The sequence below is a fragment of the Sceloporus occidentalis genome, unplaced genomic scaffold (assembly GCF_023333645.1).
Source record: "Sceloporus occidentalis isolate IW3139 unplaced genomic scaffold, rSceOcc1.0.p SCAF_38, whole genome shotgun sequence".
NCBI lineage: Eukaryota > Metazoa > Chordata > Lepidosauria > Squamata > Phrynosomatidae > Sceloporus > Sceloporus occidentalis.
The window spans coordinates 469,081-530,573 of record NW_028317018.1 but is presented as its reverse complement, the minus strand read 5'-3'; the positions used below and the strand labels follow the sequence as shown (position 1 = coordinate 530,573).

At 42.3% G+C, this 61,493-nt stretch overlaps 5 protein-coding genes and 1 pseudogene across 7 annotated transcripts; 1 reads left to right on the top strand and 5 right to left on the bottom strand.

Annotated features, from left to right (window-relative positions):
• Positions 1–980: 980 nt before the first annotated feature.
• Positions 981–6,931, bottom strand: LOC149290570 (gamma-crystallin-3-like). 3 transcript variants are annotated; one of them, XM_089488522.1, is made up of 3 exons: positions 6,923–6,931; positions 1,958–2,200; positions 981–1,256 (listed from the first exon to the last, which is right to left on the bottom strand). In XM_089488522.1, the coding sequence occupies exons 1-3, from the start codon at positions 6,929–6,931 to the stop codon at positions 981–983; spliced, it is 528 nt and encodes a 175-aa protein (XP_089344648.1). The 3 variants fall into 3 exon arrangements, with proteins under 3 accessions (XP_089344648.1, XP_089344649.1, XP_089344647.1); XM_089488523.1 differs by lacking the exon at positions 6,923–6,931 and adding an exon at positions 2,683–2,691 and having other exon boundaries at positions 981–1,233; positions 1,941–2,200; XM_089488521.1 differs by lacking the exon at positions 6,923–6,931 and adding an exon at positions 2,683–2,691.
• A 5,006-nt stretch (positions 6,932–11,937) lies between these two features.
• On the top strand, positions 11,938–12,913 carry LOC149290569 (gamma-crystallin 1-like). The gene is made up of 2 exons (XM_089488400.1): positions 11,938–12,249; positions 12,641–12,913. Exons 1-2 carry the CDS (start codon positions 11,938–11,940, stop codon positions 12,911–12,913), a joined length of 585 nt encoding a protein of 194 aa, XP_089344526.1.
• Positions 12,914–15,949: 3,036 nt separating this feature from the next.
• LOC149290568 (gamma-crystallin 1-like) lies at positions 15,950–17,828 on the bottom strand. Its single transcript, XM_089488536.1, has 3 exons — positions 17,820–17,828; positions 16,765–17,007; positions 15,950–16,222 (listed from the first exon to the last, which is right to left on the bottom strand). Exons 1-3 carry the CDS (start codon positions 17,826–17,828, stop codon positions 15,950–15,952), a joined length of 525 nt encoding a protein of 174 aa, XP_089344662.1.
• A 4,791-nt stretch (positions 17,829–22,619) lies between these two features.
• Positions 22,620–24,423, bottom strand: LOC149290567 (gamma-crystallin 1-like; annotated as a pseudogene).
• A 28,424-nt stretch (positions 24,424–52,847) lies between these two features.
• LOC149290566 (gamma-crystallin 1-like) lies at positions 52,848–57,004 on the bottom strand. The gene is made up of 3 exons (XM_089488397.1): positions 56,750–57,004; positions 53,521–53,763; positions 52,848–53,120 (listed from the first exon to the last, which is right to left on the bottom strand). Exons 1-3 carry the CDS (start codon positions 57,002–57,004, stop codon positions 52,848–52,850), a joined length of 771 nt encoding a protein of 256 aa, XP_089344523.1.
• Positions 57,005–59,108: 2,104 nt separating this feature from the next.
• On the bottom strand, positions 59,109–60,545 carry LOC149290565 (gamma-crystallin-3-like; the record flags this gene model as incomplete). The annotated part of the gene is made up of 2 exons (XM_089488396.1): positions 59,109–59,384; positions 60,297–60,545. Coding segments are annotated over 2 exons (525 nt in total), but the record flags the coding sequence as incomplete, so codon positions are not given.
• Between the last annotated feature and the right edge of the window lie 948 nt (positions 60,546–61,493).

Genomic DNA, 61,493 nt, shown 5'->3' with positions numbered 1-61,493 from the left:
AGACCTAAACCCTATAGAGCATCTGTGAGGCATCCTCAAACGGAAGGTGAGGGAGCGCAAGGTATCTAACATCCACCAGCTCGGGGATGTCGTCATGGAGTAGTGGAAGTGGACTCCAGTGGCAACCTGTGAAGCTCTGGTGAACTCCATGCCCGAGAGGGTTAAGGCAGTGCTGGAAAATAATGGTGGCCCCACAAAATATTGACACTTTGGGCCCAATTTGGGCATTTCCACTTAGGGGTGTACTCACTTTTGTTGCCAAGGTTTAGACATTAATGGGAAAACCAAATTTACACTGTTATACAGGCTGTACACTCACTACTTTACATTGTAGCAGAGTGTCATTTCTTCAGTGTTGTCAAATGAAAAGATATTATAAAATATTTAAAAAAATGTGAGGGGTCTACTCACTTTTGTGAGATACTGTATATAGCACCATCACATGTCTATCAGTAAGTTATAATGTTCATTGAAACACTATGACCCTTAAACTCCCTCTTTGTCTTTGTGTGGTTCATTGGGATTTGTTTGTGGAGGATTATCAAATTTTGCAGTCCCTTGTCATGAAGAGTATTATAACCAATTTAATTTGATATATTTCTGAGTGTGCGCTTCAGATATTTCTATATATGCCTTGCCAAGAAGGAAGCATAGTGAAAGTTAATTACTGGAGCTATTTTCTTAATAAAACACAGATCTATTCCATAACCTTACAATATATTATAGTCAATATAGACATGGACCCAATGATTTGGACAAGATTAAAATAATAGGGGAGGTTATTAATTATATCCAATTTGTCAAGCTAGCATGTTAATGATTCTCGTTGACCCAAAGGCAAAGCAGTGCTGCTTGAGGTAATTTGATAGACACAAACATATATATATATAAATATAACGTTAAGCAGAATGTAAGTAAGCATCTTCTTTTTATTGTGATGATGGAAAATAAAACATAGATGCAACATATATGTAAGTTGCTTAATAGACGTGCTGAACTCGTCTAAATGAGCCAACTCTAGAGTTAGCAGCTCCCCATTCGTTGTATCTCCTGTACTCTCCAGGTCTTAGGTAGTATTGGCGTCCTCTGTAGTTGGGTTCCTCATAAAACACCCACTGGCCATCAAGCACATTGCAAGAGTGGATGTCATGGTAATGGAACTGCTCAAACACGTGGGGACAGTCTTCAGTAAACTCCATCATCTGACCTTTGAAATCTTCCTTCTCATAAACTCTAATGATGAATGGGCCACGGTGCTTTGAACGAAATAGAGAACACTTAATATTTAAGATATCAAATATAAAGAAAATATCTTACACAACAATAACTCATTCCTCAGACAAGCATTGCAACATTTTTAAATGTGACCTTGCTTAATTAATACACATAAACACGTATATGTATGTGTTTCTGTGGTGGAATTGTCTATATAACATTTGAAGAAAAAATAAAAAATTAAAATTTTTGTGTAAGAAACGCTTCTCAGAAATACCCGTACAGCTACATTTATAGGACTACCTTATTGTTTTTTGCAAACTAGTTTGAGTTAAACTGCTTTTGGGCTAAATCATGTGAAAGCATTGACAGGGTAAAGGTGCAGAAATTCCATGTTTTTGCTCTCTAATGTCACATCACATTTCACAGGAGGTCACATAATGTGTACATTTTCAGAAATGGAGATGCGGAAATTCATACAAGAATTCTCTCAGGATGGAAAGTGCTACTTTCTGCACTTTTTCCTAAAGCGTATTGGCTGGCTTTACAAATCACTATATTTTGTATACAAACAAGATGTATTTTGTTTTTTTGCCTAATCTGGAAAGAAAATATTGCATGCTTGCACCAACACACAAAGGAATATTGTCTAATTTCATTAAATTATTGCTTAAACATCACAGGGTTGCTAACAAACAGTGAAAAAATTACATAATATTTAGTACTGCAACTCATTACTTACTTGAGGTGTTAAGTGACAAGACCTGATAGAGTCATTGAAACCCATCCATTGCTGGAAGTCAGGGTATTCTCCTCTCCTAAGATAGTATTGGTGGCCCTTGTAGTTGGGGTGCTCATAGAGTACCCAGTTTCCATTTTCTACACGGATGGAGTTGCAACGGTTGAAGTATGAAGACAGGTCAGTGCAGTCAGCACTACACTCATAAGAGCGACCCTGGAAACCTTTATCTTCATAAAAGATGATCTGCAATGAGTTTGTTAAAAAAAACACATTATGTAAAATTCCCTTATAACCCTTGCCTTACTTTTTAAGCCCTCTAAAAAGCATCACAGCTCTAAATATATATATATATATATATATATATATACAAGGGTGCCAGCATCAGCAAAGGAGGAGAGTTTACTTACTAAACACTACTTAGTTAGTTACGTTACCTCTTTCTTAGGGAAGCTGAAAGAATTAAACTCACAGACAAGAATTCCTTGCCACAGACATCGATGATGCCTACAAGGTCCAAACTTGATCATGTCTGTTGTTATACATCATGTATAAGAAGTATATTAAGTATTTCAAACATCTGCAGAAGTGTTCTATTCCTACATACATTGTAGTAAGGTATAGAGACTGTGACATTTAGGTATTTCATTGCTATAACTAATTTGCTGTAGTTTGCCATGACCTGTGCTTTTGCTGATAAATACCTATGCCACAGTGGTTTTACTCACCTTCCCCATTTTGGAATGAGTTTAGGACTGAGACCTGGAAGCTATATGAACTCTGCGCAAATGGCTTTTTATATACATGATATCGTTCTGGAATGTGCATACATTGAAGGTGGCTTTGACCCTATTTCTGTCCAGTAATGTAAATGTATAGCCTATTCATCCCTATTATGGGTAGAAATGTTATTTCAGTGTACACTGTATTGTTAAGCCCTGTTTGCTGAATGCTGCATTCCAGTGCTGTTATCCAGAGAACACGGCAGTGAATTGGGCTATTGAATTTGTCAGTACCCAGACGCCAAAGAGCACAAGAATTTCCCATTGTTTCTAACATGAAATACACTGATGATGTGTCTGTCTACAGTGTTCAACAGAATGCTTACCTGGTTAATTTTCTGCATCAGTAAATTTACTGTCTGGTCAGATGAAAATCCTAGTTTAGGTAAAGGCGTGCCCTAATTGTGTTCTATCTTGTTTAGAAATGTAGGACAAAAAGGAAAAAAATCAAACATTTTCAAATAATTTCAATAGAAATGTAATAGATTAGTATGAAATTATTTATTAGCTTGGGATAGAGGAGTTGAGGTAAAAATAATAGTATAGAATATTTAATTTTGGAATTTACATCTTTAATCTGGGGGCATAACTAGAAACCACAGGTCCCTGGTGTGAAAAATTGCCCCAGGGCCCCCCAACTTCACCAAGCAACACAAGCAACATGTATCACAGTGCCACCTTTGCCCTAAACAGCTTGAGTGACTTTGCCCCCAGCAGCTTATCACTGCCATCCTAACCCCCAAACAGCCTGGCTGTGCCATCTTTGCCCCCAGCTTTTTGTTCCCCCCAAACAGCTTATCTGTGCCATCTTTGCCCCAAACAACTAGTATGTGCCATCATTGCCCCTAATCAACCTGTCTGTGCCTTCTTTGCCCCTTGCCCCCATTCTTTTTTTTTATTTTTTTTGGGGGGGATTTTTTATTGGATAAAGATACCAATACATACTTATACATAAAACATAGACCTTCCATTCTTACATCATAAAAATAACATTGCTGATATAGCTATATAACATTCATATAAAAGACGGTAAGTTGACAGGGATATGATGAAATAAAAAAAACTACCTGAACTATCGAGGGGGGAGAGGAAGAGAGAAATAATGATAATAAACATATTAGAATAGCGATTAGTGTGATAATTGCCAGGATTGGATAAGGATTTTGATATGTTTAACCATTTGTGGAGATCCACATATGCCATGGAGACCATATTGCATCATATTTTTTAATGTTGTTATGAATTCGATAGAAATGTTTCTCCATTGTGTATTGATAATTTATCTGGGATAGAATCTGGGACCAAGATGGAGGTTGATCCATTTTCCAATACCGTGCTATACAGATTTTAATTGCTGCCAAAATATTAATGGCCAAATACAGTTTGATTTTATTTTCCCAAGGTAAATCAATATGGAAAAGGAAAGTTTGTGGATGCAGTATAAGATCAGTCCCGAATAAACTCTTAAATAAATTAATGGTTTCAGATCTCATATTTAAAAGTTTGTCACACTCCCACCAAATATGTATCATGGACCCAAGTTCTGATTTACATCTCCAGCACTTATTGGAGATAGAATTATACATTTTTTTTATGGAACATAGGACCATGTGTGAAGGAGTTTATAATACTGTTCATGTAAGTTTATACAATGGATCGCTTTCCTTAGGTTGTTCCAGGATTCACACCATGTATCGAAAGAATAGGAAACTCTCAAGTCTCTTTCCCATTTCAAAATGGTATTTGATTTATCAAGAATAGACTCTTGTTCTAATAAATTTCCTAATCGCATAATTAGATTTTTTTTATAATGTCTGCCTATAAACCTGTCTAAGTTAGTCTAAGACAGTCAACTGATTACTTTTAATAAAATTTCTAATCCTTAAGTAGGAGAATAATTATTTCCTTGGGAGATTGTATTTAACTTGGAGTTCTTTAAATGGAACCAAGTCAGAAATGGACTAAATGTCCGATATGCCCTGAGAAAGCCAAGATTTCAATTCAATATCTTTTATCATGTTTTGTACGACTAGCAATGGAGTAGATAACGAACAGGGTTCTGTTGTACAATAGGAACTGGACCACAGAGCAATGGAAGAAGGTGACCTGGTCTGATGAATCACGTTTCTTGTATATCACATGGATGGCTGGGTGCGCGTGTGTCGCTTACCTGGAGAATACATGGCACCAAAATGCACTGTGGGAAAAATGCAAGCCAGCGGAGTCAGTGTGATGCTTTGGGCAGTGGTCTGCTAGGAAACCTGTCATACATTAGCCTCTTTTAGCCAGATAATGAGCCCTGCCACAAAGGAAAAATTGTTCAGGAATGGTTTGAGGAACACAATAAAGAGTTTGAGGTGTTGACTTGACCTCCAAATCTCAATCCAATCAATTCCAGATCTCCATGGACAAACAAGCCCAATTCATAGAGTCCCCACCTCTCAATTTACAGGATTTAAAGGATTTGCTGCTATTGTCTTGGTGCCAGATACCACAGCACACCTTCAGAGGTTTAGTGGAGTCCATGCCTCGACAGGTCAGAGTTGTTTTGGTGGCAAAAGGGAGAACTACACAATATTAGGCAGGTGGACATAATGTTATGGCTGATCTGTGTATATCAGCTTTAATTTTACATGTGAACTGTTAAATAGCTGTTTCTAAGATGCACACTTGTATGTATGCAATTTTGACCTAACTGTTCAGTGAAACATTGTATGTACCTATCATTCAAATCATGGGGCCTCAAAACTATTCCTTTTTGTGAGGACTGTCTTTCCCGGTGCGGACTGCTTCACTGCTGAATGCCGGAATATGATGTCATATTCTGGCGCTCAGCATGAAATGCCAGCACCGTGACCAAGACAGAGGCCTCGCGGAGGAGAGTGAGAGGTGCTGAAAACGTATTCCTCAGCGACCGTTCAGCACCTCTCTCTCTCTCCTCCACGTCTATCACAGCTGCACAAAAAAACCACGACGTTTTAATTTGGGGGGCACACAGGGGGCACAGCATGATGTAGGGGGGCCATGGACCCTTCTCCCCCCCACGCCGACGCCACTGCAGAGAGGAGGATCCAGGTCCCCTGCAGCACTGTATTTGAGGTCTGATTAGAAGAAGACTTCAAATATAAGACGAGGGGTATTTACTCTGAAAAAAACCTTGTCTTATAATCAAGCAAATACTGTATTTTTCTTAGTATATATAACTCTGGCATTGTAATGTTTAACTAAAACCTTTTTGTGCTCTTGCATACTGGCCCTGATTGTTTCCTGGAGAGGCTTCTATTTGCTAATACTTAATAAGCAGCACCTGTTAGATTTATTGGAGTAGTGAATGCTTAACACCTACCCACTTTAAACCTTAAACGTATGTTCTGGGGACACATCTTGTTTAACCCCTTAAGGACCAGGCTGTTTTCTACTTTTGCAGGGCTTGTTTTTAGATTTAATTTTCTCCTCACTCATTTAGTGTACCCACACAAGTTATATATTGTTTGATCATATATCCTATAAAAAAATATGTTGAAAAATGTAAAACAAAACACATTTTCTGACTTTTACCTGAAAAATATTTTACTCATCCAAAAAGCTAATGAAAAACCTGCTAAATAGATTCTACTATTTGTCTACTATTTGGAGTTTAGAAATACCCAGTGTTTTTATGTTTTTTTTCTGCAAGTGATTGGGCAAAAAGGACAAATACCGTTTTGCTATTTCAAAATCATTTTTTTTTCAAAATCTGGTAATTCTTCCCCATGTGCCATTCTGGGTATCTTTGAAGCTGGCCAATACAATTTACCCCATCAAACCATATATTTTTGAAAACTAGACACCTCAAGGTATTTCAAAAGCTGGTATTTTAACCATTTCCATGCACAAATTCCACTAACACCCTTTGTCAAACTTTGTGGTAGTAATTATATTTTGTGTATTTTTATCACAACAATTGCAATTCAGGTATGAATTTAGAGCTCCTGGTGTATGTCACTTTCAAACAAGACCCCGATATGTGTTCAGCAACATGTTCCGAGTACAGTGATACCTCCCATGCATGCGTTTGTCAGGTTGTTTGGGAGGTAAAACGCCACATTTAGGAAGTGTGCATTTTTTAACTTGGAATTTACCTCATCAAACCATATATGTTTGAAAACTAGACAGCCCAAAGTATTTCAAATGCTAGTATTTTAACCCTTTCCATGCATGAGATTCTACCACCAGCCTTTGCCAAAGTTTATGGTAGTCTTTTTTTTTGTTTCACACAAATTGTACTTGGGGGTATAAATTTATAACTCCAGTTATACGTCACTATCAAAAAACACCCCAATATGTGTTCAGCAGCATCTCCCGAGTACAGTGATACCACCCATGGTTGTTTGGGGCTAAAAGGCCACATTTTTTCCCTCATTTTGGTCAGTTCGTGCCTATGCCCTATCTTTGAGCCTGGCCACTGCAATTTACCCCATCAAACTATTTATTTTTTAAAAATTAGACACCCCTTCGGTATTTGAAATGCTTTTACTTTAACTATTTCCATATCAAGATTTTTGGGAAGATACAGTGCTTGCTCATAATTATAAACTTAGTTTTTTTATTTATTTTATTCTTTTTGGACTTTTTTTTACATTTTGCTGGAACTGGATGGTTCCTTTAATGCATAATTATTTTTAAATTTTACCACTATTATTTTTTTTAGTGTTGTTTTTTTTTAAAGGACACACCGCCATCTTGCGAGTGGCAATACAGTGTATGGCAGATGTTGACACCCCGGGAAGGGGCCAGACATGGCCCCTGATGCCGATATCGACATCGAGGCATTACAGCAACACCGTTTAAGGTATGAAAGTGATTGTAGATTGATTTCTAAGCTTGTTTAATGAAATGACGTGCCAGGCACGTCATTGGTCGTCATCTGACCATTTTTGCATGACATGCCTGACCCGTCAATGGACGTTAAGGGGTTAAGCTTGTCTGGTAAAATTCGTTATAGAGACATAATATTTGTTTATATACTTATTTATGATTTTGATTTTAGTATGAATTATTTATTTTTATACACCCTTGATGACATTTACTATATTTACCTCACCTTAAATAGATTTATGTGACAGCATCCGTAACTTAACATTCATCAATTTAAACAATGTGATTTATCACTTTGATAAAATCTTACTTCTTCTTTGTTATATGTATTTTTAATGGTTATAGCTGTCTTCATATTTCACTCCACTATACAGTATACGTATCATAAACTTACATTTCGTACGCACAATTTCTTTTATACACATGATCATAGTCACTGGTACTTAGTGCTATGTTAAATGTTGTTAATTTGTCTTTAATTAATGATTAACTAAGTTACAGATGGGTACTTGCATCTGAGCAGCTTATTAAATATTGTGCATTTTGCTCAGTAAAAGAAACATGTGTATAAGTGAAAGGAATAAATATTGTATGTGTATTAAAAATACCAGCCAATATCAATACTTCCCAACAATAACACAGCTGCAAACCACAAACGACCCTCTCCAATTCCAATGTCCGATTCCAAATGCAAAAAGAACAGTAGGGCACTTGTAAAAATGGAAAAATATAAAACGCAAAAAAAACTTTATAGTATCAGTCGATAAAATAAATGTAATATTTAATTGCACTCACAGTGCAATTTTACAGAATGGACTAATTTCAATAAAAATAGATGCTTTACTTTAAAAAAATTCCAATGATACAATATATATTCTGCTCAGTGTCAGACCTACGATTAAGTCCACGTGGACAGATGAAATGCATCATGTGTGGACAGCTTAATCATGTAACCTGCAGGCATGTAGTGTATTTTATGGATTAATTCAAAGTTATGATTTATACAGTAAGCCAGTGTATACTGCCATTTTTAATTGGGATTACTACTTTTTGTCTGTGAATAAGTTTTGATTGTGTTTTGATGTGTATCGCTACCTCAATATTTTTGGGAGACTGCATTCGGAGGAAGCAAGGTGGAGGAGTTGGAATATAGGTACATTTCCCCTGTGCCTCAGAATTTTTTTTTTAACATTAAAGTTCATATTGCATTGCAATCACACTCCTAAATTGTCCTAAGAACTGACCTAAAGAATAACACAAATTTTTAAGTTTGAATGATTGCTTATAGGGCACATAAAAACCTCAGCAATATAATTATTATTCATGTATGTGTAATCCATTACAATGTTTACCAAATGTGAAGGTGCACCAAATGAAGAGGTGACATCATAAGTTTAGATATTCCTGTAGTAAAGAGAAGAGGGTTCTTTTGAGTTTACAGCAAAAAGTAAATAGTTTTAGAGTTATACAAAATATGTATACAGTTTTATATGCACTATTTAGAAACCCAAAGCAGCAATCCCAGCCCACCTCCTCCACCATCCCCGATATGAAGTACTGAGAAAAAGGCACACATGGCCTTTAAAGCAGTCTTTGGTGGCTGTGCCAGGTCAGCACACACTTTAGGCTAGGTTTCCACTTAGTTTTTTTTAGCTAAAAACACCCATAAAAACGCCAATAGCGCCACCTGGCGTTTTTTTAGTGAAAAAACGCAGCAGCCAGATGTTAGCTGTTCTTCAATAGGAAATCGCAGAATGCCATATCCACTTGGCGTTTTTTTGTTTGGCGTTTTTTCAGTCCTCTCTGGCGTTTTTCTGCTTTTTTTGGGCTCTGAGGCAGTTTTTCAAAATCGCAGCATGTTGACACTCTGGCGTTTTTTGCAAGGAAATCTTGGCGTTTTTCTCCAATAGAAGTCTATGGGAGAGAAAAAACGCCATGAAAAAGCCATGTGGGTTTATTGCCTTGGCGTTTTTTATGGCGTTTTTTCCACAGTTACAATGCAGAGGATGGACCCAGTATCTGTGTGTCCTACGAGAAATAGGCTGGAAACAAACAGTTTCACACAAAACAAAGTTCATATTGAATTCTACACCATTTGGAACAAACATGCCATTACAAACAAACATACGCGACGCATCAACTGGATCCTGCGTGCCAAAAGCAACAGCAAACAATTTGCACCATCATTTGGGGCCAATCTTCCTAGAGGAGCAGACATTCGGAATAAAGCATGCCTTACAAACCACAGAAAAGTGACAAAAGGGTCCGCCGGGGCGTTTAAGTAGAACTCTACCAAGTAAATGACATCAGGGGGCAGATACTTGCCATTTATCCTAATCCCTTTTAGCTGGGTGAAACTTCTAACTTGTAAAGGCTGGAAAAACTGCCTAAGGTCAAAAAAAGCAATTTCCACAGAAAGGCTAAAACACCAGAAAAAACTCCAGAAAAAAAACGCCAAAACGCAGGAAAATGCAGTGGCAGTTTTCTTGGCGTTTTTCATCAAGAAAAAAAACGCAGGACAAAAACCCAAGTGGAAACCTAGCCTCATAGTGTTAATGGACCGGCTGAGGAGATCAGACACCACCCTTTTAATCATCTCATTAAGTAACTACACACCATTTTAAAAAGCACACAATTCTAGCATATGTTACTCGAGAGCAATAAGAAACCTTTTTTTTCCAAAAGCAAGTTATTGGAAAATAGTAGTATTGAATTTAGGTAGATGAGACATGGATAAAGATTAACTGATCAGCAGATGGATCATTTAGTGAATTTATTAGCAGATAAAACATGAAAAGTGGTTTGATTTGTGAAGAGATTTCTATATAAAGATGTGAAAGGACTGACTGGAAGAAGGATTAGATTAACGGATAGTTGGTGGAACTTTTAAGGTTTGTTGTAGTAGTTGAAAATAGGAATGATAAGCTTGTATGCTAGAGATTTAGTGATATATTGTTTAAGGAAATTTAGACAGACAGGTAAATTCACCAAATTGGCTAAAAATACAATGCTTGGATGGACCACATCCTTGCATACCAGGGGATAAAATACAAAACATGATCAGGGTAACATTAAAAAAGAAAAAACCTTGGGGAGCATATTTTACCCTACCCTATCTCCCCACTCATTGTCCATTGGAGTTAAAGGGATTCAAAATAAAATACCATGTGCTCCAGTTGGAATGGGGTAGGACAAAGATGCCCCCAAAGGTATTTCCTTTTTTTTTACTTTTTACCACTAACCAACCGGGAATAGGATGGATGATAAGAGGGGGGGCACATCTTAGATCCATGTCTCCTATAGGTTTTTTAATAATATTATTTGAACCCTATTTCCATGGAGGGAGATACCCCCTGCATGGTTCTTTAAATACTGTCCTCAGCGCCCTGGCTGGAGGAGGAAAGCAAAGTTATCAGTCTCCCTTCCATAATAGTGAGTCATAGGGCTAGCCATTACTTTAAAAAAAATGTATTTTATTTTTTCATGTATCTGGGGCATATTTTGAGGGTTTCAGGTGAGGACATGCAAGTTCAGCCCCTTGCCTATAAGTTCCGCAGTAACTTCGTATCGTGTTCTTGCAGCCATCATGCAGTTTAGGGAATTGGAAGATGTTAACATGCAAGAGTATGCGACTGGAATCAAGTCTAGTAAGCCGAGTTAATTATTAACTTAACTGACTGAATTTTCCTGCAGCTAGTAGTTTTGCCATCATGTGCTACATAAAATGTAAGATGAAACACTGGTTTTATGAAGCGGTACAGTAAATCCTCATGGAAAATACTCCCATATTTTCTTTATATTAGGAAACTTAGGAAGAGGAAATATGTTAAGCACGTTTACAAAGGAACATTATTTGTCTGTATGCTTTTCCAGTATTCAATTGCTGGGTCTATTATACATAAGTGCATAGTGTAGTGTAATCTTCCTCAACTATAGAACCTAACTTAAAACAATCAGTCACAAGAGTAAAAAAACTAAACAAAAAACAAACTGTTTTACTAACAATAAGAAACAAAAGAGCTTTATATTTTCTGTAGTTGACGGGAAAAAAGTGAGCGTCCCGTTCAATGTATGTAAACCTCAGCAACAGACAGAGTATAAATAGGGTACTCTAGCTACCATAAAACATTACTGAGCTGAGCTGTCCCAGGACATTTCCAACCAACATGGTCAAGGTAAGGCACTAGGATGGCACCAGTTTTATATCAGTTAAATGAAACAGTATTTTTGAACAGTTAAATTAGAACTCCTAGCTAATATAAGGAATAATTATATAGATACTGCTGAATATTTAGGTTAATATGCCAATAGTCAGAAAAATATAGGTCATAATCACAATTTTTGATGGTCAATGGGATTACCAATACATATGCACTCAACCAACTGACTTATATAATAAACTCTCTCTTGCAGATCACCTTCTACGAGGACCGGAACTTCCAGGGTCGTTCCTATGAGTGCAACTCTGACAATCCAGACATCTCTACCTATCTGAGTCGCTGCAATTCCATTAGAGTAGAAAATGGGAATTGGATTCTCTATGAACATCCCAATTACAGAGGAAACCAGTACTTCCTTAGGAAAGGAGAATATCCCAACTTTCAACAATGGATGGGATTTAACGACTCCATAAGATCTTGTCGTCTTACTCCACAGGTGAGAAAAGTGATTTTTAATCATAAATTATTTTTATTTTGCCTTGCTTAATTGGAACCTCCCCCTTTGCGTGTTTCAAATCTTGTCTATAATTTTATTTGCTGAATTCCTCCAATTAGTTGTAGGAATAATGTCTCACCAATACCCTAACACCCTTGAGAATGTAAACTCTTGCAAACTGCTTTGTTTTTAGGTCCAATTATGTTGTACAGTAATGAGAAACTTGTTAAAAGTAGTAACAAATATGACTGTGTTATCTATTGAAACTATAAATTTAACTTTCCAACAATTACTTCATATTGCTGTTTCAAATTTGAAATTCAACTCACAATAAAAACACATAGATCCTGGAAGGAAAATTTTACAAATATTATTTTTTGTATTGTGGAAGCATCGTGGTCCATTCCAGTTGAGGATCTATGAAAGACAAGATTTCCGAGGTCAGATGATGGAGTTCACTGAAGACTGTCCTAATGTCTATGAGCAATTCCGTTACCATGACATCCATTCATGCCATGTGCTTGATGGCCATTGGGTTTTCTATGAAGAGCCCAACTACAGGGGACGTCAGTATTACCTGAGACCAGGAGAGTACAGGAAATACACTGACTGGGGAGCTATGAACCCCAGAATTGGCTCCTTCAAAAGAGTTCAGTATTATTAGAGAAAGTACAAATTACAGATTTGTTTCCTTCATGAAATAAAATGAAAAATCTTATCCAGTCTCTGTTTTATTACTTTATGTAAAAAGATACGTGTATGTGTATATGCGCCTGCTTGTGCATGTAAGTGCATTTTAATAGTACAGTTTTCTTAATCAAAAGCAGAGCTGCATGCTATACCTTACGTTGGACTATATTCCAACATATTTCATGTCATGTTAGCTCCACCTATCAAACCTTCATGAACATGGCCATGTGATTTTCCAGAGGATTCTAATTTCTTAAAATGTATAAAATATTTATAATATAAGCAAGTAAATGGGGGAATATTTGCAAAACTAAAGCTGGAAAAGCTCCAAATAATGCAGATATGGCCAGGGGGCTTTTTACTTGGCTCCCTCTACTGCTTTTTTGTACTATACAGCCACTAAAGCAAAGGAGACTTTGTCTAGTTGAGGCTCTTTAATTGCATCAACTGGCAAGCTAAGTTGCTTAGTCTTCACTGATTTTCCTGCTCCTTAGTAGTTCTAATTGGCGTATTGGAAAAGGAAGCTGAAGAACTAAGAGAGATACATATGTCATTTCATAAAAATAAATGTTATAGTTTATATTGATTCTAGAGGTATTCCCTAATTGAGAGAGACCCAAGATATATAAAAATGTAAAATACAAAAGTATTGGTATCACTGAAACATGGTGGGATGATACGCACCACTGGTCAGTTAATTTTCAAGGTTACTTGCTTTTTAGAAGGTACAGAGTTAATAGAAAAGGGGGAGGGATTTGTTTATATGTAAACCCTAAACTTAAGCCCAGTGTTAAGGCAGCTGTACATGATGATACCTGGGAACTTCTGGGCTCCGGCTACCCAGAGCCTTCCACTGACGTCAGCGGTCCCGTGACGTTGGTCGGGGGGGCGTTCCCGCTGACGGCAGTGGGAAACACCCCCATTTAAAGGAAAAATGGGCGGGGAGCAAGGCTTGTCAAGATCCCACTCCTGTGACCTGGAGGATTCGGGTCTTGAACCAGAGAAGCTGTGGTCAAACCCAGAGAGTTCCTAGGTATGATGATGACACTAGTAGTAATGTGGAGACACTGTGGTGGAGATTCGCCTAGATAGTAAAAAGAGTTGCGCACTAATTACCCAGATTGGAATAGCGAAACTAGTTCCACTTAAGGCTGCAAGTTTCCGAACCTGCTTAATTTTAGTACATACCCCAAACAGAATGGATGCCTGTCTGGATCTGGTAATAACTAACAATGATGAACTTATCGCAAACATCAAAGTAAGAGAACACTTTGGGAATAATGACCAGAGCATGGCTTTATTTGAGATTCATTCTAAAAAGCAAATGGGTAACTACTCTACAAAAATACTCAATTCCAGAAGGGCAAACTGTGACAGGCTAAAGTCAACGATGGAATGTATAGACTGGGATGGATTGTTTTCTGGACTAAACACAGAGGACAAATAGAATACCTTTAAGCACAAATTGCAAAATTACACATCACAGAATATACTATGGGAAACAAATACAAAAGAAGCAAATCAAAACAAATGTGGCTTACCAGGAAAGTAAAACAGGAAATGCGAAAAAAAACAAATGTCATTTAAGCATTATAAAAGCAAGGGATCCGCCGTATCGTTTATGGCATATAAAGATGCTACAAAGCCTGCAAAAAGTCGATTAAAATGGCTAAATTGGAAAATGAGAAATGTGTTGCCAAGGAGAGTAAAACTAATTCCCAATATATGCAAATGGCAAAAAGTTAAAGGTAGAGAATGTTGCCTTTAATACAGTTTGGGCTATATTATATTTCTGTTTTCTGACTCGTGATGCCTGCCTACATCATCTGTCCAGAGCAGCACCTTTGTTCAGCCTTTAGGTGCATAATCTTTGGTGACAATTGGTGGTAATTGTATTCCACAGGTTCAGTCTGGGATTAAAGTAACGTGTTTTTTATACCATCGGGAATAGAAAAGCAAACCTAAGAGTGCTAGACAAACTATCCTGCTTTTCTTCTTTATTTTATTCAGTTAATTTCCAACATGTCTAGTTAGTTTTTAGTTTAATAACTGTTTTTGTTTAGAAGCAACCTGCACTTTTAGTCTCCACTTATCTATAGGCCTTGATTATCTGAAACAGGAAACTTGGTAAGTGAAGACAGAGAGAAAACTGACATCTTAAATACTTTTTTCTTCTGTATACACCAAGGATTGCATAGACAACAAAGGAAGGTATTCTTTACAGTAAGGTATGGAATTCACTGCCAAGGGAGGTGGTGTTATCAAATACATTGGATGCCTTCAAAAGGGGTCTGGGTATGTTTTTAGAAAGGCATGGCATACATGGCTATAAATAGAATTAATATTTCTGAGCTTCTTGATGCATGGAAAACCGATTGCCTTTTGGAGTCAAGAAGGATTTTTTCCTCCTAAATGCAGAATTCGAAGTAGCTTAATTAGGGCTTTGTTTGCCTTCTTTTGGATTAATAGTAGGAAGGTTAGGCAGAAGGGTTCAACTTCATGGACTTAAGTCTTTTTTCAACCTTATTTACTATGTAACTATATAACCATGTATCAAACAAAGCTCTCCATACATTTGATAACCCTAAGAATAAATATAAAATAAAATATTGCTAAAATGTTTAAATCCCCAAAAACTCGGAATGTTTTGAAACAGGAAAAGTACGAAAACAAATGCTCAAGTTTTCCACTTACATCTTAAACCTCAATAATACTAAAGCTTTCTAAATGAGCCAATTGTTAGGCTCATAGCACCCCAGTTGGTGTATCTCCATATATTCTTTAGGTCTCAGGTAATAGTGACCAGTGACCATCAAGCACATGGATAGGATGCTGCTCTAGCGTAACATGAGATTTTGATTAAGGCACACATTTTAAATTTACATACATAGATAAGCAGGCACATTTGCACATACAAATGTATCTTTTTATATAAAGTAATATAACAGAGACTGGATAAGGTTTTTCATTTTATTTAGTGAATTAAACAAATTTGTAATTTGTGATTTCTCTAATAATACTGAACTCTCCTGAAGGATCCAATTCTGGGGTTCATAGCTCCCCAGTCGGTGTATTTCCTGTAATCTCCTGGTCTCAGGTAATACTGATGTCCCCTGTAGTTGGGTTCTTCATAGAAAACCCAATGGCCATCAAGCACGCGGCATGAATGGATGTCATGGTAACGGAATTGCTCATGGACACTAGGACAATCTTCAGTAAACTCCATCATCTGACCTTGGAAATCTTCTCTCTCATAGATCCTCAACTGGAATGGACCCCGATGCTTTAATAAATTAAATTAACATACTAGGTTAACAAAATACAAATCTTAAATCATGTCACAAGATACAGTTAATAGTAAAGCTCTGTTCAAGTTAAATGTGATGTGATTATACGATATATAATGTCATATTAAATCATATATCTGTCGCTTCCAGACAGAACATTATAGGCATATTTTAGCTTTACCAGTGGTGAATCTCTATATTGGAACTGTACTATGTGAGCTGGTTGGAGAACTTAGAGACTCAAACATTGCATTTGGACCAAAGAGATTTGTGATTAGTCAATGTCTCTTTCTACACCTTTGCAGCTGAGGCACTGGAAGAAAGTGTCATATCAAGACACTAAAGAGTTTCATTGGACCAGAAAAGGGAACACCCTTGCCAAGGTAGGGTCAAGACTAGAGTTATTCCCCTCACAAATACATCACTCCAAGGCATAACCATTCTGCTACAATTAGAAGCTACAGCTATGTGATGTCTAAAACGCAATAATCATTTAACTAAGAGGAATTAATAGGTAAAGTAGTTTTACGTTTCACACCTGTGGAGTCAGACGACAGGATCTGATAGAGTCATTAAATCCCATCCATTGTTGAAAGTTGGGATATTCTCCTTTTCTAAGAAAGTATTGGTGTCCTCTGTAATTGGGTTGTTCATAAAGAATCCAATTCCCATTTTCCACTCTGATGGAATTGCAGATACTCAGATATGATGAGATGTCTGGATTGTCAGAGTTGCACTCATAGGAGCGGCCCTGGAAACCTCTGTCCTCGAAGAAGGTGATCTAAAGGAAAATGAAAATAATAAATAATAGTACATCATAGGCACATCATACACACAATTTAATGATTAATATATTAACATAGAGAGCAATTTCTTCCTAAAATAACTTTTCATGGATCTAGGTTTTCTTGTTACCTTAACCATGTTGAAGGCAGTAGTCCTATTGGATCTCAGTCCTGTTCAACATTAACTAGAGAGGCCTTTTTATACCCTGTAAACTGCTGATGCCTGCATACATTGAAAGGGATGCTTACACTTCCCTGTCAACTATAGAAAATGTATAGTTTCTTTGTTCTTCATTGTTTTTGATTGTTCTCTTTAGTTTAGAAAAGCTTGCTTAAAGCATTATTGTCTATTATGTGAGTCACGCTTTCAAGAGTAGATGGAACCATGAATTGAGGCTTGTCACAATGTAACTTCGATTTGTAATCTGCTATGTAATGAAAATTATTTTAATGGGAATTATAAAAAAAACTTTACTTTTGGCAGGGAACAATGGAAGCATTAACAGTTAAATAAATGCATTACACCTATATTTCAAAACCATGGGCAGAAGCGTGTCTCTGGAAGTTTGCATCCAAAAGATGTATCTCTATTTGTATGCACTAACAATTCCCTTCAGTTTGAAAACAGCCCCAGACCAATACCACTTCTCCATCAAACTGTACAGTAGGTACTATGTATTTTGGTAAATACTGTTCTCCTGGCATTCGCAAAACTCAGATTTCTCCATCAGACATCCAAATAGTGAAGGGTTATTCATCACTCCAGAGAAAAGGTTTCCACTGCTCCAGCTCCACCACTCCAGTCGACTCTTTGCATTGTGATTAATGATCTTAATGATCAGCTTGTACTGATGCTTTGGAAATTTTAGAATGTTTTGGCAATTTGGAACCCTGTAATGATAAAGGCTATTTCTACTCATTAACACACTGTAGCGCTACCCCATTAAACCCCTTAGCTGAGCTAACTACTTGACCCCCTACCTGAAACTGCCAAATAAAACCAGCAACAGGTAGTTTAGAACAGCTATTTAGAGTCATATCTAGAGGTGCGGATACTCCTGGAGTGGTCAGATAATATTTTGCCTCTCGCATGATGGTGGAGTCCTTTAAAAAGTAGACAAGTTTCCAAGAGGGTCTCTCCACACCCTCCTCAGAACTCTGGGCTCAGGTACTGCACTCAACCATGCAAGTCAATGGAGCCCAGCTTTCTAATCACAATGTGATTACTAAAATATAAAAAAATGGAAAAAATAAAAATAGTTAAAAACAATAAATAAAAATGTGGTGATGTACAATTATGTAGTGGTGTCACCATCAAGGAAACCATCCAGTTCCAACAAAATGTAAAAAAGTCCAAAAATAAAAGAAAAAAATAAAGTTTAGTCTAACATTCTGCATCTTCCCTAAAATCTATGAATTTCAAATGCCCAAGAGATGTCTAGTTTAAAGATGTATGGTTTGACTGGCCAAATTAAATTGGCCAGGTTAAAATATGTCACTTATAGGTCATAGGCGCAGACTGACCAGATGTCAAAAACAAAAGAAAAAAAGCGTACCTCCCAAATGTGGCCTTTTAGCCCCCAAACAACCTGACAAATCCATGCATGGGTCGTATCGCTGTACTCAAGGGATGTTGCTAAAGGCAAAGGCTGCTGGAAGAATTGCATGTAAATAATTAAAATGCTGGGATTTAAAATACCCTGGGGTGTTTAGTTTTAAAAAATATAAGGTTTGATGCGGTAAATTAAATTGGCCAGCTTCAAAGATGGCCAAATTAGGACATGTGGGCAGAAGGACCAGATGTCAAAACTCCAAGCAGATTCCCAAATCTAGCATTTTACCTCCAAAACAACCAGGCAAACCCATGAATGAGTGGTATCACTATACTCTGGATATGTTGCTGAACACATATTGAGCTGTTGTTTGACAGTGACATCTACCAGGTACTATAACGTCATACCTGAAACCGCGGTGAGCGTGGAAGGCGGTGGACGTGGTTTCAGTGTTCTGCACCGGGATATGACATCAAATTCTGACGCACAGCATCCGTTGCCACGTGTATCGCAAGGGAACAGGATCAGAGGTCTGTATTAACAGATCTCCCTTGACTGATTTTAGGCCAGTTAGAGGAATATCTTTGATCTCCCCAACGAGCTTGCTACTCTAGAGGCGGACATTATAGTCTGTCTTTGGAGGGGTGCCTACACGAAGCTAGCTTGGTGGCACCCCTCTGATGAGTGGCACCCAGGGCAGACCACCCCCCAGGCCCCACCTAGGTACGCTACTGTTGCCTCCACCTCCCTTGCTGCTATAACAGCCTCTGCTCTTCTAGGGAGGCTTCCTACTAGATTTGGGATTGTGTCTGTGGGAATTTGTGCCCATTCAGCTAAAAGAGCATTTATGAGGTCAGGCACTGGTGGTGTACTAGAAGTCATAGCTTGCAATTGGTCTTCCAGTTCAACCCAAGGCATTCAATGGGGTTAAGGTCAAAGATGTGTGCAGACCACTTGCGTTCTTCAGCACCAAACTGTATGAATGAACTGGATAACTAGCCTACAAGATATAAACTATATAAAGAACATAACAAATAAATATTTCGCTGACAACATCAACTGTGGAGTATAAGCTTGACTAGTATGGCGTGCCTATAAATCTGTTTTAAGAGGAACACTTTTATTAAGAACACTATTTAAACATCCTGTGGACATTCCTACAGTGCCTGAAACAGTGCCTGGTGCATTTTGGCTGTAGTGAAGTGTATGTATCTGATATTCTGTTGCTGTCCCCACCTTGTCCTGACTATGATTTGTCCGTATATCCTGTTGCTGACTTCGGCTTGTCTTAACTATGATTTGTCTGTGGATTCCGTTGCTGAGCCCGGCTAGTCCTGACTTGGATTACTCCTGCAACCTACCTTCCAGGTACCTGGTTTGGGGATCCACCCAGAGTGTCAGATCCTCCCGGAGTGACACTGACTAGAGAACAGGTAGTCCCATCACAGAGGAAAAAGTTAAAAATGTTATACAATAAATACATTGGAAAAACATTACACCCCAGGACCAGATGGTTACTCAAATTTTTTTCATACACAGGAATTTATAAAATATCTAACAGATACGTTCAATGAGATTATGAAGCCAAAAATACTGCCATATAAGATGATGATATTCTAATATTATCCCAATATAAAAAAAATGCAAGTCTCTGCGTTTTGCAAAAAAATTTGTCCCATCTCCCTACTGAACACAGATATTAAAATCTATGTAGGACTGGATGTATGATACAATAATGGAACTGTATATCTCCTTTAGGGCAAGGGAACGTCCTCTGACTGATTAGTTTATATGCAGATGACTTAGCAATTACATTGGAGGATCCAAATACGTTCTTGAAGGAATTGATTAGACTTATGAACATTTATAGTTCACTTTCAAATTATAAATTAAATATAGATAAGACAATAATATCTGGGGAAAAAAGATTACTACAATTTTACTTGGACCATGAACAGTTTGGACAGTTTATATTTTTAGGAATAAAGTAGACTTGGGCGCCAGCAGAAAGTTCATGTTCCTTTTCGTATTTGTTTTCGGGAAAAACATTTTCTTCTGATTCGATGAAATGTGTCGTCTCTGTCTTCGGTTTGGACAAAATTCTTCCAATATTTTTGTTTTCGGTAATCCCATTTGTCAATCCGGTTGCCATGAAAACAAGAAATAATAAAATAAACGTTAAAAGAGTTGAATTAAAGGACAACTCTAATGGGGAAAAAGGTTTCTTTAAACTCTAATGACATCCGAGCTGCTGTAAAACTCATCCGCTCAGCTATTTATGTAACGAACAAACCTTAACATAATTAGCATGAAGCAGCAGCAGCCAGGGAATGTTTGTATAACGTATTCAACAGAGAAATTATTCCTGCACATATTTATAATATTAAATAAATACAACAAGTCCTTTAGGTGCAACATGGGCGCAGTCCATCATTGTACAACACGTGTGCAAATTCTGTGGGTGCAAAGTGGGTGCAATGGCAAGTCATTTTTATGTTCCATTTTTTGTTTCCTTTTTTTCTTCTGTTTTTGCCCTATGTCATGGACATACCTGGGAATACCAGGACGCAGCCAGGACTGCCCACTGATGTCAGCGGGCTGTCCCACGACATCTGTGGGCGGTCCCGCTGATGTCGGGGGCGTTCATGCTGATGTCAGGGGCGTTCCCACTGACACCCCCATTTAAAGGAAAAATGGGCAGGGAGTGGGGCGTGTCAAGACCTTGATCCCGTGACCAGGAGGATTCGGTTCTTCACCCAGAGAGTTCCCAGCAGGCCTGGACTGGCCATCGGGCACACCGGGCATTTTCCCGGTGGGCCGGGCGGCCCAGGGCCGGATTGACGTAGGGGCCCCTACCTTAAAATAGACTCAGTCAGGACCGGACTGACTGGGCCTATGCGGCCGCATTAACACAGGGCATAAGGGGCACCTGCCCCTTAAGCCCGCAGCAACTGCGACCGGGTCCGCCACTCTAGGGGGCCGGGCAGCCCCCACCAGGGCCGGCCTTAGGGGTGCGCAGCCGGGTAAGATCTGACCTCGGGTGTTGTGTGCCCAAAGTCAGCGACAGGGGCCCAGCCCAAACCCTGAAAAACAGCCCAGACCATTTTCCCTCCTCCACCAAGCTTTGAAGTAGGCACTATGCATTTTGGTAGGTGGCGTCCATCTGGCTTAAGATAGTGTAACTTGATTCATCACTCTAGATAGCATGTTTCCACTGCTCCAGAGTCCGGCATGCTTTGCACCACTGAAGCAGACGATTGCCATTAATCATAGTGATATTCCACTTCTGCTTGCAGCTGCTTGGCCATGAAAATTCATTACACACAGCTCCAGAAGCACGGTGCTTGTGCTGATGTTGCTTAAGGAGGCAGAGTTGGAACGCTGTAGTGAGTAATGCTATATTAGGCAGAAGATTTTAACCCTCTTCACATTTCAGCATTTGGCAGCCCCACTTTGTTAGTATGTTGTCTACTGCTTTATGACTGTGCTTGTGTTACTTCTAGATGCTTCCACTTCACGATAATAACACGTCTTTACTTCTAATCATACACCTAACACCGGGTGTCTTGATGTGGACCAAGTTTTCCAGAACACATATAATTTTTACATAGTGCTGACTAGTCCAGATAAAGTTCTGCCCTCCAGTATGGAAGATGTATAACTAACTGGTTCCCTTCCATGAGTCTATATGGGATGTATATCTTTGCTGTGCATTAATATGCAAAACTCATACGTGTCATAAAAAAAACATGGTTGATGTGGTCACCCTTATGTAAAGGGGGTGTAGAACTAATAATGCAAATTTCTGATCAGAAATCTGAATAAATCAACTCTGGGTTTTGTCGGTGGTTGGGGAAACAGTAAACCGTTTATTTTAAGGGTTAAGAAACATAAATAAAATAATTGTCCTTGTGTTATAGAATAATATTTTCTAAAGCATGACAGAAAATAAAATGCATGGCAATAAAATTAACACAAAATTAAAATTCTGTTTGTAATTATATTGTGCACAATAAGCAACAACTGTAATACATGCTAATTAATTAATAGTATAATTAATAGTATTGCACTCTCCTAAAAGAGCCAACTCTGGGTGTTGTGGCAACCCAGTCTGTGTATCTCCTGTACTTTCCAGGTCTTAGGTAATACTGATGTCCTCTGTAGTTGGGCTCCTCATAAAAAATCCAGTCACCATTAAGCACATGGCAGGAGTGGATGTCATGAAAACAGAATTGGTCGTAGACATAAGGACAATCTTCAGTGAATTCCATTGTATGACCTCTGAAATCTTCATTCTCATAGATCCTTAGAAGAAAAGGACCCCGGTGCTTGGAAAACAGAACACATTACATGAAAATAGGTAACTTCATAGGTAACTTCCACAGGAAAAGCCTGGTTCTTGTGAATTAGTTTCCACAAGCATTTATGACGCAAGCATTGTGATGTACAGTATATATAACTACTCATGACATCAGTATAAGAAAAAATTAAAAACCTGAATATAAGACTACCCTATAGGAAAAATGTTTTACTAGTAAATGTTAATTCACATGTAAACAATTTTTCACATTTAATAAAAAAATTGAGAATTGAGAATTTTTTTTTGTTTTTATTACCTTTTATTTGCCAACCTGCCTCTCCAGTTATGCACATCTGCCCCCAGGCTTGCCACTCTGCCCCCCAGATATGCCTTATACCCCCTTATATGCCATTCTGCCTACCTGATATGTCACTCTGCCTCCAGAAATGCCTTATACCCGCTATATGCCACTCTGCCTCCAGAAATGCCTTATACTCTCTATATGACACTCTGCCCCCCAGATATGCCTTATACCCTCTAAATGCCACTCTGCCTCTCTGATATGACACTCTGTCTCCCTGATATGCCTTAAACCTCCCTGATATGCCTTATACCTCCCTGATACACTTTGTAACCCCCTATATGCCACTCTGCCTACAGAAATGCCTTTTAACCCCCTATATGCCACTCTGCCTACAAAAATGCCTTTTAACCACCTATTTGCTACTCGGTGCCCCCCCCAACTTACCAATGCTTCCCCAGACTTGGCCCCTGTACTTCAGACTCCCTGGTGTCTAGTAGGGGCACCTGGTGGACGTCTGCACACTGCGTCTAGACAGCCTCTGCTGCCCGTTCTATGACTGAGCACCGGAAGGTCATATCATGCCGGTGCTCCGTCATAGAAGCGGCGGCGGAAGTGCCGGCAGCAGCGGAGGTTGTCTGCATGCCTCACGCAGACGTTCGCCGGCTGCCAAGGAGAAGGAAGCAGATGCACGTAGACAATGGCACTTCCTCTGGGGCTTGTATGATGGAGCACCGCAAGGTCATGTCACGGCGGCGCACTGTCATAGAAGACCCCAGAGGAAGTGCCGGCAACAGCAGAGGCTGCCAGAGAGGAAGATCCAGGTCCCCTCTATTTGAGCAAATAAGGTATTTTTGTATAATTGGCACAACTTTTAACCATGAAGTTCTGGTCTTAATTCAGGTAGCATATAACAATCAATTTAATATGAACCATCTAATTTCTATTTAAAGTAAATGTCATTATATAACTGGATTTTTTCTGCCACCAAAGCTGTAAATGTATGTCTCACCTGTGGAGTCAGGTGACAGGATCTGACAGAGTCGTTAAATCCCATCCATTGTTGAAAGTTGGGATATGCCCCTTTTCTAAGGAAGTACTGGTGTCCTCTGTAATTGGGATGTTCATAGAGTATCCAGTTCCCATTCTCAACCTTGATAGAATTACAACGGCTCAGATATGCGGAGATGTCAGGATTGTCGGAGTTGCACTCATAGGAGCGGCCCTGGAAGTTTCGGTCTTCGTAGAAGGTGATCTATAACAATAATTATATTAGCAAATTATCTATGCCCAAATATAATTATGATGAAATTGCCACTGATGTCATTGCCATCAAATCTAGTGCAACAACCATACGGCATACTATTATGTCCTTGGTCATCTAGATCATGTTGTATAAGACGAAGGGGTTAAGTGTATGGATGTCGTCACTGTCCTACCTTGAGGAAAACTTACATACAATACAATGGCTCTTAATCATCGAGCCAGATGAACTACAAATATATGTAGGAAGGGACTTCATTAGCATGCAACAAAGAATCAGATCAGCGTGGTATTTGAGGAAAGAAAGTCACTGAAATACCACCAAAAGGAGACCAGGGCCCACTGAGCTGTGAAATCGGTTGAGGTTTGTGACTTTGCAGTATTGAACTGAAGCTCCCATGTGGCAACATTGCAGTTTATTGATCCAGGATGCAATGGCCTCTTACCACACCCTCCCCTGGCTCTAACCATGCCATCAATTAAAGTGTCCTCCTTTGGAAGCCTGTGAAACGTGGGGGAATATGCTGTCTGGTACTCTACTCCTATTACCTATCTCTGCTTACCGCAAAAATGATAGTTGTCCTAAGTAGAACTTTTGGTAATATTATATGTTTCCTTGCATGGGAACATAATAAATCACTGATTTACTAAACTAGACAGTATATAAAATAAAAAAATGGTGCTCATTTAATCATTTAAAATATATATACAGTATTTGATATAAAACACACAGGAAATGTAATTAAATAATTTACCTTAACCATGGTGAGTGGAGCTATTCTGTAGTAAGTGAGAGTTGTTGTCCAAAGCTAAAGGTAGAACCTTTTTTATACTCTGCTCACTGCTGATGTCTGCATACATTGCAAATGAGTTTTTCTGTTTACTAAAGGAAATGTATAGCTCATTTGTTTTTTATTGTTGTGTAGATTATTCTTTCCTTGTTGCTTTTGTTTTAAACCCAACTTTTTGTATCTTATTGTATGCTGTGGGAGACTAGAAAAGTTATTTAATCAAAACTGTGACAGTCACGAACTGTTGGCAGTCACGTGATACAGATGTTTGGTGTATAAAAGCCACTTTAAACAACTGAGAGTTCCATGGCTTATACGTATGTAAATCTTTCGATATGTTTATTAATGATCATTTAATATTTACTGTAATGGCTATTATGGTATTTTGTTTTTTATATATATAAATGTATACAAAAGGAAACATACATACAAGTAAAAAAGACAAACAAGTTCTATACCACATTCATACAAAACAAACCATAAGAGACCAAATGCATGTGTGTGTACAGGCTGGATTCCCTGGGGACCTAGAATATAACGTTGTTTTTAATCTATACATACTCCGTTTGCTCAAAGGCTCTACAAAGTCTGAGTAAAAATAAAAGCTAATGGTTTAGTGTTTCCAGATCTGTCGAGAAAGCTTTCCAAATCGACCAAATTTCAATATATTGTGAATGTTTTTTATTTAATCTATATAATCCTTCTTCCATATCTCATTGATTGTTAATTTGGATTTTAATATCTGTCCATTTGATGTTGCTAGGGGATTTCCATTGTCTTATCTGGGAGATTTCATTGATGTTGTTCTCTTTCCATTTTTTTAGATTGATGTTATGTATATTTAATTGGAGAACATCAATAGGAGTAGATAGGAGGAGAATATTGTTTATTCTTAACTTTTTCTTTAATTGTTTAAGGGAGAGTAAAACATCTCTTACAATAGCGTTAGATATTTTATAGATGTTTTCTTGATCCAGGTTTGCCCAAAACAGACTAAATAAATCTAGCGATGGAATAGATTTCTGTTCCACTGCTCTCCAGAACGTATCTTCTTTTGCTCTTTTGTCCCATCTCAAAAAGTGGGTAAACATTATTATATCATAATTAGAGATCACATCTGGTACAGATAGACCACATCTGCTTGTATTCCTAACCAGGTTTTTGAATGAGATTCTGTGTTTTTTCTCACCCCAAATATATTTCATGAACAGATTTTGGAATTTCGATGGCAGCCTTATCGGTACCTTCAGTGGAATAGATCTAAATAAATATGTCAGTTTTGGCATCAAGTATGCATTTACGCAATTTACTCTACCTAACCAAGAGATTTGTTAACATTGTTATAATTTTCCTCGATTAATTCCTCCAAATTCATCTTAATCCTAACTCCTAAATAGTCTATGAATTTCATTGACCAGTCCCAATTATATGATTTTTTAAATCTGTCTATTTGTTCCGGAGTGAGATTTGCAGTTAAAGTTTGAGTCTTCTGTATATTTAATTTATAACCTGAGAAACTGCCAAACTCTGTTATTACTTCTAGCACTCTATTAATCGAATCTTCCGGTTTAGTTAATGTTAATAAAATATCGTCTGCGTAAAGGGATATCTTGCTTTCTCCACCCCACACTTGATGCCATGGATCTTATTGTCCCACCGTATCAGAGAAGCTAAGGGTTCAATAGTTAGAATATATAATAGGGGAGCTATTGGGCATCCCTGTCTTGTTCCGTTTCTGATTTCAAACCAGTCTGAGTCCAATCCTGCCCCAGTTACTCTGGCCTGCAGGAGTGTGTATAAAGCCATTGTGTTATTTTTGAAAGGGCCAATTATACCAAATGCTCCCAAAAAGGTCCAGCTCACTCTGTTGAATGCTTTCTCTGCATCTAATGCTAAGAGAACAGATTTTACATGGTCTTTATCAAGTATGTCTATCAAGTTAATTCAATTTTAAGTGTTATCCCTTATATTCCCGTTCTTCACAAATCCTGTTTGGTTTTTATTTATGAGCTCAGGGATAATTTTTAACCTATTCGCCAAAATCTTTGAATATATCTTAATATCTAAATTAATTAACGATATAGGGTGATAGTTCAACAGAGTCGCTGGGTCCTTGCCTGGCTTTGGGATTCGAATCAGATCTACTTGTAAAAAATCTGCAGGAATTATGTTATTTGTTGTAAATTCATCAAAAACCTTCAGGAGCTTTGGAGAAATAATTCTTTCAAATAATTTATAAAACGCTACGAAAAGCCATCTGGGCCTGGTGCTTTCCCGTTTTGCATGTTCTTTATCATTAATTGAATTTCTGTCAGTGTTATAGGGGAGTTCAAAAAATCTAGATTACGGGATGAGACTTTAGGTAGTTTACATTTAGCTAGGAAATCTTCGATTGCTACCTTAGATTTACAATTTTTTCAAGATTATAAAGGGATGAATATTATTCTTTAAATGCATTTCCTATTTGTCTAGGGGATAAATATGTATGACACAGAACATATTATTACTCATTCAGAGTCTTCACCTCATGCATTTTAAGAAGGGGTTACCATATAGTCAATCCATTTGGAAAATAACTATAATCAGAGCTTGAGTCAATTTTGGAATGCTTAGATGATGTGACTTTGAATTTAAAAGAGAGAAGTGATCAAACAACCAGTACACCTATAGCCTGGGTAGAGTATTTCTTCAGCTCCTTGCCCCTGTAACTAAAACATCTGCACAAAGTGACATTAGAAACAAGATACACACAATATCTCCCTCCTCTTCCTCACACTACTAACCCTAGGCTCACTCTTCACACTCTAAACCCTATGCTGACACACATAGATGCTAACACCATATACTAGCACACCCGCACACACATGCTGATGATAAATACTAACACACACTAATGAAAACACCATACAAACATCATATGCTGACACACAATCATGCTGACACCCACCTGGTCAGGGTTGTGGCCTACCTGTAATGCTTGCCTCATGGTTTCTGTTTGTTAGGGCACACCCATTTTCATTTATAGCCTCTGAATACAGCTAACCCTGCCTCTTCCTTCAGGCTGTAGCTATAATTACTAGACTTGCGCATTCGTCTTCGGACGAACATGAAAACGAGCACGAAGAGGCCGTTTTTTTGTTCGTTCCGAAGACACGCCGAAGAGAATACAGTGCCGGCAAAACGTAGGCGAAGACGAAGACTCACAACCACGAAGAATCGAAGATTCTTCGTGATCGTCTTCGTTTTTGCCGCGCAGCCGCCAAAATTTCAAACAGGAGTGAGCTGATCTCGTCTGTCCAATCAGCTCACTCTTGTGACGTCACGCTAAGGGTCTCGTCCAATGCCTGTGCTGCTGTTTTTTTAATTCTGAAGGCGCCTTTATAAGACCAGAGCTTGCCTGAGAGATCCATTCATTTTTCGCTGTGACTGCTTTGGCAACACTGCTGTGCTGCATCCGAGCGTTACAGAGAGATTGTTCTGTTCTGTGTGAGACTGGTAAGCCTTAGCCTGCCATTTCTCACAGTGTACTTCATCCTCACTTCAGTGCTACTTAATATAATTAATAATAATAATTTTATTAATTTAATTTTTATTTAATTTGTCATCAACTGTAGTGTAAGTGCTGTTGAGTTGACAGTGCACCCAGTGTCTCAGTGGCACTGGGGTGCCCTTGCCCTGGGCTGGCACTAGTGCCTACTGCCTGTCCTGCTTAAATAAATTAAATAGAATTTATAAATAATAATTTAATAGAGTCTATAATTTAATAGTTCATTATAATATTATATATATATATTTGTCAGTCATATATATATATACTATAGTATACTAGTGTAGAGTGTACTGTAGACATTCATCTACTAGTGTCTAATTTAAAATCAGTAATATTAATTAATATAATTAATAATTGAATTCATTATAAAATTATATATATATTTGTCAGTTATAGTTAGTAATAGTATACTAGTGTAGAGTGTACTGTAGACATTCAAGACATCTACTAGTGTCTAATCTAAAATCAGTAATATCAATAATTCTATAATTCTTTCTTATCTTAATAGTTAATTAAATTAGCTATAAATAAAAGTAATAATATTAATTAATTACTACTAGCGTATAGTTCAGCTAATCTTATTAGTACTGGTGCTGCAGCTCTATAGTTTGTGCTTTGTTTTAGCAACAGCAAGAGACCAAGTCAATTTTTCTTAATTAATAATCTTTCATTTTATTGCATTTGTTTTGCTCACCTCAGTCCATCAGTGAAGTGAACTTGTTGGGCTAGTGAGTGCAGCCGCATAAGTGCTGTGTGTTTTTGTTCAGCAAGCAGTGAAGCTAACTGTTTTGCTGTGACATTTTATTTTATTTCTAATTCTTTTCAAGAAAAATTGACTGTGACGAGCTGTACTAAGCAAAGCTTCAAGCTACTAGCTGTAGTACTAAAATAATTCTAATCTTCTTTAATCTTAATCTATAATATATTATAAATAATATATAACAATATAAATTCTAATTCATAATCTATAATATAAGTAATTCTAATTCTAAATTCTAATTCATAATCTATATTCTTCTATCTATAATACATAATATATAAGTAAATTATTTCTAATCTATTAATATTATATAACTTAATATTAATTAATAAATCATACTGAATCTGATTTAACCTCACTTTAGCTTAGTGGGTTTGAGAGCGTCTGCCTAGAGGTAGACTTATAGTAAGGAAATATAGCTTTAGGCTAGCATAGTAGTAGGCTAAGCTCTTAGGCCCGTGTCAATTCAAATTCAAAATAAAATACTGCTAGTTATTAAATAGTTAATCTTGAGTTAATAATTTAAATAACTTTAGCACTTTGCCAGATTGCACACAACAGCACAGTGCAGTAGTGCATAGTTTTACTTTTTAAGCAGTAGCACTGAAGAGAACTTCCTCTAATTTTTTTGTCTTTAATTCGTTTTTCCTTTTTTTTATTTTTTATTTTTTTATAGTTTTTTAAACACTACACTACACTACACACACAACACAAAATTTGAAATGGATCCTCCTTTTGGGACTAAGGAGGGACAAGCTCCATCTACCACCACCACCAGCACCACCACCAGTTCTAAGATGCAGCCTTTGCGTCAGTCTAGTCGGCCAAGTAGGCCAAGCTCTCGCTTATCATTTGGGGAAGCATTGCTTGAAGGATCATCAAGTAAAGGAAAGGCACCAAAAGCAGGCAGTAGTAGTGCGGCTAGGCCCACAAGCTCTATGGTTTTTTACGGAAAGCCTAAAGCACCAGAAGCACGTTCAAAGTTAAAGGGTAGCACAAGTAGTACCAGCCCAGTGACTAAAAAGAAGTGCCTTTTGCCCCAAGCAGCATCTTCCCCATCCACAAGCAGCATGCAAGGTACCAAGCAGAGCCAAATTAGCAGCAAGACTCAGAGGGGTCCCAAACAAAAGCGATCTCATTCCTTTGTAGGGAAAACCACCACCACCACCACCCCCACCGCCTCTACCACCACTAGTGCTGCGCCTACTGTTCCCACTGGTACCGCCACGCCATGTCCTCCTAGTACCTCTAGCAAGCCACCAAGTCCTTACAAAATTTTTGTAAAGACAGTTAGAGAGAGGGCTACACATAGTGGGACTCCACCTAGCGAGGTAGCAGAGGAGCCTGAGACTGAGAGGCCAAGTGCAGAGTCTATTCTTCCTGCTCGCACTACTACTAGTCACGAGTCTCACGACGATATCAGTCTTAGCTCCAGCCTAGCAGGAATTCCATTCGATCTGGCTAATGAAGAGCTAGACTATGAGCCAGAGGAAGTAGAGGAGATGAGTGGTCATGAATCAGATTCCTCAGGGAGCAGTGTCCAAATGACTAGTGCACAATTTTCCCCTGAGCCTCCACCTTCTCCGCTACGATCATCACCATCACCACCACCACCAGCAGCAGCAGCAGCAAAACCTAGCAAATCTAAAGCATTTAGCAGTCCCACTATGGCCAGTACTGTTACCACCAGTCCCACCACCACTAGTTCTGCCTCTGTTCATCCACCCCGAGCAGTAGGAGCAGCACCCAAGGCACACTCCAAGGCTATGCGCGCCCCAATTTGGGAGCACTTTGAAAATGTTGAAGAAGGGCGCTATGGAAAGTGCAAACATTGTGGGAAGCTAATAAGCAGAGGGAAAGTGTCTGGCCATTTTACCAGTGCTAGCATGAAGCATCACCTCAGCACTCAACACAACGCTGTGCTATTGGGGAAAGGTGCAGAAGTAAAACTTAGTGCAGGCAGCATAGCTGGTGGCCGTGGAAAAACCCCAACAGCTTCTTCTTCTGAGCCAATAGCAGCAGCAGCAGCAGCAGCAGCTAGTGCTGGCAGCCAGAGACCAAGGCAGGTTGGAGCACTGCATGTCCAGCCCACCCTGGAACAATTTGTGGCATTCCAATCCAAAAGATCAATGCCCAAACAGCAGGCCAATAAAGTAACGCGACTGATTGGTCAGTTCATTGCTGTTGGAGGGGCATCCTTCTCTATGATCGAAGGGGAGCCTTTCAAACAATTGATGGCGGCTGTGGCTCCACAATATACAGTTCCGTCACGTTCCACTTTCAGCAGGAACATTGTCCCCTCATTGTATCGGTCCTGTGTTGCAGCAGTGAAAGAGGAGCTTTCCAAGGCTGCTGGTCTGTGTTCATTTCACTACAGATTTGTGGAGTGCACCTAGCGGCCAGCATGCCTTTCTTTCTTTGACAGCAAGTGTGGTGGCAGCCCGGTGTGTCTAAGGAAGCTGCTGCAGCAGGCTACCGATCTTTCCTTCTCCATGCAGAAGTGATGGATGAAAAGCACACTTCCCAAAATATTCTGCATGCAATGAGGAAAATGTTTAGCCTTTGGGTGGGAGCAGAGGCGGGCACCAATGTTGAAGTTGGTTTTGTGGTAACTGACGGAGGTGCCAATATGGTGAAAGCGCTGCGAGATGGTCATATTGTTGGTGTGCGCTGTGCAGCCCACATCATACATCTTGTAGTGAAGGCAGCAATGTCAGAAGGAACTAATGTGGCAGCAGTAGTTCTGTCCCGCTGCAGAAAGATCGCTGGGCACTTTCACCATAGTGTTAAGGCTAGCCAACTTTTGAGGGAAGAGCAAGAGAGGTCAGGTCTTCCCGTACACTGCCTACGCCAGGATGTCAGTACACGGTGGAACTCCACGTTAGACATGCTGGAGAGGATTTTGGAGCAGCAGAGGGCAATCCATAATCTTGCCTCAGAGCACAATATTGGGATTACCTCTCCATTGAATAGGGAGGATTGGACAGTGATCGCCCAGCTAGTGGCAGTCCTTAAACCATTCAGGGATGCCACAGAAAATTTAAGCTCAAACACTGCCAGTCTGGCCCAGGTAATCCCAGTGTTCTCCCATCTAGGCAGCAAGATGGATGTGTTCCTTGGAAACCGTGAGGCTGTTCAAGGTGGCACTCTACATCCTGATGTAGCAGCCATAGCCAGGAAGCTGAAGGATCTGCTAAAAGTACACCTTCGCAAACGAATGGAAGAGAGTCCCGAAATGATGCTAGCGTGCCTTTGCGATCCAAGAATTAAGGGAAAGCTAGCTTTGAAATTTAATGTTCTCAGTAGCTACCGGGAGCAATTGGTCAACAAGGTGCGTGACTGGCAACGTAAAATGGGAATGCTGTCCGAGGAGGGAGAGGTGCAGGAGGAGGAAGAGATGATGTGGTCTGCTACTCCTAGCAGCAGCATCAGCAGCAGTGCCACAAGCAGCACAACACAGCTGAGTGGAGCAGCTGCGTTTTGGGAAGAGGCACTTGGGAGTATAGTTGGACCATCTGACAGAGCTAGCAGCAGAAAGGAGAGTAGTGCTGCTGAAATGGTCAAACTTTACCTCTGTGAAGTTCCTTCTGCGCCTAATGTTGATCCTCTTAGCTACTGGGATGAAAAGAAGAGTGTGTGGCCTGCACTCTCATGGGTTGCGCAGCAGCTACTATCATGTCCGCCAACCACTGTTCAAAGTGAGCGCGTGTTTTCTATGACTGGAAACATACTGAGTCTACAGCGCTCACGCATGGCACCTCATCTGATGGAGCAGATTGCCTTTCTTAAATTCAATCTGCCCAAGTTGGGTTACCCAGCTCTTAGCTTGGAAAGTACATTTTTTTTCTCTGTAATGTTTAAGGTAGTTTCTCCCCCTGGTTGCACGTGTTTGTGGTGTGGCAACGTCTGCTACCTCCGCCGGTGTAGCCAATTTACGCTAGGGCCTAGTGTCTGAGTTCTGGAAGTCCGCTCCCAAACGCCATGGACTGACAGACTTTCATGATTTGCCCTGGGGTGAAACAGGTGAGCGGGTCGTCAATTGCCCACTCATTCACCTTTTTCCGTTTCCAACGCTGCTGCTGGTGGTGGTGCCAGTATCTTTTGCCAGTTCGCTTCCTGGCTGAAATCATGCCTCAAATGTCCCTAATGGAGAGGGTAGTTTCTCCCCCTGGTTGCACTTGCTGCGGTGTGGCAATGTCTGCTACCTCCGCCGGTGTAGCCAATTTACGCTAGGGCCTTGTGTCTGAGTTCTGGAAGTCCGCTCCCAAACGCCAAGGACTGACAGTCTTTGGATGCTTTGCCCTGGGGTGAAACAGGTGAGCGGGTCGCCAATTGCCCACTCATTCGCCTTTCCCAATGCTGCTGCTGCTGGTGGTGGTGGTGCCAGCATCTCTTCTCTGCCAGTTCGCTTCCTGGCTAGTGTCATGCCTTAAATGTCCCTAATGGAGAGGGTAGTTTCTCCCCCCTGGCTGCGTCTGTTTGCGGTGTGGCAACGCCTGCTACCTCCGCCGGTGTAGCCAGCTTACGCTAGGGCCTTGTGTCTGAGTTCTGGAAGTCCACTCCCAAACGCCAAGGACTGACAGTGTTTGGATGCTTTGCCCTGGGGTGAAACAGGTGAGTGGGTCGCCAATTGCCCACTCATTCGCCTTTCCCAATTCTGCTGCTGCTGCTGGTGGTGCCAGCGTCTCTTCAATGCCAGTTCGCTTCCTGGCTGGTGTCATGCCTCAAATGTCCCTAATGGTAAGGGCAGTTTCTCCCCCCTGGTTGCACTTGCTGCGGTGTGGCAACGCCTGCTACCTCCGCCAGTGTAGCCAGCTTACGCTAGGGCCTAGTGTCTGAGCTCTGGAAGTCTGCTGCCAAACATCTAAGACTGACAGTGTTTGGGTGCTTTGCCCTGGGGTGAAACAGGTGAGTGGGTCGCCAATTGCCCACTCATTCGCCTTTCCCATTTTTCAATGCTGCTGCTGGTGGTGGTTGTGGTGGTGCCAGCATCTCTTCTGTGCCAGTTCGCTTCCTGGCTAGAGTCATGCCCAAAATGTCTCCCTAATGGTAAGGGCAGTTTCTCCCCCCTGGCTGCGTCTGTTTGCGGTGTGGCAACACCTGCTACCTCCGCCGGAGTGGCCAGCTTATGCTAGGGCCTAGTGTCTGAGCTCTGGAAGTCTTCTGCCAAACGTCTAAGACTGACAGTGTTTGGGTGCTTTGCCCTGGGGTGAAACGGGTGAGTGGGTCGCCAATTGCCCACTCATTCGCCTTTCCCATTTTTCACTGCTGCTGCTGGTGGTGGTTGTGGTGGTGGTGCCAGCATCTCTTCCGTGCCAGTTTGCTTCCTGGCTAGAGTCATGCCCAAAATGTCCCTAACGGTAAGGGCAGTTTCTCCCCCCTGGCTGCCTCTGTCTGCGGTGTGGCAACGCCTGCTACCTCCGCCGGAGTGGCCAGCTTACGCTAGGGCCTAGTGTCTGAGCTCTGGAAGTCTGCTGCCAAACGTCTAAGACTGACAGTGTTTGGGTGCTTTGCCCTGGGGTGAAACAGGTGAGTGGGTCGCCAATTGCCCACTGTCACGGAGCTGGCTAGTCCGACCGACTACCTCCGCTGTCTTGTGCTCCCTTAGCCTGGGACACCACACTTTCCCCGGTTCCCAGTCACTAGCCGAAACTCAGTGTAGGGTATAACATTCAGAACCTTTATTGTACACAGGCACAGGTATATATATCCATATAAACACATCAACACACAGAATGAGACGTCTGAGTAACATAACCGCCCCCTTTAGCTGGGGGATTCAGGTCTCCTAGGAACAATAGGGGAGATAACGGGATTAGCCTCTGATATCTTCCACCGATAGTCAGGCAGGAGCCCTGGCTGGGCACCCTGTGGAGATAATCCTGTCTGGTACACATAGTGGGACAGGAGGCTATTCTAGCTGCCCAGCAGTTCCAAAAGTAAAACCTGTATGTCCTGGTACTGGGCCTGGCGGTGTGGGGGTAAACATAGAAACTGGGTTCCAGGGGAACTGGTGGTTGGGCTGTATAATATCCACAGCGGTGTGCCTGAAGGGACGAGTCCGTCACAATGCTCCCCCTTGTGGAACACCTCGACCTACCCAGCGCGACCCCAATTGGGTCCGCTTGGGATGGTTCGAAGCCCTGGCACCCATCGCCTCCCAAACACAATCACCCCGTTAGCGCCGTTTGTCTGGACAGCCCATCCGCATTCCCGTTGAGCCTCCCTGGACGGTACTGAATGGTGAAGTTGAAGGGCTGTAGAGCTAGGCTCCACCGTAATAACCGGCCATTGTCCCCGGCTACCCTGTTCAGCCATACTAAGGGGTTATGATCCGTAAGGACGGTGAAGGATCGTCCATACAAATAAGGTTGAAACTTGCGGAGAGCCCAAACCAAAGCCAGGCATTCTTTTTCAATGGCGACGTAGCTCACCTCCCGGGGAAGTAGTTTGCGGCTGATGTATGCCACTGGGTGTTCGTCGCCATCGTCTCCGACCTGGTTTAGTACTGCTCCCAACCCGAACGTAGAAGCGTCTGTATGGACGACAAAGCGTTTGGATGCGTCTGGTGCAGCTAGTACAGGAGCTTGCACTAAAGCCTGTTTGAGTTGTTTGAACGCCGCCTCGCACTCCGGAGACCACAGGACTTGTCGGGGCAAATTCTTTTTGGTCAGGTCAGTCAAGGGTTTCGCAATAGTGCTATAGTTGGGGACAAACTTACGATAATAACCCGCAGTCCCTAGGAACGCTAGGACCTGTGTTTTAGTACAGGGTACTGGCCAGTTGGCAACCGCCTCTACTTTAGCGGGCTCTGGTCTCTGTCTCCCACACCCCACCCAGTGTCCTAGATATTGGACTTCAGACAGACCAATGTGGCACTTGTCTGGCTTAATTGTCAGCCCTGCATCGCGGATTCTGTCTAACACTGTCCTTAGATGCTGGAGATGTTCCCCCCAGGTGGCACTATGGATGGCTATGTCATCTAGATAGGCGCAGGCATACTCCTGCAACCCATCCAGCAGTCGGTCTATCATCCGCTGGAAGGTAGCCGGTGCATTCTTCATCCCAAACGGCATGACTTTGAACTGATACAAGCCATATGGGGTGATGAATGCAGACTTCGGCCTAGCCTCCGCGTCCAGAGGTATCTGCCAATAGCCCTTACATAAGTCGATAGTGGTGAGGAACCTTCCCCCTGCGATCCGGTCTAATAATTCGTCTACCCGGGGCATCGGGTACGCATCAGTCACGGTGCGGTCATTCAGTCGCCTATAGTCAACACAGAATCTGGTGGTGCCATCCTTCTTAGGGACGAGAACGACTGGGGAAGCCCAGGGGCTTACGGAGGGTTCGATGACCCCGAGATCGAGCATCTCCCTGATCTCCTGACGCATGCTTTCTCGGACAGCATCAGGGACGCGATAAGCGGGTTGCCTTAAGGGATGGGGGTCTGTGGTCTCCACTTTATGAACCGCAAGGGGGGTGTAGCCAGGTAGCGATGAGAACATTGCTCGTCGTTCCTCTAAAATCTGGGTGATCTGGTCCCTTTCTGAGCGGGCCAGCCCTTCTCCTAGCCTAACACTCTCTATACTTTTCTGGGTTTCAATATCCCCTGGTAAGCCGGGGAGAGGCAGACCCTCCCATTCCCCTACAGCGGGGCTGCATATGGCGACCACCGCCTCCTCCCTTTCCAAGTACGGCTTCAGCATGTTCACATGGAAGGTCCGCTGGACCCGCTCATCTGAACATCTGGCCACTATATAGGTGGTGTCACAGAGTCGTTGCGTTATCTTGTAAGGACCCTGCCAGGCTGCCTGCAGTTTGTTTTGCTTGACCGGACAGAGAGCCAATACTTTTTGCCCTATCTGAAAGGTGCGATCCCTAGCCGTACGGTCATACCACCTCTTCTGTCTGCCCTGAGCTCTCTGGAGATTGTCCTTCACTAGGGTCGTGTATCTCTGGAGCCTATCTCGGAGCCCCAATACATACGTAACTACGGACGGGTCGTCTGTTGGTACCGTGCCTTCCCAGTGTTCCCGCAGGAGATCTAAGGGGCCTCGAACCCTCCGGCCATATAACAGCTCGAAGGGAGAGAACCCTGTGGACTCCTGCGGGACTTCCCGGTAGGCAAACAAGAGATGGGGCAGGTGGCGCTCCCAGTTCTTGTGCTCTGCGGCAAAGGTCCGAAGCATCTGCTTCAGAGTGCCATTAAATCTCTCGCATAACCCATTGGTTTGCGGATGGTACGGGGAGCTATAAAGGGGTTTAATACCGCACAACTTCCAGAGCTGTTGGGTTACCTCGGCGGTGAACTGTGTCCCTTGATCGGACAGCAGCTCCTGGGGAAACCCTACCCGGGAGAATATTTGCAACAGCGCCTCCGCTATGGTTTCGGCTTGGATGTTGCTTAATGCTACAGCCTCAGGATACCGGGTGGCATAGTCTACCACGGTAAGTATATATTTCTTCCCCGTTGGGCTTGGCTTAGCTAACGGGCCAATAAGATCTACTGCAACCCGGCTGAAGGGTTCTTGCACTATGGGCAGGGGTCGTAATTTAGCTTTCAGATGAACCCCTCTCTTGCCTACCCGCTGGCAGATCTCGCAAGTGCGGCAGTAGTCCCTAATGTCTCCGGAGATACCAGGCCAAAAAAAGTTCTGGGTGATTCTATACCTCGTTTTTCTCTGTCCTAAATGTCCGGCCAAGGGAATGACATGTCCGATGCGTAGTATGTCTGCCCTATATTTCTGGGGTATCACTAGCTGCGGCCTGGGCGCTTTAGCAGTCTGTTTTCCCCCATCCGAGGCACTACGATAGAGTCTGTCCCCTTCCCAATGGAACCAGTAGTCGTCCATCCCCCCAGGCTTACTGAGAGCCTTCTGTCGGTACGCTGCTAGAGAGTCGTCCTGTTGTACTTCCTTACTGAAGTCTGTCGGGGAGTCCCAGGTGAGGAGGTCGGGGCCAGAGTCAAGGTCAGTGGGTCTTACCTGGGTCTCTTCGGAGGGAGGTGGCTTGGTTTGTTGGGCTTGTAGCCGGGTGGTTACAGGGTGTGCTTCCGCAGGCTTGGAGGGGCCAAATGTGGAGGTGAGATGGCCTAAGTCGTTGCCCAGTAGAATTTCCTCTGGAAGCCCAGTCATGAGTCCCACTTCTAGGGTGCGGGCAGCTGCCCCCCAGTCCAGATGCACCTGAGCCGTGGGGATTCTATATACTTTGCCCCCTGCGACTCGTACTGCCACAAATTTTCCAGTTGTTACCGGGACTGGTACCCTCTGGGGATCCACCATGGTTAAGGTGGCTCCGGAATCACGGAGCCCCCTGGCCGCTTTTCCATTGAGTAACACAGGCTGGCAGTGATGATGGCGGTTGTCCCCCGCAATGGCTTGTACGATGTCAGCCTCGTGTAAAATTCCCCAGTCTTCTTCCTGACCAACACATTGAACCACTGTGCGCCGGGGCCTTCCTCGATATGGTCCCGACGGCTGGGGTTGCTGGGGACAGTTCAACTTAATGTGTCCCATTTGGTTGCACGAGAAACACCTCCGAGCGTCGGCTGGTGGGGGGGTAGCGAGGACTTCCCATGGCTGTAGCTTGCGGTGGGGAATGGGCTGGCAGATACCGAGGGGCTGGCCGGGTGTTGGTCGAGTTAGCCCGGCGCATGTCCTGGTACTCATCTGCCAAGCTGGCGGCTTGGGCTAGGTCTCGGGGGTGACGGTCCCGGACATCAGGGGGAGTGTGGTTAAAAAACTGCTCCAGAAGGAACAACCGAGTCACCTCTTGAGCGGTCACTGCTCGGCTCCCTGTGAGCCAGTTTTGCACTGCTTTCTGCATCCGATGCCCCCATTCTTGGTACGTGTCTTTCTCCATCCTCCGCAGGCTACGGAACTTGAGTCTTTGTGCCTCCGGGGTGATGGCGAAACGAGCTAGTAATTGTTCTCGTACTCGCTCATAGCTGTTACAGTCCTCGTCGGCCACTGCTCGGTAGGCTTCAGCCGCCCGGCCAGTGAGCTTGCTGGCAAGGATGGTTACCTTATCTGCGTCTCTTACTTGTTGCAACAGACATTGCCGCTCGAAGTCTTGGAGATATCCTTCGATGTCCCCCTCCGCCTCGATGAAGGATTTGAAGGCTGCATAGGGGAGCTTTCGGCGGTTACTCGCCTCAAAGTGGGAAATTTCATCTCTTTCCCCTGAAGAACGTGCTTGTTGGGGAAACCTCAGCGCAGTCACCTCTGCTATCACCCGGTTCACTATCTCTGCGGGTGGATGGGGCCCGTAGCAGGACAGGCGGAACAGAACATCCCTCTGGAACTCATCCTGGTCTGCTGGGGTAACAGGGTCGGCTTGAGCCTGGTCGTCCGCCATAAGTTCCGCAATGAGGGTATCCCGGGTTTTGTTGCTGGCAACCTTTCCACGAGCCTCCAGGAGGTCTTTCAAAGTATTCCGCTTAAGTTTAGCATACCGCTGGTCCATGCACTCGTAGGGTGCTCTCCGTCTCGGCTTCTTGGTCCTGGTAGTGGTTTGGATGTCCCGTTTAGCTAGGAGCAAATCCCAACGCTTGCCACCAATGTCACGGAGCTGGCTAGTCCGACCGACTACCTCCGCTGTCTTGTGCTCCCTTAGCCTGGGACACCACACTTTCCCCGGTTCCCAGTCACTAGCCGAAACTCAGTGTAGGGTATAACATTCAGAACCTTTATTGTACACAGGCACAGGTATATATATCCATATAAACACATCAACACACAGAATGAGACGTCTGAGTAACATAACCGCCCCCTTTAGCTGGGGGATTCAGGTCTCCTAGGAACAATAGGGGAGATAACGGGATTAGCCTCTGATATCTTCCACCGATAGTCAGGCAGGAGCCCTGGCTGGGCACCCTGTGGAGATAATCCTGTCTGGTACACATAGTGGGGCAGGAGGCTATTCTAGCTGCCCAGCAGTTCCAAAAGTAAAACCTGTATGTCCTGGTACTGGGCCTGGCGGTGTGGGGGTAAACATAGAAACTGGGTTCCAGGGGAACTGGTGGTTGGGCTGTATAATATCCACAGCGGTGTGCCTGAAGGGACGAGTCCGTCACACCCACTCATTCGCCTTTCCCATTTTTCAATGCTGCTGCTGGTGGTGGTTGTGGTGGTGCCAGCATCTCTTCTGTGTCAGTTCGCTTCCTGGCTAGAGTCATGCCCAAAATGTCCCTAATGGTAAGGGCAGTTTCTCCCCCCTGGCTGCGTCTGTTTGCAGTGTGGCAACGCCTGCTACCTCCGCCGGAGTGGCCAGCTTACGCTAGGGCCTAGTGTCTGAGCTCTGGAAGTCTGCTGCCAAACGTCTAAGACTGACAGTGTTTGGGTGCTTTGCCCTGGGGTGAAACAGGTGAGTGGGTCGCCAATTGCCCACTCATTCGCCTTTCCCATTTTTCACTGCTGCTGCTGGTGGTTGTGGTGGTGGTGCCAGCATCTCTTCCGTGCCAGTTTGCTTCCTGGCTAGAGTCATGCCCAAAATGTCCCTAACGGTAAGGGCAGTTTCTCCCCCCTGGCTGCCTCTGTCTGCGGTGTGGCAACGCCTGCTGCCTCCGCCAGAGTGGCCAGCTTACGCTAGGGCCTAGTGTCTGAGCTCTGGAAGTCTGCTGCCAAACGTCTAAGACTGACAGTGTTTGGGTGCTTTGCCCTGGGGTGAAACAGGTGAGTGGGTCGCCAATTGCCCACTCATTCGCCTTTCCCATTTTTCACTGCCGCTGCTGGTGGTGGTTGTGGTGGTGGTGCCAGCATCTCTTCCGTGCCAGTTCGCTTCCTGGCTAGAGTCATGCCCAAAATGTCCCTAATGGTAAGGGCAGTTTCTCCCCCCTGGCTGCGTCTGTTTGCGGTGTGGCAACGCCTGCTACCTCCGCCGGAGTGGCCAGCTTACGCTAGGGCCTTGTGTCTGAGCTCTGGAAGTCCGCTGCCAAACGTCTAGGACTGACAGTGTTTGGATGCTTTGCTCTGGGGTGAAACAGGTGAGTGGGTCGCCAATTGCCCACTCATTCGCCTTTTCCATTTCCTTTTCCATTTCCATTTCATTATTTTCCTTCTGATACACAACCAACCAACCAAACATAACACAATAACACAAATAACACAGTGACATAATACATAACACATATAACACACAGTGACAACACACATAACACACATAACACATACACGTACAATGCACAAATCACAAGGACCTTTCCTCTTGTTATTTCTCCTGGCCTTCACTTCTACACTCACTAGCATTAACGCTATAACTCACACTTCATACTATAACATTTTTCCATCCACATACCTGCCAACAGACCCAACTTTTTCAGGGACAGTCCTGCTTTTTTCCAGTCCTGTCCCATCTAATTTAGCTATCTAGGTATGCAAATACACGTTGGTAGTTATAGCTCGGTAGGTAGCACTAGTATAAACATTAAATAAATATAATAAAGTACTAAATAATAAATCTAACTTTAAAATACATTTAAATAAACCCCTTAATTTTTTAAAACCCATTAAAATTAAAATTACATTATTATTTAGACATAATACATCTTTAACCAAACCAGTGCACTGCTACTAATCTTAAACATAACCGTACATTAACCCTAAGCTATTTTTTAGTTCTTGTCCAACATTTTTCCATCCGCATACCTGCCAACACACCTAAGATTTTGGTGGACAGTCCTGCTTTTTTCCAGTCCTGTCCAGTAAAAGTTGGGTTGTTGCAAAGTATGCTATTGTGAATAGGTAGCAAATGTTAGGCATGTATTACAAGTGGTCCAAAATCAATTTAAAAATGTAAAATAATCCCTATTCTTTTATTAAACATCTATGGATGTGTGACTGTGTATGATAAACGGAGGCCAAGTTCCTTGGAGCATTTGTCTCTAGGTCATTTTGTGTACAGTACACCTCAGTACGTGTGTGCAACTCTATTGGTCGTTTCGGCAGGGGGCTGGCCTGCCATCAACAAATGAAGTGCGTTCTGCAATTCACTTGTTGATGCCAGACCAGCCCCCTGCCGAAACGACCAATAGAGTTGCACACACGTTCCTTCACGGCAGCTGCTGCTGCTCCGATGTGTTGTTAACCCCGTATTAACCCCTGCTAGGCAACCGGGAAGGAAACGAAGATTAAACGAGCACGAAGAATGTCCGCGAATATTCGCCCGAAGAGAAGACAGGAACGAATATTCGCGGAATACGAAGGGTTTTTTCCCCCCGAAGACAAGCACGAAGACGAACACGAAGAGCCCCCTGGTGCCCAAGTCTAATAACTACAGCAATCACCCGGGAATCAGTGCGACCCCTGCAACCCCTTCTTCCTGTCTCCTCGTACAGGTTCAAAATAGTTTAGAAAGGGCCCTTCCAACCTGGACCGCACTGAGGGCCCTTTCTAAACTATTTTGAACTGGCACAGGGAGACAAGAGGCTTATTGGGGTCAGGTTATATCCCGTGACCCTGTCACTGGTAGTCATACACGTCAAGATCAGGAATGGAGAGGTACTCTTAGTCAGGAACAGGCAGGAGTCCGTATACAGGAATCAGGAATATCAGCCAGACTGGATCATACACAGGAATTAGAAGTGTGCAAATCAGATGGGGTACCACTGGTACTGGAACTGAATCAGCTCAGTAATTATTAGACTTGGGCACCAGGGGGCTCTTCGTGTTCGTCTTCGTGCTCGTCTTCGGGGGGAAAAAAACCTTCGTATTCCGCGAATATTCGCCCGTTCCTGTCTTCTCTTCGGGCGAATATTCGCGGACATTCTTCGTGCTCGTTTAATCTTCGTTTCCTTCCCGGTTGCCTAGCAGGGGTTAATACGGGGTTAACAACACATCGGAGCAGCAGCAGCTGCCGTGAAGGAATGTGTGTGCAACTCTATTGGTCGTTTCGGCAGGGGGCTGGTCTGGCATCAACAAGTGAATTGCAGAAACGACCAATAGAGTTGCACACACGTACTGAGGTGTACTGTACACAAAATGACCTAGAGACAAATGCTCCAAGGAACTTGGCCTCCGTTTATCATACACAGTCACACATCCATAGATGTTTAATAAAAGAATAGGGATTATTTTACATTTTTAAATTGATTTTGGACCACTTGTAATACATGCCTAACATTTGCTACCTATTCACAATGGCATACTTTGCAACAACCCAACTTTTACTGGACAGGACTGGAAAAAAGCAGGACTGTCCACCAAAATCTTAGGTGTGTTGGCAGGTATGCGGATGGAAAAATGTTGGACAAGAACTAAAAAATAGCTTAGGGTTAATGTACGGTTATGTTTAAGATTAGTAGCAGTGCACTGGTTTGGTTAAAGATGTATTATGTCTAAATAATAATTTAATTTTAATTTTAATGGGTTTTAAAAAATTAAGGGGTTTATTTAAATGTATTTTAAAGTTAGATTTATTATTTAGTACTTTATTATATTTATTTAATGTTTATACTAGTGCTACCTACCGAGCTATAACTACCAACGTGTATTTGCATACCTAGATAGCTAAATTAGATGGGACAGGACTGGAAAAAAGCAGGACTGTCCCTGAAAAAGTTGGGTCTGTTGGCAGGTATGTGGATGGAAAAATGTTATAGTATGAAGTGTGAGTTATAGCGTTAATGCTAGTGAGTGTAGAAGTGAAGGCCAGGAGAAATAACAAGAGGAAAGGTCCTTGTGATTTGTGCATTGTACGTGTATGTGTTATGTGTGTTATGTGTGTTGTCACTGTGTGTTATATGTGTTATGTATTATGTCACTGTGTTATTTGTGTTATTGTGTTATGTTTGGTTGGTTGGTTGTGTATCAGAAGGAAAATAATGAAATGGAAATGGAAAAGGAAATGGAAAAGGCGAATGAGTGGGCAATTGGCGACCCACTCACCTGTTTCACCCCAGAGCAAAGCATCCAAACACTGTCAGTCCTAGACGTTTGGCAGCGGACTTCCAGAGCTCAGACACAAGGCCCTAGCGTAAGCTGGCCACTCCGGCGGAGGTAGCAGGCGTTGCCACACCGCAAACAGACGCAGCCAGGGGGGAGAAACTGCCCTTACCATTAGGGACATTTTGGGCATGACTCTAGCCAGGAAGCGAACTGGCACAGAAGAGATGCTGGCACCACCACAACCACCACCACCAGCAGCAGCATTGAAAAATGGGAAAGGCGAATGAGTGGGCAATTGGCGACCCACTCACCTGTTTCACCCCAGGGCAAAGCACCCAAACACTGTCAGTCTTAGACGTTTGGCAGCAGACTTCCAGAGCTCAGACACTAGGCCCTAGCGTAAGCTGGCCACTCCGGCGGAGGTAGCAGGCGTTGCCACACCGCAAACAGACGCAGCCAGGGGGGAGAAACTGCCCTTACCATTAGGGACATTTTGGGCATGACTCTAGCCAGGAAGAAAACTGGCACGGAAGAGATGCTGGCACCACCACCACAACCACCACCAGCAGCAGCAGTGAAAAATGGGAAAGGCGAATGAGTGGGCAATTGGCGACCCACTCACCTGTTTCACCCCAGGGCAAAGCACCCAAACACTGTCAGTCTTAGATGTTTGGCAGCAGACTTCCAGAGCTCAGACACTAGGCCCTAGCGTAAGTTGGCTACACTGGCGGAGGTAGCAGGCGTTGCCACACCGCAGCAAGTGCAACAAGGGGGGAGAAACTGCCCTTACCATTAGGGACATTTGAGGCATGACACCAGTCAGGAAGCGAACTGGCATTGAAGAGACGCTGGCACCACCAGCAGCAGCAGCAGAATTGGGAAAGGCGAATGAGTGGGCAATTCGCGACCCACTCACCTGTTTCACCCCAGGGCAAAGCATCCAAACACTGTCAGTCCTTGGCGTTTGGGAGTGGACTTCCAGAACTCAGACACAAGGCCCTAGCGTAAGCTGGCTACACCGGCGGAGGTAGCAGGCGTTGCCACACCGCAAACAGACGCAGCCAGGGGGGAGAAACTACCCTCTCCATTAGGGACATTTAAGGCATGACACTAGCCAGGAAGCGAACTGGCAGAGAAGAGACGCTGGCACCACCACCACCAGCAGCAGCAGCATTGGGAAAGGCGAATGAGTGGGCAATTGGCGACCCGCTCACCTGTTTCACCCCAGGGCAAAGCATCCAAAGACTGTCAGTCCTTGGCGTTTGGGAGCGGACTTCCAGAACTCAGACACAAGGCCCTAGCGTAAATTGGCTACACCGGCGGAGGTAGCAGGCATTGCCACACCGCAGCAAGTGCAACCAGGGGGAGAAACTACCCTCTCCATTAGGGACATTTGAGGCATGATTTCAGCCAGGAAGCGAACTGGCAAAAGATACTGGCACCACCACCAGCAGCAGCGTTGGAAACGGAAAAAGGTGAATGAGTGGGCAATTGACGACCCGCTCACCTGTTTCACCCCAGGGCAAATCATGAAAGTCTGTCAGTCCATGGCGTTTGGGAGCGGACTTCCAGAACTCAGACACTAGGCCCTAGCGTAAATTGGCTACACCGGCGGAGGTAGCAGACGTTGCCACACCACAAACACGTGCAACCAGGGGGAGAAACTACCTTAAACATTACAGAGAAAAAAAATTAACTTTCCAAGCTAAGAGCTGGGTAACCCAACTTGGGCAGATTGAATTTAAGAAAGGCAATCTGCTCCATCAGATGAGGTGCCATGCGTGAGCGCTGTGGACTCAGTATGTTTCCAGTCATAGAAAACACGCGCTCACTTTGAACAGTGGTTGGCGGACATGATAGTAGCTGCTGCGCAACCCATGAGAGTGCAGGCCACACACTCTTCTTTTCATCCCAGTAGCTAAGAGGATCAACATTAGGCGCAGAAGGAACTTCACAGAGGTAAAGTTTGACCATTTCAGCAGCACTACTCTCCTTTCTGCTGCTAGCTCTGTCAGATGGTCCAACTATACTCCCAAGTGCCTCTTCCCAAAACGCAGCTGCTCCACTCAGCTGTGTTGTGCTGCTTGTGGCACTGCTGCTGATGCTGCTGCTAGGAGTAGCAGACCACATCATCTCTTCCTCCTCCTGCACCTCTCCCTCCTCGGACAGCATTCCCATTTTACGTTGCCAGTCACGCACCTTGTTGACCAATTGCTCCCGGTAGCTACTGAGAACATTAAATTTCAAAGCTAGCTTTCCCTTAATTCTTGGATCGCAAAGGCACGCTAGCATCATTTCGGGACTCTCTTCCATTCGTTTGCGAAGGTGTACTTTTAGCAGATCCTTCAGCTTCCTGGCTATGGCTGCTACGTCAGGATGTAGAGTGCCACCTTGAACAGCCTCACGGTTTCCAAGGAACACATCCATCTTGCTGCCTAGATGGGAGAACACTGGGATTACCTGGGCCAGACTGGCAGTGTTTGAGCTTATATTTTCTGTGGCATCCCTGAATGGTTTAAGGACTGCTACTAGCTGGGCGATCACTGTCCAATCCTCCCTATTCAATGGAGAGGTAATCCCAATATTGTGCTCTGAGGCAAGATTATGGATTGCCCTCTGCTGCTCCAAAATCCTCTCCAGCATGTCTAACGTGGAGTTCCACCGTGTACTGACATCCTGGCGTAGGCAGTGTACGGGAAGACCTGACCTCTCTTGCTCTTCCCTCAAAAGTTGGCTAGCCTTAACACTATGGTGAAAGTGCCCAGCGATCTTTCTGCAGCGGGACAGAACTACTGCTGCCACATTAGTTCCTTCTGACATTGCTGCCTTCACTACAAGATGTATGATGTGGGCTGCACAGCGCACACCAACAATATGACCATCTCGCAGCGCTTTCACCATATTGGCACCTCCGTCAGTTACCACAAAACCAACTTCAACATTGGTGCCCGCCTCTGCTCCCACCCAAAGGCTAAACATTTTCCTCATTGCATGCAGAATATTTTGGGAAGTGTGCTTTTCATCCATCACTTCTGCATGGAGAAGGAAAGATCGGTAGCCTGCTGCAGCAGCTTCCTTAGACACACCGGGCTGCCACCAGTGTGCTGTCAAAGAAAGAAAGGCATGCTGGCCGCTAGGTGCACTCCACAAATCTGTAGTGAAATGAACACACTGACCAGCAGCCTTGGAAAGCTCCTCTTTCACTGCTGCAACACAGGACCGATACAATGAGGGGACAATGTTCCTGCTGAAAGTGGAACGTGACGGAACTGTATATTGTGGAGCCACAGCCGCCATCAATTGTTTGAAAGGCTCCCCTTCGATCATAGAGAAGGATGCCCCTCCAACAGCAATGAACTGACCAATCAGTCGCGTTACTTTATTGGCCTGCTGTTTGGGCATTGACCTTTTGGATTGGAATGCCACAAATTGTTCCAGGGTGGGCTGGACATGCAGTGCTCCAACCTGCCTTGGTCTCTGGCTGCCAGCACTAGCTGCTGCTGCTGCTGCTGCTGCTATTGGCTCAGAAGAAGAAGCTGTTGGGGTTTTTCCACGGCCACCAGCTATGCTGCCTGCACTAAGTTTTACTTCTGCATCTTTCCCCAATAGCACAGCGTTGTGTTGAGTGCTGAGGTGATGCTTCATGCTAGCACTGGTAAAATGGCCAGACACTTTCCCTCTGCTTATTAGCTTCCCACAATGTTTGCACTTTCCATAGCGCCCTTCTTCAACATTTTCAAAGTGCTCCCAAATTGGGGCGCGCATAGCCTTGGAGTGTGCCTTGGGTGCTGCTCCTACTGCTCGGGGTGGATGAACAGAGGCAGAACTAGTGGTGGTGGGACTGGTGGTAACAGTACTGGCCATAGTGGGACTGCTAAATGCTTTAGATTTGCTAGGTTTTGCTGCTGCTGCTGCTGGTGGTGGTGGTGATGGTGATGATCGTAGCAGAGAAGGTGGAGGCTCAGGGGAAAATTGTGCACTAGTCATTTGGACACTGCTCCCTGAGGAATCTGATTCCTGACCACTCATCTCCTCTACTTCCTCTGGCTCATAGTCTAGCTCTTCATTAGCCAGATCGAATGGAATTCCTGCTAGGCTGGAGCTAAGACTGATATCGTCGTGAGACTCGTGACTAGTAGTAGTGCGAGCAGGAAGAATAGACTCTGCACTTGGCCTCTCAGTCTCAGGCTCCTCTGCTACCTCGCTAGGTGGAGTCCCACTATGTGTAGCCCTCTCTCTAACTGTCTTTACAAAAATTTTGTAAGGACTTGGTGGCTTGCTAGAGGTACTAGGAGGACATGGCGTGGCGGTACCAGTGGGAACAGTAGGCGCAGCACTAGTGGTGGTAGAGGCGGTGGGGGTGGTGGTGGTGGTGGTTTTCCCTACAAAGGAATGAGATCGCTTTTGTTTGGGACCCCTCTGAGTCTTGCTGCTAATTTGGCTCTGCTTGGTACCTTGCATGCTGCTTGTGGATGGGGAAGATGCTGCTTGGGGCAAAAGGCACTTCTTTTTAGTCACTGGGCTGGTACTGCTTGTGCTACCCTTTAACTTTGAACGTGCTTCTGGTGCTTTAGGCTTTCCGTAAAAAACCATAGAGCTTGTGGGCCTAGCCGCACTACTACTGCCTGCTTTTGGTGCCTTTCCTTTACTTGATGATCCTTCAAGCAATGCTTCCCCAAATGATAAGCGAGAGCTTGGCCTACTTGGCCGACTAGACTGACGCAAAGGCTGCATCTTAGAACTGGTGGTGGTGCTGCTGGTGGTGGTAGATGGAGCTTGTCCCTCCTTAGTCCCAAAAGGAGGATCCATTTCAAATTTTGTGTTGTGTGTGTAGTGTAGTGTAGTGTTTAAAAAACTATAAAAAAATAAAAAATAAAAAAAAGGAAAAACGAATTAAAGACAAAAAAATTAGAGGAAGTTCTCTTCAGTGCTACTGCTTAAAAAGTAAAACTATGCACTACTGCACTGTGCTGTTGTGTGCAATCTGGCAAAGTGCTAAAGTTATTTAAATTATTAACTCAAGATTAACTATTTAATAACTAGCAGTATTTTATTTTTAATTTGAATTGACACGGGCCTAAGAGCTTAGCCTACTACTATGCTAGCCTAAAGCTATATTTCCTTACTATAAGTCTACCTCTAGGCAGACGCTCTCAAACCCACTAAGCTAAAGTGAGGTTAAATCAGATTCAGTATGATTTATTAATTAATATTAAGTTATATAATATTAATAGATTAGAAATAATTTACTTATATATTATGTATTATTGATAGAAGAATATAGAATTAGAATTACTTATATTATAGATTATGAATTAGAATTTATATTGTTATATATTATAGATTCAGATTAAAGAAGATTAGAATTATTTTAGTACTACAGCTAGTAGCTTGAAGCTTTGCTTAGTACAGCTCGTCACAGTCAATTTTTCTTGAAAAGAATTAGAAATAAAATAAAATGTCACAGCAAAACAGTTCGCTTCACTGCTTGCTGAACAAAAACACACAGCACTTATGCGGCTGCACTCACTAGCCCAACAAGTTCACTTCACTGATGGACTGAGGTGAGCAAAACAAATGAAATAAAATGAAAGATTATTAATTAAGAAAAATTGACTTGGTCTCTTGCTGTTGCTAAAACAAAGCACAAACTATAGAGCTGCAGCACCAGTACTAATAAGATTAGCTGAACTATACGCTAGTAGTAATTAATTAATATTATTACTTTTATTTATAGCTAATTTAATTAACTATTAAGATAAGAAAGAATTATAGAATTATTGATATTACTGATTTTAGATTAGACACTAGTAGATGTCTTGAATGTCTACAGTACACTCTACACTAGTATACTATTACTAACTATAACTGACAAATATATATATATAATTTTATAATGAATTCAATTATTAATTAATATTACTGATTTTAAATTAGACACTAGTAGATGAATGTCTACAGTACACTCTACACTAGTATACTATAGTATATATATATATATATGACTGACAAATATATATATATATTGTAGGGGACAGCTCACGCATGGGGCGGCAATGACAGTTTCACACAGGTTTCCAACGTAAAAGCGTGTTTATTTAGATGTTGTAATCACAGAGCACCTTGTAAACAAAACAAACTATAAGCCTGTCCGGCTCTAACTAAACAGCAGGATAACTCTCTAGCAGCCTAAGGTCTGACGCAAAGCAAAGTAACCAGTTTTGTATGGGGTAAAGCTTCATACCTGGTGGGCTGCAGCGCTGGCTGTAGCTGCTCCTTCATTCAGTGTCTCCCTCCCTCTGAAAACCTAACAGCCCTTTCTTTTAAGGCCTCCTCCCCAGTAACGAGCTTAGGAAGCCTCACCTGAGAGCACCTGGGTTTGCTACCAGGCCTGGCTGAGGTAACCAGGTGAGACATATATCCGATCAACCACTCTCCCATACACTTTACCACAATATATATAATATTATAATGAACTATTAAATTATAGACTCTATTAAATTATTATTTATAAATTCTATTTAATTTATTTAAGCAGGACAGGCAGTAGGCACTAGTGCCAGCCCAGGGCAAGGGCACCCCAGTGCCACTGAGACACTGGGTGCACTGTCAACTCAACAGCACTTACACTACAGTTGATGACAAATTAAATAAAAATTAAATTAATAAAATTATTATTATTAATTATATTAAGTAGCACTGAAGTGAGGATGAAGTACACTGTGAGAAATGGCAGGCTAAGGCTTACCAGTCTCACACAGAACAGAACAATCTCTCTGTAACGCTCGGATGCAGCACAGCAGTGTTGCCAAAGCAGTCACAGCGAAAAATGGATGGATCTCTCAGGCAAGCTCTGGTCTTATAAAGGCGCCTTCAGAATTAAAAAAACAGCAGCACAGGCATTGGACGAGACCCTTAGCGTGACGTCACAAGAGTGAGCTGATTGGACAGACGAGATCAGCTCACTCCTGTTTGAAATTTTGGCGGCTGCGCGGCAAAAACGAAGACGATCACGAAGAATCTTCGATTCTTCGTGGTTGTGAGTCTTCGTCTTCGCCTACGTTTTGCCGGCACTGTATTCTCTTCGGCGTGTCTTCGGAACGAACAAAAAAACGGCCTCTTCGTGCTCGTTTTCATGTTCGTCCGAAGACGAATGCGCAAGTCTAGTAATTATAGCTACAGCCTGAAGGAAGAGGCAGGGTTAGCTGTATTCAGAGGCTATAAATGAAAATGGGTGTGCCCTAACAAACAGAAACCATGAGGCAAGCATTACAGGTAGGCCACAACCCTGACCAGGTGGGTGTCAGCATGATTGTGTGTCAGCATGATTGTGTGTCAGCATATGATGTTTGTATGGTGTTTTCATTAGTGTGTGTTAGTATTTATCATCAGCATGTGTGTGCGGGTGTGCTAGTATATGGTGTTAGCATCTATGTGTGTCAGCATAGGGTTTAGAGTGTGAAGAGTGAGCCTAGGGTTAGTAGTGTGAGGAAGAGGAGGGAGATATTGTGTGTATCTTGTTTCTAATGTCACTTTGTGCAGATGTTTTAGTTATATAATGTTTTACTTAATGTTTGGGCTAAAGAGTTCTCAGCAGGATCTGGACAGACCCTTCTGGTTCTGTTCTCTTCCCCTGAGATGTTTTGTTGAGTGTCCACATTCACACCTATTATAAGGAAATGCCTGTTTATGTGATCAAGCGTTCATACAGTTGTAATGTGCCAGTACTTGCTCTGAGTGCTGCTGCACCCGATTTATCAGTGAAAGGTCAGAGTAACTAGCTTCTGCTAACAGTCCAGGCTGTCTATTAACCACGGCATTTATAATGCCAATATTTTAACTCTTTCCATGAATTGTAGGACTTGCTCATAAAATGTTACCATATTTTTTTAATTGTTTTTTTACGGATTAGTAAAACTAATCACTGATTAGTGAGCTGGCCTCCAGTACCTGCATTCAACCTGCAGGAGGAACTTGAGAGTTCTCAAGAGACCCTGTGAACACATTCATTTTTCAGTTGGCGGCAACGTCATTTACTTGATGGCGCTTGTGGTTGCTCTACGGAGCAATCACAAGGCGATCAGGGCAGGGGGGTTGTGTTGCTACATGCCTCGATATACGAACACAGAAAGTGAGTGCTGAACCATTTTTTCTTTTTTATCGATATCGAGGAATGTCATCAACACCTATCACTTCCAAGGAAAGATATATTCCAAGGAAAGATATATGAGTCCAGGTAGAGGGGCATTAAATATGTTTAATGTTAGTTGGTAACAAAAAGAAAGAATCAGAAAATGAATGAAAGTGGCCTTCTCCTTATTTTCATAAAATGTGCCATTCCTTTATAACACATGCCATTAAGATTGAGACACATTTAAAATTTAACTGATGTTTATTGTGTGCAATACAAATTCAATTTAATTCATATTATTATTAATAGTACTGTACTCTTTTGAATGATCCAACCCTGGGAGTCATGGCACCCCAGTCGGTGTATCTCCTATATTCTTCAGGTCTCAGATAATACTGACGTCCCCTATAGTTGGGCTCCTCATAGAACACCCAGTGGCCATCAAGCACATGGCAGGAGTGGATGTCATGGTAGCGGAATTGCTCATAGACTTGAGGACAATCTTCAGTAAACTCCATCATCTGACCTCGGAAATCTTCTTTTTCATAGATCCTCAACTGGAATGGACCTCTGTGCTACAATGAAAAGAAAAAAAATAGTCACAACCACAAAATATAAAATATTAATGCAGGTAAAAAGATTCTGATTTCACACGTAAAAAAACATTAAATAATTTAATACTAATATGAATTACTTCCAAAAAGTAACAACACTAGTAAGTAACAAGTAAAATTACAAAGGAATTGTAAAAAATTAACTGCTGTACTTTTTATAGAAGGAAGAGTATTAGAAGAGATTAGTGGCTGCATAAAAAGTGGTAGAAGGGATGCAGGTGGTGAGCACCGTTTATTCTTGAAATACCAAAGAATACCAAAGAGTCAACAAGGATAGTAAAGATGCTTTAAATGTTTTAGTGCTAGTGCTTAAGGCTTTAAAATAGATACAAAGGCGGAAACAACATATCAGGTTTCTCACCTGTGGAGTCAGGCGGCAGGATCGGATAGAGTCATTAAATCCCATCCATTGTTGAAAGTTGGGATATTCTCCTTTCCTAAGGAAGTACTGGTTTCCTCTGTAATTGGGTTGTTCATAGAGAATCCAGTTCCCATTTTCTACTCTGATGGAATTGCAGCGACTCAGATTTGAGGACATATCTGGATTGTCTGAGCTGCACTCATAAGAGCGGCCCTGAAAGTTTCGGTCCTCGTAGAAGGTAATCTACAATTAGAGATAAAAAGATAATAGCACCAATAACGTCCGTTCATATAGTAATACAACTTACCATTGACAAACATCCGGCTTTATCTCTATGTCTGCAGATACCCTTCTTTAATCTGCAAACCTGGAGGCTGCCATTGTTCATGTGTCATGTGATATTTTTGTTTACTTTCCCTACACAATCACCACACCAAGCTGATCCTTTATGGTAATGACATGTAGCCCCATCCTACATAGACTTTCATTAGACAGAATGTCTGTCTGGGTTATTAATAATAAGCCATGCTATTTCTTACCACAAAGCAATATGATAGGTCATGGTGAATTGGGCTAGGAAAACTGAAATAAACCACATGGCTAATGCGGCTGCCTGAAATATATTATGCAAAACCTAGATCTGTTCTAAAAGAAAACAACACCATATTTTTTTTAGATGTTATATTAATCGGATACTAATAATAACAAACATGGTGGAAGTTCTTCTTCAAAACATCTATTTATACCTACTTAACTGCATGCCTCAGAAGTACAATCCATAAAAAAGTAGTTCAGTTGTCTACTTCATTTTAAAATATTTTAAACAGTTTACTAAAAACTCATATTGCCATGTTAATACTTATAGAATTGACATGTCTATTAAAGCAGCACATTACCTTAACCATGGTGAATGAAGTGGTCCTGTTGGAGTTTAGAGCTGTCCAAAACCAGTTAGGGAGGTGTTTTATACCCTGTTCGCTGCTGAGGTCTGCATACGCATCAAAAGATGCTGACCTGTTTTCTGCTTAATGCTTTGTACGGAAGCTTTGTGCTTTATTGCTCTGTTTTGTTAGATTGTTCTTTTTTGTTACTGTTGCCTATAGCTTTTAGATCCCTTATTCTATTGTGTGTGAATACACAAACCAATACTTTTTAGAAAAACTCAAAAACATATGATGTCAAATGGTTAGCTGCATGATATACATTGTGTGTGTTGTATGTACATTTTCTGCAGAGTACATATTTTTTCTGTTTGCTCTATTTACAAAAAACAACAAAAGGCTTTTTACAATACAAGCTTGTTGTATTGCAAGTTTTTATTTTATTTTGTTTAGTTTCTCATTTGCATCTGGTCACTAAGAAGTCAAGCTGTAAGTTTAGTGTTCACTCAAACTGTAAAGAGCTATGGGAAAATTACAGTTTAGGGTTCATCCACTGATGATCTGTGAAACCATGAACCATAATTTTGGAGAGGTCATCCAAATAAAAATATTATTTGGAAAAAAATGGTAGAAAATGAATGACATTTCTCTGATGCAGCAGATGACATGAGTGGGCCCCATAGACTTCAGTAGAGGATTACATTTATTTTAAAATCACAATCACACCTGGAACAAAGTAGGATGTGTGGGGGGATGTTTGGCTATTATTTAATTACCCCGGCCCATTATGCATAGGATGGGAGTAGGATGCACAGATGTTCATCTTCTCCCCTTCTTGTTATTGGAGGGTCCTAGGGAAGTCCATTTTGTTGTTAAAAAACACCTTTATTTGATTATTTTCCCACAAAAATGTGTTTAATCATATGTTAATAAAATAAGTGTTAACGTCTAATATCATATATTTATTTAGCTAAAATTGATAGATGACATTAAACAGACTTAATATAGAAACATGTCCTGCATAAAGAGTACATTAAATTGTTGAAAACTCTACAATTTTCTACGTTCATAAAGCGATACCATTTGACCTCTCATACCTTTCTTTATCAGGCTTTAGGCTTAGCTGTTAGGGCTACTGGCAAGTGGCAGCTAGTACATAGCTATAAAGACATGTGGGTTGGGGGTATTAAGGAAAGCCCTGAAAGGGGTGCAATTCTAGGAAAGGGGCAGCATGACTGGGGCTAGATAGGATCCACAAGGGTAAGGGGTCAGAAGCTGAAAGGATCTGGCCAAGTAAAACTAGGTGAACAAGGCTCACTAAATGCTGTAAAAATGCTGTATTTATAAGAGGGGTCAATTGGCACCCTTCCTTGTCCCAAATTATGTGTCAGAAATTTGTACTTACAGAATAGAAGCATTGCTGGACACACAGACTGTGTGTCCAACAACAAGGTCCGAAGCTTTTGAGAGGGTCCGGACCTTGAATACAGATTTTAAGTGGAAGCACAAGAATATTGCCTTGTGGCTCTAAATTATGACACCTGGGTGTCAGGGGGGCAGTTCTTTCAGAGGTCTGTGTGAACTTGCAGTTCAAGTGGAGGGCGGCAAAACTTGCAGAAGGGGTTTTGCTGGAAATTTCATGTGGGACTGTGTAGGTAGGGTCCACATGTCGGTTTAAATATGAGTGCATGGGATGTAGGGGTTCCCATCCCCTATCATAGTGCTTTAAAAAGCAGAATCAGGATAAAGGGGGTACAACTCGGAGAAAAGGGAGTGATGCCAGTACAGGTGGAGAGGATGCGTCCATATCTGGATGCACAGACTGCTGCTTTACTGCTAAAGGAATTTATTTAAGGATTTAGGATACCTTTTTAAAAAGACACATGTAGATTTGGGGTTAGGGGTCATGGCACACCCTAAAGTTATATCAAAAGAAATGAAGGCTGATCTGAGAGTTTGTGCCACATTTTTACAAGAGTATAATGGCAAGTCTTGATGGAGCCTTCTGTAGATAATGGGGAATTGAGTTGGTGGATGGATGTTTTTGGTACCTGTTTCCAAGGTAGTTGGTGCACGGGTCTGTGGCCTTATGCTTGGACAGTGGCTGGTTTGACTAAAAATATGACTTTCCTTGAATGATTTCCCATGGTCATGACAGTAAACATTTTGGGGAAGTTTTGCCAACAAGAGTGTTAATTTTCAATGCGACAAGATGTGTTGTACAAGAGTACAAGCCTCTTCCCAGATGCTTGAACTGCTAAGGCACCTGGTGTCGTGCTGTTTGCAATTAAATGTTTGTTTTATGTGTTCTCATGTGTCTGGTGTAGTTTATACAGTGGCTGATGCACTTTCTTGGCAGCAGTGGAGTCGCTTCTACGAGTCTGCTCCGATGGCTGCCCGGGAGGAAGTTCCGTGTCTGGAAGCACTGTGGCGGCTGGGAATACGCAATTGGGCAGCAGTTGAGTAGCTCCCTGGTCCCAGCGTCGGCATCCTTCTATGCCAGGGCAGATACGAGATCCTGAGGTGTTGGTGGAGGTCATGCTTTGGCATGTTGGCTTCATGTACTCTGAAGAAGTGTCAGTAGCTGGGATATGTAGTCCCATGTCAGCTCTGTTCTTGTGGTGCAAGTTATCTGGTCACTAAAGGGCCTCTAGCTCGACAAACGTTTTCCTGCCATCAGCCCTGCCAGTGGGCTTACTGCCATGCGCCCTGCCAGTGGGCTTCCTGCCATGCGCCCTGCCAGTGCACTTCCTTCCGTGTGCCCTGCCATTGGGCTTCCAGCCGTGCGCTGCCGTTCTCCCTAACCTCTACGCGCCGGGATATGATGTCACCCCGGCGCGCTGCATCAATAGCCGGCACATAGTGATGAGGCAGCACTAAAGCAGATGCCTGGAGTGACAGACCTCGCGCCCCCACCACAGGATGGAAGACAGATGATGATGGAAGATGATAAAAGTAAGAGATGGGGAGAAAGGGATGTAAGGGCTGTGGTGTGTTTGTAAGCTGGTGTGTGTGTGTAAGGGCTGTGTATATCTGTGTGTTTGTAAGCTGGTGTGTGTGTGTAAGGGCTGTGTATATGTGTGTTTGTAAGCTGGTGTGTGTGTGTATGGGCAATGTGTGTGTGTATGGGCAGTGTGTGTGTATGGGCAGTCTGTATGTGTGTGTATGGGCAGTTTGTGTGTGTGTGTGTGGGCAGTGTAGGTATTTGTGTGTTTGTAAGCTGGTGTGTGTGTGTAAAGCCAGGGGAGTGTGGGGGCAGTGTATGTGTATGTACATGTTAATGGGCAGGTGTGTATAAGGGCAGTGTATGTGTATATCTATGTATGTTTGTAAGCTGGTGTGTGTATGGGCAGTGTGTGTGTGTAAGGGCAGTGTAGGTATTTGTATGTTTGTAAGCTGGTGTGTGTCTATATGTGTGTAAAGGCAGTTGTGTGTAAGGGTAGTGTATGTGTATATGTATATTAATGGGCAGGTGTGTGTAGGGGCAGTCGTGTGTAAGGGCAGTCTATGCGTATATGCGTGTTAATGGGCAGGTGTGTTCAAAGGCAGCGTGTTTGTGTGTTTATGGACAGGTGTGTGTAAGGGCAGTCTGTGTGTGTATATATGTGAGTGTTTGTAAGCTGGTATGTGTATGGACAGTGTGTGTGTAAGGGCAGTGCAGGTATTTGTATGTTTGTAAGCTGGTGTGTGTATATGTGTGTAAAGACAGTGGTGTGTAGGGGCAGTCATGTGTGAGGGCAGTGTATGTGTATATGTGTGTTTATGGGCAGTCGTGTGTAAGGGCAGTGTATGCGTATATGCGTGTTAATGGGCAGGTGTGTGGAAAGGCAGCATGTTTGTGTGTTTATGGACAGGTGTGTGTAAAGGCAGTGTGTGTGTGTATATATGTGAGTGTTTGTAAGCTGGTATGTGTAAGGGCAGTGCAGGTATTTGTATGTTTGTAAGCTGGTGTGTGTGTGTGTGTATATGTGTGTAAAGGCAGTTGTGTGTAAGGGCAGCGTATGTGTATATGCGTATTAATGGGCAGGTGTGTGTAATGGCAGTCGTGTGTAAGGTATGTGTATGTGTGTGTTTATGAGCAGTCATGTATAAGGGCAGTGTATGCATATATGCGTGTTAATAGACAGGTGTGTGTAAAGGCAACATGTATGTGTATATGTGTGTTTATGGACAGGTGCAGTGTAAGTAAAAACCTCTGTAAAAAAAAAATAGCTGAGGGGCACAATTTTCCATTCTTACCTCGGGTGCAAAAGGAGCTAGCTACGGCTCGGATCTGGAGACTGAAATTGCTGTCAGTCATGATATTTTGATTTAGGATTGGTTTAACAAAGAAAACAGCTGAAAAATGTATTTTTCTGATACTGAAACTGATTCTTGTTAGTTTTTAAATCCTATGCAATTTAGGAAAAATATATTGTATGCACCAGAAATAAGTGAACAGATGCAACTGTTTCTAGGTCTTTCCAAGAATACATTAAAGTAGAATCGAACAAATATTTTTTTCCAGAGATCTGTGAAGCAAACATTTGCTTTGTTAGCCCAATTTTAATGAAATCAAAGAAGCACTTTACTGAGTAATTCACACGCAAACATTTAGTAGTGCAATCTTATACGAAAAAAAAGAAACAACCACATCACATGAAATATTGATATTTTACTGTATATCATAAAGTTCAAACATATTTGAAGGTTTGTTGAATTATTAGTTTAATAGAGATATTGAACTCGTCTGAAGGACCCAATCCTGGAGTTCACGGCACCCCAGTCAGTGTATCTTCGATACTCTCCAGGTCTCAGATAATATTGACGCCCTCTGTAATTGGGTTCCTCATAGAATATCCAGTGGCCATCAAGTACATTGCAGGAACAGATGTCATTGTAACGGAATTGATCAAACACTTGGGGACAGTCTTCAGTAAACTCCATCATTTGACCTTTAAAGCCCTCTCGCTCATAGATCCTTATACGGAATGGGCCACGATGCTTTGAACAAACAAACAATACAAATTAGTGATTTGTTTTCATGTTTAATATTATAATATATGTTTACACATTTAAAAATGCAAAATAACCTATAAAGTCTAAAAGATATTATCGACAGAAGACAAGTCGTCATATGGACATAGGTCGATCAATGTACTACAGCATTATTGGACTGTACACCTTAAATGGGGACGCAGTCACTTAAAAGGCCTGTTTTACACAGTATAGTACTTAAGAAAAGAATGAAAATGGCATGCATGATGAATACATTTGAAGGTGTGTAACTATATCAGCAGCTGCCAACAGTTCCCTTTTGCATGTTTCTTTACCAATAGTAATACAAAATGTAAGATAGGAATAGAAGAGGTAGAATAAGGCAAAATGTGATGAAGGGTGTACAGCAGGGGCATAACTAGAAGCCTCAGGGCCCTGGTGCGAGAATCCCCCCAACCCCAAAAAACATGATTTTTTCTCCCTACTCACTATCTACCCTCTCCCTAACCCCCTTTGCAGGTCACTTACTGTGCAGTCCTGGGGTGGGAGCGCAAGGCTTCTGTCTCGCTGCTCTGCCGCGGTGCGTGCAACTTCACTGCTGAGTGCCGGCATATGACGTCATATACCGGCACTCAGCGTGAAGCGCCGGCCCCGAGATAGACGTCTCACGCTCCCACCACTGCACCCGGGGCAGCGCTGAGGCAGGTGGCGGCAGGGAGCAGAGGAGACAGAAGGATGCCAAGCGGTTGCTGAAAACGACTGATCGGCACCCCTTGGGCATCCCCTGCGACCCTGGATGTTCCGCCACTGGTGTACAGGTTAGAGAATGAGTAGATGGTGATCAATATGGCTATGGAGATATCGATGAGGAAATGAATAAATGTGACTTGTATGTAGTGCTCGAGTATTTTATCTTACTTGTGGGGTTAGACGACAAGACCTGATGGAATCATTAAAACCCATCCATTGCTGGAAATCAGGGTAATCGCCTTTTCTTAGGTAGTATTGATATCCTCTATAGTTGGGCTGTTCATAGAGTATCCAGTTTCCATTCTCAACTCGGATGGAGTTACAACGGTTGAAATATGAAGACAGGTCTGAACATTCTGAGCTGCACTCGTAGGAGCGGCCCTGGAAGTTCTTGTCTTCGTAGAAGATAATCTGTAAAATGGCAAAATGTTTTTAATATTCAGCATAATGATTACAACACACATATATACTGTAGGTCACATTAACTTAATCATATTAAGCCAGTAACTGACATTCTCAATGATTGATTAACATCTACATAGTTTTTAAAATAGAAAGAGGAAAACCCCATGAACCAATCTTGCAACTTTGCGGCATTTCAAATATTTCATTACCTTCACCATTTTGCTTACGTTCTGTATGGTACCCTCAGTGGTATTTAAAGCAGAATAGAGTTGCCCTTTTATACTTGTCCTCCTGCTGATGTTTGCATACATTGAAATGACGACAACATTTTTCTGTCTACTGTGGAAAATGTATAGCTCCTTTGTTCTTAATTGTCGCTGAGAATGTTCTGTATGTTTTTTGAATCCAGCATTCACGTGTGCTGTCTGGGGCTCTCATAGTTTGCTTAACAATCCAGTTAGAAAAATGGGATGAACAGTTTTAAACTGTTGTCAAGTGTTTTTCTGATATAAAAAGCACATATATATATATATATATATATATATATATATATATAATACTAAACCTAAATATTTAGTAAGAATCCTTTTCTATTGATTTACAATTGTAATTAAATCATGTAAGTTAGTTAAAAAGTTCAACAAGTAGCTTTCAGTATGCTATGAAGACACCATTACCATTTAAGTCCTCATCTGGAGACCTTTATCAAGAGTAAATAAAAATCCACACTGTGATGGCATGTTAAAGATTCCAGAAGCATCTTTTGGATATATACAACTACTGAACAAACATAAATGTAGGTAACAGCTCCAATTGTGGTAGGGGAAAATGAGTAGGAATGGAGAGGACAAGGACATATCAATATAGGGAGAAAGGTGGTCTGAGGTGTGCCAAAACCAACATGTAAGGTAGGCCTAGAAGGGGGCCCTGTGAGTGAAGAAAGAAAAGGTAAGAGACAGA

What these genes read in the sequence shown, in the direction of transcription:
- LOC149290570 (XM_089488522.1), bottom strand. An exon ending in CTTGTCACTTAACACCTCAA is followed by an intron (nt 1,257 to 1,957) that starts GTAAGTAATGAG and finishes TTTCGTTCAAAG; the next exon opens with CACCGTGGCCCATTCATCAT.
- LOC149290569 (XM_089488400.1), top strand. Translation starts at nt 11,938, where the DNA reads ATGGTCAATGGGATTACCAATACATATGCACTCAACCAACTGACTTAT. An exon ending in CTTGTCGTCTTACTCCACAG is followed by an intron (nt 12,250 to 12,640) that starts GTGAGAAAAGTG and finishes GTATTGTGGAAG; the next exon opens with CATCGTGGTCCATTCCAGTT.
- LOC149290568 (XM_089488536.1), bottom strand. An exon ending in CCTGTCGTCTGACTCCACAG is followed by an intron (nt 16,223 to 16,764) that starts GTGTGAAACGTA and finishes AATTTATTAAAG; the next exon opens with CATCGGGGTCCATTCCAGTT.
- LOC149290566 (XM_089488397.1), bottom strand. Translation starts at nt 57,004, where the DNA reads ATGGGACTACATATCCCAGCTACTGACACTTCTTCAGAGTACATGAAG. An exon ending in ACTCCACTGCTGCCAAGAAA is followed by an intron (nt 53,764 to 56,749) that starts GTGCATCAGCCA and finishes CTCTAATTGTAG; the next exon opens with ATTACCTTCTACGAGGACCG. An exon ending in CCTGCCGCCTGACTCCACAG is followed by an intron (nt 53,121 to 53,520) that starts GTGAGAAACCTG and finishes TTTTCATTGTAG; the next exon opens with CACAGAGGTCCATTCCAGTT.